The sequence below is a fragment of the Drosophila miranda genome (assembly GCF_003369915.1).
Source record: "Drosophila miranda strain MSH22 chromosome Y unlocalized genomic scaffold, D.miranda_PacBio2.1 Contig_Y1_pilon, whole genome shotgun sequence".
NCBI lineage: Eukaryota > Metazoa > Arthropoda > Insecta > Diptera > Drosophilidae > Drosophila > Drosophila miranda.
In genome coordinates, this window is record NW_022881603.1 from 52,267,762 (window position 1) to 52,339,850 (window position 72,089).

The window sequence follows — 72,089 nt, forward strand, 5'->3', positions numbered from 1 at the left end:
CTGCTAGCTACTGCAATCGTATATGTCAGGTGCCGTTTTGGATCGCTTATTCCATGTCGTGCCATTTTAGATTCCGCTTCTCAGGTTAACTTTATAACATCGAGACTCGCCAATCAGCTGCAGTTAGATCCTCACCCGTCTCACGTTAAAATCGCCGGTATTGGAGAGTCAATTCTACCATCCAGCAAGGCTGTGGACATCGTCCTGCAATCTCAAGACGAAAGCTATCGCGGTTTCCTCTCTGCAATTATCACTGCCTCAATCACAGGAATGCAGCCTAACTTCGGCCTAGACGCAAAGGATTGGCCAATGCCAAATAATCTAAAACTGGCTGATCCTAATTTCGCCAAGCCCCAGCGTGTCGATCTGTTGATAGGTGCTGGTTTGTTTTTCGAATTAATGTGCGTTGGACAGATTCGACTGTCAGACCAATTGCCAACATTGCAGAAGACGAAACTTGGCTGGATAGTGTCAGGAAGTATTAAAAACTCTGAGAAAGCCCGTGCGGCGCTAGCAGCCGTTGAAGATCCCCCTGTCATCTCCGCTTGCGAGACTAATTTGTGCGATATTGTAAGGCGGTTTTGGGAAGTCGATGGAGATTATTCGCCCTCATCAATTTCGGAGGAAGATGTTCATTGCGAACAGCATTTCGTCACAAACTGCATTCGCCTAGAGTCCGGAGCTTACTCCGTGCGTTTGCCAACCAAATTCAGTCTAGAGGAATTAGGAGAATCGTATCAGCAGGCGCTACGTAGATTTCTCAATTTGGAGAGGAAGCTAGCAAAAAATGCACAGCTTAAGGCAAAATATATGGAGATTCTTAAGGAATATCGTGATTTAGGACACATGTCGCCAGCTTTGCGGCAGTCAGACCTCCCGCAGTACTTCTTGCCTCACCATTGCGTCCACAAGCAGGATAGTACAACCACCAAATTACGCGTAGTGTTCGATGGATCTGCCAAAACAGCGTCTGGAGTATCACTGAATGATGCGCTTATGGCTGGACCCACCATCCAACCTAAAATTCTGATAACTCTGCTTCGTTTCCGCTTTTTTAAAGTCGCCTTGTGTGGCGATATCTGCAAAATGTACCGCTGTGTACGCGTTTCCCATCCCGATACGCACGTGCAGTGCATCCTATGGCGCAATGACCCGAAGGAGGAGATTCAGGTGTTCAAGTTGGAGACTGTTACTTACGGAACCAAACCTGCCGCTTTCTTAGCAATTCGTGCTATGCATCCATTGGCAAATGATGAAGAGTTGCGTTTTCCGCTTGGCGCTGATGTTGTTCGAAGAGATTTCTATGTCGATGATCTCATATCTGGAGGGGACAGCATTGATTCTGTCATCAAGATTCGTCAGCAGGTAAAGGAGCTACTTTCGAAAGGATGTTTTCCCATACGTAAATGGTGTTCCAATGAACCCGCTGCTTTGGAAGGCGTATCGGAGGCGGATCGCGAAAAGTTCCTTACCTTTCATGACGGGACAGAAGTAACCAAGGCGCTTGGTCTAGTTTGGGATCCCACCACGGACAATCTTCTGTTTAGCTTCGCTCACGTCGGAACCGCTGCAGGCCCAATATCGAAGCGTTCGGTCCTGTCTACACTAGCTAGGTTCTACGATCCTCTAGGGCTCATCTCTCCCATCATCACAAAAGCTAAAATATTTATGCAGTCGCTATGGAACGAAAGCCTAAAGTTGAATTGGGACGAAAGCCTGCCCCAGGATCTACATACGACTTGGATTGAGCTGACTTCGCAGTTGTCGATGGTTAAAAACTTTAAGTTTCCACGTTACGTGCTTCGGCAGCAAGCCAAATTAGAAATGCACGCGTTTTGTGATGCGACCCAAGCAGCATATGGCGCCTGTGTATACATGCGTTCGGAAGCTCTTGGCATTGTGCAAAGTCATCTCTTATGCTCCAAATCCAGAGTCGCGCCCTTGAAAAGTATGACTATCCCCAAGCTTGAGCTGTCCGCTGCCCTCGTATTAGCCGAACTAGTGTCCACCATAGTTAAGGGATTATCAGCTCCATGCCAAATACATTGCTGGTCGGATTCGTCCATAGCCCTTGCATGGATTCGAGAATCACCATTGAATTTTAATATATTTGTTTCTAATCGAGTTCAGGAGCTCACCGCTGGAATGACTTGGCATCACGTGCCCACAAAGTTGAATCCTGCCGACATCATATCACGTGGAGCCACGCCCGCTGAACTAATGGATAGCAGCCTTTGGATCTCTGGACCACCATTCTTGCGTCTTGAGAGCTCAGAGTGGCCTGCAGGCTTGCAATTGCCGACCGATGTACCAGAACGTCGTCATGCAGCATTGGTTGTTTCAAACGAAAGGGATGTATCGTACGATTGCAAATTTCAAAACTCATTCGGATCCATGCAGCGCGTCTTTGCTTACATATATCGATTCTACATTCTCAAGGACAAAGGCATAGCGCGGTCGAAGGGTCAACTTACCGTAATCGACATCAAAAATGGTACGCATTTGCTCATAAGGGCAATACAGCAGCAACAATTTTCGGAAGAGATAAGGGCCCTCTCCAGCAAACAGGCCCTACCCCCAAAAAGCACGATGGCCTCACTGAATCCATTTCTGGATAGCTTTGGATTGCTGCGTGTTGGAGGCCGCCTCCAAAATGCCGAATTGGACTACGACGCGAAGCACCCGATCCTGCTTCCTAAGGGACATCCTGTCACTGTCTCTATTATTATCTTCTTTCACGAAAGGTTTCTCCACGCAGGAGCTCAAGGATTGCTCGGACTGCTTCGGCAAAAATTCTGGCCTATTGGTGGACGCAAATATGTTGCGGGAATCATTCGCAAATGTGTTAGATGCTTTCGTTTGAAGCCAGTGCTGAGGGAACATATCATGGGAAACTTGCCTGCGGATCGCGTAAGGACTAATCCAGCATTCCACAGAACGGGCGTTGATTTTTGCGGACCCTTTTATCACAAGTCGGAAGTCAGAAGCAGGCCTCCTATCAAATGTTACATCGCTGTCTTCGTATGCTTTAGCACCAAAGCAACTCATTTGGAAGTCGTTCGGGATCTATCTACAGAATCCTTTCTGGCAGCATTAAGGCGTTTTATAAGTCTACGTCCCAAACCTCGAATCATTTGGTCAGACAACGTTACAAATTTTGTAGGAGCAAAAAATGAGCTTTTGGAGCTTCGGCAAATGTTCCTCAGCGATCCTCATACGTCGGCTGTGTCACATCTCTGCGTTTCTAGTGGAATCGACTGGAAATTCATCCCCCCTCGCTCACCTCATTTTGGGGGTTTGTGGGAGGCGGCTGTTAAAGCAGCTAAATATCATTTTCATCGCATCGCATCGCATCTCCGGGTCAACCTACTTAGTCGATGGCAGCGGCTGTGTCAAATGAAGCAGGCGTTTTGGAGAAAATGGAGCACGGCGTATCTTTCGATTCTTCAGGAGCGGAGAAAGTGGCGGTCATCGTCTCCAAACATCAAGCTAGGAGCGCTCGTCATGATCAAGGAGGAAACGCTGCCACCATTAAGGTGGCCGCTTGGCCGCATTGAGAGCGTCATCCCAGGAAAAGATGGAACCATCAGAGTAGCCTTCATCCGCACTCAAAAAGGCCTTTTCAAGAGGGCCGTTGGAAAAACAGCGGTTCTGCCCCTTCAGGATGGATCTGTTGAAAGCCTTTGCCTTCCAACGGGGGGTGAATGTTCGGAGCAGAACCCAGCCGATTAGCTGCTTGCCAAATAGCACCTAATTCTTGGCCCTCAGCCGCTTATTTTGTTTGTTACTTATGTCTATGTCACTCATTTGTTTGTTAAAGCTCTGCGCTTGCTTGCCCTGCTAAACGCTCTCTGCCAGCTCGCTCTTCGCTATCTCCGCTTTGCGTCTGCCTACCGACGTCGGCCGAGCGAAGCTGCGCTTAGCGATCGGAGCGGCAATGTAAAGGGCAGGCAAGCCACACTTGCAATTTGGATGTCACGCATTAAAGAACATATCGTAATTTTATTTCTGCGCCGAGTTTTATTTAATTCGAAATAATTAGTCGGCCGATTGGGGATAAAAAACATTATCTCCACAATCTCAATGGCTCCCGCCACAATCCCAATCTTTGACACTCGCCTAAATGGAACGAGGGGGAACGTTGTGAGTTGCTGCGGACACCGCAACTCTACAGTTATACCCGATACTAAGTCAGTATGGCTCTCCTCCGGCAGACGCTGCTAATATTAAACGACACGACAAAGAGTGCGTGCGAGAGAGACAGAAAATCAGTCTGAGCGTGACGTCGGGCGCTGCGTAGCCAGTGCAAATTGATTTGTTCCTTTTGGCTATAAAAATTATCTGATCTGGTCCAGATTCAGCAATCTGATAGATATGGTCGTTATCTATGATTCTGCGTTTTTAGTTTTCTCGAATGTGCAATATTGTGGATGCAACAGATTTTCGTCCTTTGTGGTGGCGGAAGGGGGTGGGGCGAAATTCTGAGATATACGTTTTATAGTGAGATCTAACAGAAGTGCGGATACCAAATTTGGTTACTCTAGCCTTAATAGTCTCTGAGATTTGTGGATGCCCCAGATTTTCGTCCTTTGCGGGGGCGGAAGGAGGTGTGGCGAAATTTGGACACGAAACGGTCAAGGTCCGATATCACAGGAGTGTGGATACCAAATTTGGTTGCTCTGGCTCTTATAGGTTCTGAGATCCTTGAACTCATATTTTGCAATTGGCAAAGCCGACCATGAAACCTGTGTGTTAGAGAGAGACAGAGCGAGAAAGAATGAAATTGTTTTCTTGATTCTGGCTATAATAATTATACGATCTGGTTGAGATCTTACATTCTAAAACATATAGTCATCTTCTACGATTCTGCGTTTTTGGTTTTATCGTATCTTTAAAAATGTGGATGCCACAGATTTCCGTCCTTTGGGGGGGCGGAAGTGGGGGGGGCGAAGTTTTGAAATATTTTTGTAGCAGTGACATATCACAGAAGTCTGGATCCAAAACATCGTTGCTCTAGCTCTTATAGTCTTTGAGCACTAGGCGCTGAAGGGGACGGACAGACGGACGGACGGACAGACAGACATGGCTCAATCGACTCGGCTATTGATGCTGATCAAGAATATATATACTTTATGGGGTCGGAAACGATTCCTTCTGAACGTTACACACATCCACTTTTACCACAAATCTAATATACCCAAATACTCATTTTGAGTATCGGGTATAAAAACAATGTTTGCCCACACCCGGCTTCCCATAAACAATCTCACACCCGGCTTTCTGCAGATCCTGCACTTTGCGCGTTTTACAGTTCTCTCTTTGGATGACGAAATCCAATACTCGGGATGGCGAAATCAATTGAGATGTTTATAGAAAAACTATTCCCGAAAGGGATCGACGATGCAAAGATCGAAAAGTTCAAGTCAGTCTTAATCCAGAAGCGACACCGAAAAGTCGAACTAAAAACTAAGATCGCGCAAACCCTTTGTCCGGAATCCTTTGTGACCCTCAACTTAAATCTATATCTGTAAACTTAGAAGTTAAATAAAAACTTTTTAAAAACGCAATCCGCTACCGCAGTTATTTAATTGGCGCCCAACGTGGGGCGACGTTGTATAAAAAGCACCGAATAATTAAAGTGTTGCGTCGTGCCGAAACCCGAAGCACAATTAATTAATGGAATAAATCCTTCAATATAAAAACGCGGAGTGACTGTGAGATATTAGATAAGAAAAAGTGAGATAAAAAGGAAACAAACCGGAGCTTAGGGTGTGCAAAAATAAATACAAAAAAAGCTAATCAAGACAATTCAAAAATACAAAAAAAAAAAAAACAAAATCTTTAAACAAAACAAATCAAAACAAAACACAAAGAAAGTGAAACTACCAGCTAAACCAGAGAAGGAAGACCCAGTTAAACAACAAAGAAATTTACGAAGGAAGACCCGTTCGAAGAATTGTCAGCCAAACCAAGAAGGAAGAGCCTAAGAAGGACGGCCCCTACCGGATAGTTAGTGAGCGAAAGTAGTAGTACTAAATATATAAGTTCAATTAGGTTTAAGCCCAGCGGTGGTCAAGAATATAATAACAAACATATAAGAAAAATTTAAGGTGGATCAACTAACTTTAGACTTTGGAAAACTAACGAGGGGGAACGTTGTGAGTTGCTGCGGACACCGCAACTCTACAGTTATACCCGATACTTAGTCAGTATGGCTCTCCTCCGGCAGACGCCGCTAATATTAAACGACACGACAAAGAGTGCGTGCGAGTGAGACAGAAAATCAGTCTGAGCGTGACGTCGGGCGCTGCGTAGCCAGTTCAAATTGATTTGTTCCTTTTGGGTATAAAAATGATCCGATCTGATCCAGATTCAGCAGTCTGATAGATATAGTCATTATCTATGATTCTGCGTTTTTAGTTTTCTCGAATCTGCAATACTGTGGGTGCAACAGATTTTCGTCCTTTGTGGGGGCGGAAGGGGGTGGGGCGAAATTCTGAGATATACGTTTTATAGTGAGATCTAACAGAAGTGCGGATACCAAATTTGGTTACTCTAGCCTGTATATTCTCTGAGATTTGTGGATGACCCAGATTTTCGTCCTTTGCGGGGGCGGAAGGGGGTGTGGCGAAATTTGGACACGAAACGGTCAAGGTCCGATATCACAGGAGTGTGGATACCAAATTTGGTTGCTCTGGCTCTTATAGGTTCTGAGATCCTTGAACTCATATTTTGCAATTGGCAAAGCCGACCATGAAACCTGTGTGTTAGAGAGCGACAGAGCGAGAAAGAATGACATTGTTTTCTTGATTCTGGCTATTATAATTATACGATCTGGTTGAGATTTTACACTCTAGAACATTTAGTCATCTTCTACGATTCTGCGTTTTTGGTTTTATCGTATCTTTAAAAATGTGGATGCCACAGATTTTCGTCCTTTGTGGGGGCGGAAGTGGGCGGGGCGAAGTTTTGAAAAATTTTTGTAGCAGTGACATATCACAGAAGTCTGGATCCAAAACATCGTTGCTCTAGCTCTTATAGTCTTTGAGCACTAGGCGCTGAAGGGGACGGACAGACGGACAGACAGACATGGCTCAATCGACTCGGCTATTGATGCTGATCAAGAATATATATACGTTATGGGGTCGGAAACGATTCCTTCTGGACGTTACACACATCCACTCTTACCACAAATCTAATATACCCCAATACTCATTTTGAGTATCGGGTATAAAAATGATTAACTCACAGACAAGGACCGATCTCACTGCAGATCTGGTCAAACAATTGATAGCATTTCAAATTTCACAAGTACAGGAGCAAATAGTAAATTTAAAACAACAAATAGAATCTAAATCCGATCAGGTTTCAGATTATCAGGCAGAAACAATAGATGAGACAATCAAAGATGACACCACATTAAAAGTAATAGAATCCCTACCAATTTTCAATGGTGGATTAAACCAGTACGTAGGATGGAGGGAAGCTGCAAAAACTGAAGTGAAGTTATATAAGAAAGGAAGTAAGCAATATTATATTGCCTTAACAATTTTGAGAAACAAAATAACAGGACCAGCACATGACGCACTGACCAACCACGGGACAGTTTTAAATTTCGATGCCATACTTTCACGGCTTGACTTTGTTTACAGTGACAAGAGAACAATTTATATAATAGAACAGGAGCTAAGCGTTCTCCGACAAGGGAACCTTTCAATAATAGATTTCTATAACGAGGTTAACAAGAAAACGAGGGGGAACGTTGTGAGTTGCTGCGTACACCGCAACTCTACAGTTATACCCGATACTAAGTCAGTATGGCTCTCCTGCGGCAGACGCCGCTAATATTGAACCACACGACAAAGAGTGCGTGCGAGAGAGACAGAAAATCAGTCTAAGCGTGACGTCGGGTGCTGCGTGGCCACTGCAAATTGATTTCTTGCTTTTGGCTACAAAAATGATTTGATCTGATCCAGATTCAGCAATCTGATAGATATAGTCATTATCTATGATTCTGCGTTTTTAGTTTTCTCGAACGTGTATTATTGTGGATGCAACAGATTTTCGTCCTTTGTGAGGGCGGAAGGGGGTATGGCGAAATTCTGAGATATACGTTTTATAGTGAGATCTAACAGAAGTACGGAAACCAAATTTGGTTACTCTAGCCTTAATAGTCTCTGAGATTTGTGGATGCCCCAGATTTTCGTCCTTTGCGGGGGCGGAAGGGGGTGTGGCGAAATTTGGACACGAAACGGTCAAGGTCCGATATCACAGGAGTGTGGATACCAAATTTGGTTGCTCTGGCTCTTATAGGTTCTGAGATCCTTGAACTCATATTTTGCAATTGGCAAAGCCGGTCGGCTTTGAAACCTGTGTGTTAGAGAGAGACAGAGCGAGAAAGAATGAAATTGTTTTCTTGTTTCTGGCTATAATCATTATACGATCTGGTTCAGATTTTGCACTGTAGAAGATATGGTCATCCTCACCGATTCTGCGTTTTTGGTTTTATCGTATCTTTAAAAATGTGGATGCCACAGATTTTCGTCCTTTGTGGGGGCGGAAGTGGGCGGGGCGAAGTTTTGAAATATTTTTGTAGCAGTGACATATCACAGAAGTCTGGATCCAAAACATCGTTGCTCTAGCTCTTATAGTCTTTGAGCACTAGGCGATGAAGGGGACGGACGGAAGGACGGACGGACGGACGGACGGACAGACGGACAGACAGACAGGGCTCAATCGACTCGGCTATTGATGCTGATCAAGAATATATATACTTTATGGGGTCGGTAACGATTCCTTCTGGACGTTACACACATCCACTTTTACCACAAATCTAATATACCCCAATACTCATTTTGAGTATCGGGTATAAAAATTAGAGACAATGCCTTACGCATTTTTGTCACTGGCCTAAACGGCGGTATTCTGCAGAAATCCTATTCTCATTGAATCCTCCAGATTTACCGAATGCCTTGGCAAAGGTACAGGAATTGCAATCAAATAACATACGGGCCCAATTTGCCTACCAATTCAGTGGCCCCAGAAATTCAGGGAATAATAATTACAATACATTAAGATTCAACCAACGACAACCAAGGACTAATAGTTCACCATTCGACCAAAAAAGGGATTTTCAGAGGAATAACATGTCATGGGGACAACCCTATTTCTTGGGTAATAGACAACAAAATCAGGCCCCAGAACCAATGGATGTAGACGAATCAATACAAATCCAGAACCGACAGAACAGCAATCAATACAGGGGAAATAATAATAATAATAATAATAGATATTATCGGGAGAATACTATTGGTTATTATCGGAGAAATAATAACAATTATAACCAAGATCAGCAATTTAGAGCAAACGTAGTACCGAATAATCAATCTAACGCAAATCAAGCGCAGAAACGAAAACCAAATGAAACGTCGGAACAACCGGCTAATAAAGCAATGCGGATAAATAACATTGAGGAGGACCATTTTTTAGATCAGCCCCCGAAGTAGGTCTTTATAGAAGGAAAAACCATCCTTCCATTGAAGGAATTTATAATAAAAAAATATTTTGAAGAAGAAAAAGAAGTGAAAAGTGATTCAGTAAAGGTAGACAATAACACAATAACATACAAAGAAGACAATTTAGAAAACCTCAGAGAGAAAATGATATCTATCATCGAAGAAGACCATGCCAAAATAGATTTACAGCTACCGTTCAGAACGGATATAAAAGGAGAAATTAACATTAAACATGATAGAGCGGTATATGGCAAACAGTGTCCATACGCTTATTCGGTTAACGATTTCGTTAATAACGAAATAAGTAAAATGTTAGATGAAGGTATAATCAGACCTAGTAAAAGCCCATATAATTCACCGGTAATAGTAGTACCAAAGAAGGGAGTAATTGAGGACGGAACTCCTAAACATAGATTAGTAATAGACTTTAAAAAACTTAATGAAAACACCATACCGGATAGATACCCTATGCAAGATCCTCCAGTAATCCTTGCCAATTTAGGTATCAGATTTTAATGAGGGAATCAGATATTGAAAAAACATCTTTTTCCATAAGTAACGGTAAATATGAATTTCTAAGAATGCCTATGGGATTGACGAACGCTCCCAGAATTTTCCAAAGGGCAATGGACGATATACTTAGAGAACAAGTTGGGAAAACTTGTCACGTCTATATGGACGATATAATAATATTTTCAAAAACTATAGAACAACATTATAAAGATCTTATTCAAATAATACAGATTTTGCAAAATGCTAATATGAGAATTTCCCTAGAGAAGTCTAAATTCTTTCAATTGGAAACCAAATTTCTGGGATACATTGTTTTCCATAATATCATTAAAACAGATCCAGACAAAATCTTCACAGTACAAAACTATCCAATTCCTAAAAATATCAGAGAGCTACGTAGCTTCTTAGGACTAACAGGGTATTACAGAAAATGTGTCCGAAATTATGCCACAATTGCCAAACCATTAACAAAATATCTGAGTGGAGTAAATGGGAAAGTTTCACGAAGGGCATCCAAGAAAACATTAATACAGCTGGATGAACCAGCAATTGGAGCATTTAATAATTTAAAGGACAGTTTGATAGCACATATTGAATTAGTACAACCAGATTACAATAAAAAATTCACATTAACCACAGATGCATCGGACATAGCAATAGGTGCAGTTTTGTCACAAGATGGGAATCCCATAACATTTATTTCTAAAACTTTAAGTAAAACCGAGCAACTATATGCTACTAATAAAAAGGAATTATTAGCTATTGTATGGGCATTAAAAAATTTGCGAAATTATTTATACGGAGTGAGTGGAATTGAAATACATACAGATCACCAACCTTTTTCCTTTGCAATGTCGCAAAAAAATCCAAATGTTGAAATGAAACGTTGGTATTACTTCATAGAAAGTTTCACACTAAAAATCATTTATAAGCCAGGCTCAACTAACGTAGTAGCGCACGCTTTATATCGGCTTAAAATAAATCATATGACAGATAGTGATGTCGACCAGACAGAATCAGAATCAGACATAAATACACAGCATTCAGCAGAAAGTAGTTTTGAAAACATCATTCAAGAGACTAGCAAGCCTTTAAAAAACCAATTTAAACAGCAGCTACTATTATCGCAAGGGAGATTCACAGTTCATGAGTTAGTAAGAGTTTATGAAAATACCCGACATATTATTGAATTTGATACGGTTGACAATCTGCTAATCATTTTAAAAGAATTTATTCAGCCTAACTTAACCACAGGAATACACTGTACTTTAGAAGATTTGTACCTTATCCCAAATAAGCTAAAGGAAAACTTCATAAATAAATTTCTCTTCACGAGAAAGTTCCTCCAAGATGTAGTAAATTCACAAGATAAAGCTATAATTATAGAAGAAACACATTGCAGAGCCCATAGAGGACTAGACGAAAATTACAAACAAATAACTAAGCTGTATTATTGGCCAAACCTACACAAAAAATTAAAAGAATATATAAAAAATTGTGAGATCTGTAACAAAAACAAATATCACAGACACCCTGTAAAAATTCCAATTGGGGAAGCTCCCATTCCAGCAAAAGAAGGAGATCAATTACACTTAGACATATACTATGCCCAAAACCTAACATTCATAACTTGAATAGATTCTTATTCCAAATACTTGGTGGTCAAGGAAATCCAAAGTAAATTAAACATTGAAAATAAGGTAATGGAAATTTTGCAACACTTTCCGTTAGCAACATCATTAATGACTGACAACGAACCAAGCTTTACTTCAGCACAATTTAGATCATTCATACAAAGAAGTAACTTAAATATTTATTATGCTGATCCCAGACACAGCACCTCAAATGGTCAGGTAGAAAGGGTACATTCCACACTAACAGAAATAGCGCGGTGCATCAAGGATGAACTAAATCTAACAGATTATTCGGAAATAATAATAAGGGCGGCACTGAAATATAACCTGACGATACATTCAACGTCCAATCAAATGCCATATGACATATTGTATAACAAAATAGAGCACAAAAATAATCCAATATTACTTGAGGAAGCTCAGACCAAAATGCTTAAGCTACATAACAAAGATAGAAGAGAAATAGAATATAAAATAGGAGAAGCAGTTTATGAAAAGAAATTAGGGGCAAAAAATAAACTTCAATCCCGATACAAAAAGCAGGTAGTTAAGGAAAATCGACCGAATAAAATTATAATCAACAATAGAAACATAATTATACATAAAGATAACATTAAATATTAAGGAAATGCTTTTCATTTTTCCAGAAAATGTATGCGAATATACTTATACTGACTTTTGTTATTTTGACGACTTCGGAAGTAATTGACTATACGCATAGTGACTATCTATTGCTCAAAGACGACAGAGACGTTTACACTTATGAAACATACGCCGAACTTTTCCATATTACTAATTTGAGTTTTTATAGAGAGACAATTGATATAGAATCCAAATATGTCAACAAATCAATTAATTCAGACGATGAGTGGGAAATATCAATGGACTTAATTCTATTAAAATTAATGATTTCAGAATTAGTTCCAAAACGGAATGAAAGGGGAATTAATGAATTAGGTACCATTTGGAAATGGATAGCAGGCAGCCCTGATCATGACGACTTTTTGAAAATACAAAATAAAGTAAATGAATTAACGGAAAATAATAATAAACAATTTATAATAAATTCCAAATTTTTCAAAGAAATTGAATTGCTATCAAATTCATTAAAAAATGTCATCTTCAATGAAGAAACGATACTGAGAAAGCATCGTTGAAAATTAATAACTTTTGACCTACTAAATTTAGTTGATACCATAACCCTCTTAAAAGTAAACATTTTCAATACAAAAATATTAAATAAAAATGAAATAGAGGACATTTATAAGCATGAAAAACAACCTGTTGAACTGTCTGATCTACTGGACATTGCAACGGTTAAAATAATTCGAAATGTAGATTTAATAATAATTTATATAAAATATCCTCAAATTAATGATATTTGCAAGTTTTACCATGCAAGAGCCATCTCACAAAATGATGGAATGTTAGTTATAGGTGAAAAAGTTTGTGAATGTTAGGTTAGGTTAGGTTCAGGCGGTAGCCTGGGGAGTGATGAAACCCTCCCAAGCTCAAGGTTCCCGGTTAGATTTCGGACAGGTCCGAAATGTCTGTGAGGAAAGCGGCCCCGAGAATACGAAGACGACGATTTCCAAGGGCCGGGCAGTGGCAGAAGAAGTGGGGGACCGATTCCTCCTCTTCCTCGTCGCGACAACTCCTGCAGAAGTCGTTATGAGGGATTGACAGTCTAGAGGCATGAGTGCCTGTGTCCCGTAATGGCTCGAGTAACTGCAGAGCACTGTGCTCTGCTGAGCCTATACAGCTCGGCTGAGCGCTTCTTCGATCGATATGGTCATATCAATCTTGAGATTTTACAGGAAACGGTTTGCTGCCATCTCCTATTGGCATTTTGCTCGAACAATTCGTGCGTGAGGAGCCTGCACGTAGCCAGAGGCATCGCTACCTGCTCCCTCTCCATAAGGAGAGGAATTGTAGTACCCTGCCTTGCTAGCTCGTCGGCGGCGTCGTTCCCCTCGATGTCCCTGTGGCCTGGGACCCATATAAGGAAAAGGTCTAACTGATCTGCGATCTCGCGCAGAGACCTGCGGCAGTCATTTACAGTCGCTGAGTTCGACGATATTGAGCCTAGAGCTTTAATAGCTGCTTGGCTGTCCGAGAAAACGCACACTAAGTGCGTGTCTTGAAGTAGTTTGGAGACGATGGAAATGGCCTCCTTGATGGCTACAACCTCCGCTTGGAACACACTGCAGTGGTCCGGGAGCCTGAAGCAATGACTGATGTTCAGCTCGCTGCAGTAGACTCCGCCTCCCACGCGGCCGTCTAACTTTGAGCCATCAGGTAGAAGTGAACCGCATTTGCGGGTCCTGGTTCGCCCATCTCCCAGTCCTCCCTAAGTGGGATTGATACCTGGAAAGGCGTCGAGAGGTGATCACTAGGGACACAATAATCTGTCCTCTCTGGTAATTGCGGGTGTCTCGTCAGGATTCCCGAATGCCCAACCGCGGACGCTTTCCACAGTCTGGCTTCTCTCATTCTGAGTGCGGAAAGTGTTGCCACTTTCTTTCCCATGAGATCTATGGGGAGGAGGTCCAGCACAGTATCCAGGGCTTCCCCTGGAGTAGTGCGTAGCCCGCCAGTTATGCATAGCTCTGCCATGCGTTGAACTCTGCTGAGTTTATTGAGGCATGTCCTTTTGTCTAAGGCTGGCCACCATACTACCGCTCCATAGAGCATGATCGGTCGTATGATGGTGGTGTAAAGCCACCGAACTATATAGGGGGTCATTCCCCACCTTAGTCCGATGGCTTTCCTGCAAGTATAGAGGGCTACTGTGGCCTTCTTTACTCTATCCTCTATGCTCAATTTCCAATCGAGCTTTCTATCGAGGATTAGACGAAGATACTTGGCGTTGTTGCTGAAGATTAGCGCTTCCCCACATAGTCTTGGGGAATCAGTGCCGGAACTTTGTACTTCCTAGTGAAGAGCACCAGTTCCGTTTTAGACGGGTTGACGCCTAGACCGCATTTGTCTGCCCATTTTGACATCTTCATGAGAGTGCTTGTCAGGCACTCACACAGCGTCTGCGGGAATTTACCCGAGAATGCTATAGCAACATCGTCCGCATACGCCACCACGCGGCAGCCACCCCCCTCTATCTCCCGCAGCAGTTCGTTCACTGCCACGTTCCATAGGAGGGCGAGAGGACTCCGCCCTGCGGGGTGCCTCTACTGACAAATCTGGTGGACGTTGACGTCCCCAGTGATGCCTCAACCGTCCTGCATTGTAGCATCTGATCGATCAGGCTCACCATCCGGGAGTCAACCCCCAGGTCCGTCAGTGCACCCGTGATGGCGGTCGGGAGGATGTTATTAAAGGCGCCTTCTATGTCGAGGAAGGCTACCAGGGTGTACTCCTTACAGTTGAGGGACGCTTCTATGATCGATGTGATCGTGTGTAGGGCCGTTTCGGTGGATCTTCCTTTCCGATAGGAAGACAATAGACTAGGCGGAATATTTACCGTGAGATGCATCCCCAAAAGCCGTTCCATCGTCTTCAGAAGGAAGGACGATAGACTTATGGGTCTGAAATCTTTGGGGGCAGTGTGCGAGGGCTTGCCTGCCTTGGGGATGAAGACGACTTTGGTGTGAAGCCAGGTTTCCGGGATATATCCATGGGAGAAGATTCCCTCGTATATCCTTTTGAGCCAATTAGTGGCTTTTTGTCCAGCGTGAATCAGTTGGGCAGGGATGATGCCATCTGGTCCCGCGGATTTGTATGGTTTGAAGCTTTTTATTGCCCAGGAAATGTTCTCCTGGCTTAGCAGGTTCTTGATAACACTTGAGGCAACGGAGGGAGCCGCGATGTAGTGTGGTCTGTTTTCATCGCAGCCGGGAAAGTGGGTGTTAAGGAGAAGATTTAGCGACTCATTGCTGGACGTTGTCCATGATTGGTCGGCGTTCTTCAGGTAGCCCAGAGTGGGTGTAGTCTTCGAGAGAACTTTGCGCAAGCGCGAGGCTTCCGAGCTATTCTCAATGTCGCTACAGAACTTACGCCATGATGCGCGTTTGGCTTTCCTCAGTTCTTTATTGTAAACTGACAGACTGGCCTTGTAATCGGCCCAGTTCTGCTCAGAGTTTTCAGCCTTAGCTTTATTGAAGAGTCTTCGGGAGGCTTTCCGGAGTTCCCTCAGTTTCGGATTCCACCATTCAGGTTTCTTCCGGCCTCTGCTCTTGCTAGAGGGGCAGGATTTATCGAGCGCCTCATTGCAGGCGTCGGTAAATAGTTTAACAAGATGAGTCGTGGCTTCCCTGGAGATCTCCTCCTCAGATGGAGTCTCAGGGAGAACACGACAGAGGTGGTCTGAGTACCGAGCCCAGTTTGTCCGCCTAAGGTTCCGAAATTGAGCTGGTCTCGCTAGTGAAAAAGAGAATACGGTTTCCACGTACCTGTGGTCCGAGAAGGAGTGCTCTTCCAGGACCCTCCAGGATACGATGTTCCCGTGTAACTCATGAGAGGCAAGTGTGAGGTCCGGGACCTCCTTGCGGTTTTTAATAATGAAGGTGGGATCACTCCCCCTATTTAAAAGGACCATCTGAGTGGTCAGTAAATAGTTGAAAAGGTACTCACCCCTTTCGTTGGTGTCAGTGCTTCCCCACTGGCAGTGGTGTGCATTGGCGTCGCACCCTGCGATTAGGCCGGTGTCCTTGGCCTCGCAGTCTGTGATTAGCGCCCTGAGCGCCTGTGGAGGGGGTCTGGTTAGTCGTGACCCATGTACGTGGAGCAGATTCTCAGTGAGCACCCCTGGCCTTCGAGGCTCACTGCTGTTTGGTCTTCATTGCTGAAATTTGGGAGCAAAAATAAGTGCAAATCTCTTTTTGCAAGGATGCAGGTGCGAGTTTTACCTGCGGAGTCAGCTACGTATAGCTTATAGTCAGGAGTCCTCAGACCAGAGACCCTGTTTCCGAGGATCCAGGGCTCCTGAATGAGGACTATGTCGGCTCCACCCTTGGCTAGGTGGAGCAGGAGAGCAGCGCATGCTGCCTTACAATGGTGGAGGTTTATCTGCAGGAGTATCAGTGACATTCCTGAGGTTCACCTCCACCATTGTCCTGTCGTGGTCGCTCTCCGAAGAGTCCAACTCCTCCGCGACCCCGATGTGCTTGAGATCCCTAGTGAGATCGCTCACGTCTGACACGTAACCATCTAGGATGTCATCCGACACCACTGATGCCACGCCTGACACCGCAGGCTTGATCTCCATACTAGGGATCTCCGGGGGCGCCAGGTCTGGCTCGACCGTCGGTTGCATGCCTTTGGAGTCGGACTTGTACGGTACTACGACTACCTTCTTGTAGCCGTAGTCCACAGCGCCCTCCGTGTCGTGGAGAAGTCTGATCGACTCCTCGTTCAGGACGAGGATGATTTGGCGCCTCTGCCCGTTGCTCTCCTCTACCTTGGCCACCTTCCAATCGGCTGTGGGAAGGTGGGGGTTGCAGACCTGCAGAATCCGGAGAATCTTATCCGGCTCTGCAGGCTTCGGCGAGACCCACGCTCTGGCCCTTGGCTTGCTGGGGATGTCCTCCCACTTCACGACCTCCAGCTGGGCTCCTGGGTAGACCTCCTTGAGCGACGCTACCGCCTTCGCGTAGAGGGCCGCCGAGCGAGCATCTTGGCAGGCGATGGCTTTCACCCTGCCTTGGTGCCACCCGGCGTCCTCACACTTGGGCGGAGGTCCTCCATTCTCCTCCAACTCCTGGAGGAAACGGTCTTGGAGCTCGTTTTCCACGAGGTGCCACTTGTCCCTAGGGATCTGCCCCCGTCTTTAGAGCCCCTGTCTAGGACTCCAATCAGGGTTTTTCCCCTCGCTACCTCGGCAAACGAGCGGTTGCTCAGTGTCTTCGTCCTCTTGGCCTGTTGGACTTGTGTGGCGGTGTCCTCCGCCGAGCGTTGCCGCTTGCTTGGGGCCTTGGCTGTGGCCTTGCCAGCTTTGGCTGGCTGGTAGTCGGGCAGGACTGTCTTGGCCCATCGCCGCTATTCGATTCCCTGGGCAGACGCCAGGAACACCGGGTCGTCGTTGCCCAGGATGAAGGCCGCACGTCTTTTGTCCTGGAACTTGGGCCTATCTTTCGATGCAGAAGCGCCGCCTGCCGGGGTTGTCAAGGGGTTCCCGGTCCCAAGGGTTCCGCCAGCCGCGATATCGCTCTGCATGGTCGCCCCCCCGGTAACCGGGTCGCCCTTGGGGCCCCCCGACGTGGATTGGCCCGATTGGCTTTTCGGTCCTCTCCTCACAGCGCCTGCTGCCTCGAGACGGTGGACCGACTTAGTCTCCTTCCCCGTCTTTTTGGGCACTGGTTTCCCAGATGCGTTTGTAGAGGGATGGTCTTTTCCCTCCGGCACTTTAGGAGGAGTGCCGTGCTCCTTTGCGGTGTTTTTTGTTTTTAGATTTGAATTTGGCATATTGATCCCACGAGTAGGCGGGAAGGGGTTAGTCGCCCGGGGCATAGCCCGCGTGCCCCGGGAAGCCTTATTTAAAACTGGAGGTCGGCAGGTATCCAGAGTCCGCATATAAGCGACCGAGCACCCCCTCGGCCATGCATCCCTCGGCATATGACAGTGTCACCTTGGATTGGGGTTATTTCACTGAGAGTTTTCTTCTCTCCGCCCGACTACAATTAGCCAGCATCCTGGCAGAGACATGACCGTACCAGGACCTGTTTCCAGCCGCCCTCACGGGGAGAGTATGGTCGCACTTCCGCCGGTGTGTACAGTTACGGCGGGTGCCGGTTCGCTCGTGCCCACCTGTATCCTATGACGCGGAGCACAGTCGCCTTGGATCCAGGGCAAGCCATGAACCCGAGGCGCCTGTGCCCCGTTCCGAGTCTACAGTTGTGACGAGCCGACCCGACATCCGTTTATCCCCCTGTAGCACCCGACGGCTGACGGCTTTGTGAATGTAAGGAGAAATACTATTTAATGAATAATTTTAAAAGTGAAACTTTTAACAATTACGCACAAATAAATTTAAAGAGGACCTGTTTCACCAATTTACTTAATGGCTTTAAAGCCAACTGCACTAAAAAAAGGGGAAAAAAAGAAATAGACATCATTCAGGATGGTGCCATATTAGTCTCAGGCAAAAATAACGTAGACAATACTACTTTGGTAGGTTCGTATCTCCTTATCTTCAACAACACAATTATAATAAATAATATAACCCACATAAATGATAAGGGTTAAATTCTAAAATACATATCGCATCATAGATATAGCGATTTTGAATTAGTTGATTATGTACAATCGAATGATAAACAATTTTCCTTTGATAATGTTAATATTTTAAATCCCCTTATAACATTAGGTAATACGGCCTTACCATTAACAACATTATTTTTAATCATTTTGATATTGATAATGTTATTTTACTTCGGCTATAAATTAAGCAAAAATGTACTTATTAAATCAATAAGAATACCGACAAAGGAAATAGTGGAAAGCAGAAGAAATTAGAGCTCTATCAGAACTTCAAAATGTATCGGGACGAAACATTTAAGAATGGGGGGAGTTAACGTACCCAATTCTATTGAGCTTTTATACGAGTTGTAAACAATCTTTGGCTTTCTAAACAGAAAACAATTTCAATCTTGGGTCCCGCCTAATTGATTTCTAAGATGTACAATCTCAATGGCTCCCGCCACAATCCCAATCTTTGACACTCGCCAAAATGGAAAAACAATGTTTGCCCACACCCGGCTTCCCATAAACAATCTCACACCCGACTTTCTGCAGATCCTGCACTTTGGGCATTTTACAGTTCTCTCTTTTTATGACGAAATCCAATACTCGGGATGGCGAAATCAATTGAGATGTTTATAGAAAAACTATTCCCGAAAGGGATCGACGATGCAAAGATCGAAAAGTTCAAGTCAGTCTTAATCCAGAAGCGACACCGAAAAGTCGAACTAAAAACTAAGATCGCGCAAACCCTTTGTCCGGAATCCTTTGTGACCCTTAACTTAAATCTATATCTGTAAACTTAGAAGTTAAATAAAAACTTTTTAAAAACGCAATCCGCAGTTATTTAATTTGCATGTATATTAGTGCCGTCACTAACGCTGACGCTGCACTTGGGTCGCTCGAGGCATTCTTGAGCTAGTACTTGCAGCGCCAATCAACCTCGTGTCACCGGAACAGTGGCTACTCCATGCCTACTGACGATGCTCGCACTACGGCCGGAGAAGAAACTTCGCCACAAAGCTTGCTTCTCGGCATCCCAGCTCAAGGAGGCGGCGTAGTGCAGCATTCCACTCGACGTTGTCGAAGGCTCCCTTGAAGTCCACGAAGATTCCGAGCACGTATTTCGACCGTCTGGCCGAAACAGTACTCACGACGTGTTTCCAAGCATCCTCCACACAACGTCCTTGGCGAAAGCCAAATTGCCATCTGCAGCCATCCGGAATGGTGTCCTTCAGACGATTCACCATGATGCCCTCAAGCACTTTGCCCAGCACTGGCAACAGACAGATACCCCAGATATGAGGTAGGAGCGGTCCGGTCCTTATCGGGTCCCTTTAGGAGTGGAACCACCCTAGGATGCTTCCATTCCGTTGTGAAGTACCCTGTCTCCAGGCAGCGGGAATACATCGCTGTCATGTGCTGAGGGATGGCACGCCACAATGCCTTGCAAATGACACCTGTGATGCCGTTCCTGCCGGGAGAGCGTCTGCTCTTCAACCTGGCGACGCATGCATCAACCTCGAAAGCTTCGAGGGCCGGTGGAGCCTCGATCGGGATGGAAATGTGTGCATTCGACTCCGCAACAGGAAAGAAGTTGCGAAGGAGCACACCCGCACAGTCGCGCCATGTTGCGACCAGCCTACCATCCGTTCGAAGGCATCCAATCTCCGTGGTCTTTTTGCGGCCTCGGCAAATCCTGTAGACGTGCCCCCATGGATCATCTCTGTTCTCTCCCACGACGCGTCGCCAGCTGTCTTCTTTCGATCTCAGGATGAGCTTCTAGTACTGCGCTGAGGAGATCCTCAACGCGACCACAAGTTCCTCTGCTGTGTCGGTCTCGTGCCTGGAGCCTTCGCCTCAGTCTCCTGACCTCTCGGCGTTTGGAGTGTAGTTCGGCAGTCCACAAAACTACTTTTCTCGCGGCTCTCGGTGTGCTGCGTCACAGTACTATGTCGCACACACTGTGCACTACAGAGCGCAGTGCAGACACTTGGTTGTCCAACGGGGATTCGGCGATGTCTTCCGGTAATTCGGCTGTCTCCCTTACCACTTCCTCCTCGAACAATCGCCAGCGCGCATTGGAAAGTTTCCAGGACGGCACAGGAGCAATGGGCTCAACTACGTCGTTCGGGTCAGTCGTCACCACAACATGGATCATGTTGTGATCGCTGGTGTCCCATTCCTTAACTTCCCAATCGTATGTGGCCCACTTAGTCGCAGCTTGGTTGACGATTGTCACATCGATATCGCTTTGGCCTCTACGGTTATCGAATGTAAACACCCGACTGGCTTCATTAAGCACGCCGGCTCTCATCTCGGTTATCCACTCAGACAGCAGCTCACCCCGCGCATAGTTAGCTTGCCCCGAGCTTGCTAAACCACGCTGGGGATACTGCGTTCGCGTCGAGCCCAAAGATGACAGGAGTGCGGTTGCCCAGCAGCAGCACCGCATCTAAATACCTGAGATACGGCGCCAAGTCGGTGTCGAATTGGCAGTACACGGAGCATAGGAAGATTGAGCCGAATCTTCCCGTAACTCTGACGCATACTCCAAAATCTGTGGTAAGGGTCTCGATTGGCATGCGTCTCCATTGATGGCGTCCGGTTCGTCGACGATGATAGCAGCTTTTACTCGGCGGTCCTGGAATACTCGCATTCCAGAAGGAAGGCCGGTAATCCGCCCTGCTCTATCGACGTACGGCTCCTGGACCAGTGCGAACTGACGGCCAGAGCTGCGCATGATGGCTCCGAGTTCCATCACAGCCGCTCGGCCACGGCCACAATTAGCTTGGATGAAGCTAAACATTAATGTCTAGCTTGCACCCTCGCCAGTACCGCTCCGTAGATCGGGCACGCCGCTGACAGCATGGAATGTGCTGCAGGGTACCCCTTGAAGCGGCAGTTGCGGCAGTCCACGGAGTTGGGACACCGTGCAACGTTGTGGCCGTTCTGTCCACACCGGTGGCACACGTTCTCCTTTGCGACACCTTGTGGTCGAAGCCTACACATCTGTGGCAGGCGTATGTTCGGACCAAGGAGCGGCAGCGGCATCCAAACCACTTTATGTACACGCATTCGTGCAGCGCCTCCTGTGCCGTCGCGTCGACCTCTAGCGTCACGTTGATCGTGGCGCCGTCGGTGACCGACCACGGTTTACTGCCCAGGTGAACCGACTTTTTAAATTCCGCGACAGTCATGGTCTCCTCCAGGTTCTTCGTGAAGAGCTCCTCCAGCTTCAGGTGTGATGGACGTGTCCACGTCATACACCACGACCTGAGGCTTGGTCTCCGGCCTCTTCTTAACCTCCAGTCCTGCTTCGGTAAACTTGCTGCTGGCCACTACCTTCCTCAGTTCGCTCACTGAAGGGGTGCGAATAATCGCTCCTCCGCTCTTTAGCTCGCGAACCTCTTGAACGCCGACTCCAAGTGTCGGCACCACGGTCTTCTTTACTCGCTCCACAAGCTCCTTGCTGGTCTCTCCTCAGGGTTCTTGCTCTTTATTAGAGCAGACCAGGTATCCCTAGGCTTTGGGATCGGTGCAGCGACGGCGCTCGGTGCGGGCAGGCCTGGGAAGGCTGTCGCATACGCAGCGGTGGTGACGGCGGTGGTGCCCGTGTGGGCAGCAGCAGCGGGTCTCGGTGGAGGCGGCATCCTTGCCCTCTCCTCCAGGCGCACCTTTTCTCCAGCCAGGGCCATAACCAACTCGTCGTACCGGTTGGTAGCGACGAGGATTCCCATGGAAGCCTCTGGCGGCATCAGCCCCTTCAGCACAGCCTCGTTCACCGGCATCCTTATCGAAGACATTTCCGCGATGATGGCCGAGTAGCCTGCCGCGACAATGCCAGTTGCCGGGCATGTGGCAGCGGTAGCGGTGGTGGCAGCGGTGGCGGCAGCGGTGGTGGCAGCGATGGTGGCAGCGGCGCCAGAGGTACTGGCAGCGGTGGTGGCAGCGGCAGCGGCAGAGGTGCCTGGAGCCTCCTCAAAGGGGAGCGATGTTGGCGGCGATCTCTCGGCTGGGATCGGCTGCTCTCCGGTTAGCCCAATCCCAAGACATCTTCTTGGCTCCCTTTTTGGCGGCTGAGGACTTCGGCTGACCCCGCCTGCGGGCGGGAACGCTCGACGACGAGCTCACCCCTACACTAGCCAGGCTAGTGTCGCTGGCGTCGGCCTCCGTATCTACTTCCATTTCCCTGTAGCCCGGATCGCAGCCCCTCAGCAACAGCCCCTCAGCAACACGAGCATACTATCAAATACCGATGTCCGAAGAGGACATCGAAAAGAGAGCAGTATGCACACCGTTTGGGCTAATTGAGTTTGTAAAAATGCCATTTGGACCTAAAAATGCGACACAAACGTTCCAGCGCTTCATGGATCAGATTTTCCAAGCGGTGGAATACGTGTTTTGCTACATTGATGACATTCTCATAATGTCCAACTCAATGGTTGAGCACAGACAACACGTGGATAATGTGTTGCAAATCTTAAAATCGCATAAACTTTGCATCAACGAGAAGAAGTGCTGTTTCGCACAACCTGAAGTGACATTCCTGAGCTACACAGTCAACGGCAACGGAATTAAGCCTCCAAAGGATCGAGTGAAGACCTACAAGCAATTCCAGTTGACGAGGACATCATCTATTGCGACATGGCAACGGGAACGTCTCGACCATATATTCCTCAATCTTTGCGATTCAAACGTACACGGACTGTCTCACCCAAGTGGCAGGTCAACTCTCAAACAAATCTCTCGGAAGTACGTTTGGCCGTCAATGTGTAAGAACGTTCTGGAGTGGTCGAGGAATTGCCTTCCGTGCCAACGAGCCCGAAATTCATAAGCACAACGCTCTGATTCCGGAAAAGATCACCGTCCCCGATGGCTGATCTGACGATCTATCAAATGTCCCATTACGGACATATGCATTTTTCAAATTCTTTAATCGAGCTTGGCGTCCACTGCACTGGCCGTTTGTCGTTTTTCTTCATGTTACGTGTCAAGTCATTGAGTGGCGCCTGTATTTTTGATGCATGAGGTATGCAGCGGCGGTAATAGTTAACTATACCGAGAAACCGACCTAATTCGCAAATCGTTTGTGGCTGAGTGTACTCAGTGATTGTCTTCACTCGATCCTCTGGAGGCTTAATTCCGTTGCCGTTGACTAGGTAGCTCAGGAATGTCACTTCAGGTTGTGCGAAACAGCACTTCTTCTCGTTGATGCAAAGTTTATGCGATTTTAAGATTTGCAACACATTATCCACGTGTTTTCTGTGCTCATCCATTGAGTTGGACATTATGAGAATGTCATCAATGTAGCAAAACACGAATTCCACCGCTTGGAAAATCTGTTCAATGAAGCGCTGGAACGTTTGTGTCGCATTTTAAAGTCCAAATGGCATTTTTACAAACTCAATTAGCCCAAACGGTGTGCATACTGCTCTCTTTTCGATATCCTCTTGGGCCATCGGTATTTGATAGTGTGCTCGCTCGAGGTCTAGTGTAGTGAAAACGTTTTTGCCATATAGACGGTCAGCGAAATCATGAATGTGGGGAATCGTGTAACGATCTGGAACGGTAATTGCATTGAGCTTGCGATAATCACCGCAGGCGTGCCATCCACCACTGGCTTTCGCTTCCATGTGCAACGGGCTGGCCCATGGACTTTTGGAGTATCTACAGATCTTGTTGTCGATTAGTTGATGTATCTGTTATTTAGCTACAGACAGTTTCTCCCCCATCAGGCGTCTGGGTCGATCTGCTACGGGTGCTCCAGTTGTTGTTATGTAGTGGCGAACTGAAGGTGAATCTGATGAGTTCGTGTTGTCGAGGGTGCGTTTTGTCGATATTTGGCGAAACAAAATACTGCGAGATTAGAGATATGCATGTGCCGTTGGTGAGACGTTGTTTCTTGATGTCAATAAGCAAATGGAACTGTGCTAGGAAGTCAGCGCCAATAATTGCGGCTTGTACATCAGCGATGGCAAATGACCATTTAAACGAACGATCCAGGCCCAGGTCGAGTTCAAGGTCCTGATTTCCAAAGGTTCGAATGGTAGTCTGGTTTGCGGAATACAATTTCAGTTTGTCATCGCTTAGTTTGCCTTGAGACATAGTGCAAGGTATAACTGACACCACCGATCCGGAATCGATGAGAAAAATCCGACTAGTTTTTTATCTTGGATGTGCAGTCGGTGGTCGTGATTCACAGATTCAGCCTATAACTGACACCACCGATCCGGAATCGATGAGAAAAATCCGACTAGTTTTTTATCTTGGATGTGCAGTCGGTGGTCGTGATTCACAGATTCAGCCTACCAGCTGAGTTAGCGGTAGCATCTTTAGTTTAACTGCTGATAATATCGGCAGTCTGGCCGGCACTTGCGTGTGCGATCACCAAAAGTACTGTGGTAGTATGGAAGAAATGAGCGGACGAATCGACGGAGGCAACTCGGTGAGAAAGAGGTTTCGTATAACGGCTTCGCATCCACCAGCGGGTGCCAAGCGACGCAAGTGAAGCAAGATTTCAGATGGCTTCTTCCCAGTCATGTTTCCACCCCGGAGCAGCCGTCCCATTTTTGAATCCTCTGACTCGCCGAAGATTTCGAGCAGCCGACGCTTCATTGCGTCGTACTTGTTGACAGGCGGTGGGCGAGTAATGAGATCTTCGATTGCACGAACGGCGTCTCCCTCCAGTTGTATTGACACCAGGTCAAATTTGTGATCGTCGCGCACCACATTGTGCAAGTTAAGGAGACTCTCCAGTTGCGCGAACCAAAGCTGCGGATTGGACTTATTGAATTTTGGAATGATGATCTGAGCTAAATGTTGAGAGTTTGCCAGACCGCTTGGCAGAGTCGCCGGTGTTGCCACACCAGCGAACGACTCTAAGATCAGTGTTGCTGAGGGGCTGCGATTCGGGCTGCCACAACCCGGCGAGTTGTGGCTCCCTCTATTGGAGTGACTCAACACTAAACGGCACTAGTGGAGACGCGAGACAAAAGTCTCAGCGGAGACACGAACCGAAAGTTATAGCGGAGACTAAAACCGAAAGTTTTAGCAGGGACACCAACCGAAAAGCTCCGACCTCGAGCCAAAGCTTCGAACTCGAACTTGCTGACGAACTATTCCGACTTGTTGTTTAACTATTCGCACTTGTTGACGAACTAAAGTTCCGCACGTGGCTGTTTTTTGGCGTTTATTTTGTACAAATTAATTTGCCAATATCTTCACTGTTTCTGCACCAAATTATCTCGCGATTACACTGGCGAACAGCGCGTGATCTCGCGGCAGTTATGATATAATTTCCACTCGGAAAAATCACTTCTTACTTGACTCAAACGACGGTATAGTGGAACGCTTGGAAAACACGTCTGCTTCGAGTAGCAACTCGAGTAGGAATCTCGTTAATCCATTTATGCGCGTCACTAATTAGATGACGAGTCATTTGGATTTTTTTTTTTTTTTTTTTGATCGCTGATGAAGGAACAAATTTATAGATACTAGTAGAGGCCAAACCCCACTAGCATGCACGATTCATGACTACAAAGTAGTCAAGCCTACGTACTAAAAACTCACCTCAAGTTTGACAACCACGATGTTTATACCTAATTTCACATTATGCCTAGATAGCAAGCGTCTCAACATAGTGTACAGGCTAAGTCGAATCTCGAGTGTAACCTGCGAGATACATGAACTGTCTGAAGCAATATAGTCCGACTGTTACAACTCTGGCTCTGATGACATTGCTGTCACCGGATGAGATGAGACCCTTCGCTATCAATCTTCTAACGGATTGATTGCTTCAGATCCCACGCCAGTTTAACGTCGCGGAAAGGACCTCGACGTTGCCCGACACTCCGAATTCTCGCCGCAGTGCAGAGATAATGTTAAGCTATTAAGCGTTTTTAACAACTGTTGCAATTTGAAGTTAATGAAAGTCGAGAGGCTGTTTATAATTCACAATTTATTTGCATATGTAAACCAACTTATCGCGTATGTACATATGGGGATGATTGGGGCGAACGATTGATGCGAGGATGTTAGTCTAATAGCTGCGACGATTAGCTCAAGACTGCCCATGCAAGGGCTGACGGGCCAAATTGCCCGGCCCTATGCAGCAAGCTTAGACGCGAGCGAGAGCGTATGATAGCCCGAGAGCGTTAGCGCTGCTCGGGGACGCTGTTAAGCCGAGTCCGAGAGATTGCGACATAAGGAGACGAAAGAATTCCGCTGCATGCGCATATGCGGTAGCAAATGATCTTTTCAGTGGGGGCATTGGAAACGACAACACCAAAATGCATTTCCTTTGGGCCGCACCACTGGCAATTATTTAAAATATTTAAGCTGCTTGACCCGACAGATAACTTCCGGTATTTTATATTTCTCGACTTTGCGATGGTGCACATCGTCGAGAAACAGTCCATTCGTTATGATCTGCGCATCAATCACGCAAGCGTGATTGTCACGGATACACACCAGGTCTGGTTTACTAATCGAGGTTTCCAGCTGCAAACTTGGTTCGATGTGCACTGTGTGGCCCTTCTCCTCAAGAATCCTCTTAAGGTTGTTGACTACACAGTTATGTCTTGCTACCCGCCTCCCATGCGTACGGTAACGATTTTGCAGGATGTGGTTTATTGTTTCGGGAGCATCACATCCTGCACGACATTGCCTTTCCAATTCATTTCTGCCTCTCGTGGTACGAGACCTCGATAGTAAGGCATTTATTCGCAGCTTGATACCGTTTCGGTGGTTTTGACCTGTTAGCAAACGCGTGGGCTGACACACCCAGCCGTGTTGGGGACGAAAAAGTCCCGCTTCACGTAAGCCGCGACCATCAACAGACATATGCAACCTGTTCGCCCAGTACGTTTCGATCTCTGTCCGTTGTCAACTCACTCAGTCCAGCCAGAGTTCTACCCCGGGCCTTATTCAATTCTTCGGTAAGAAATGAGCTGGCCGCCTCGGATTGCTCGAGGCAATATTGCTCAATCTTTTCATACGTAGCATTGGCGCTACCCAACGAACTGAAGCGATTCCGAGGCCCCATATATATGAGGAGGATGGAAGAATGCAGTTGACACGTCCAGAAGTAGTCCTAACCACTTCCTTACGGTCGAACGTACCAGTATGTCACACTTTCTCAAAACTCTTATCATCACACTACCAAGGGTTAGCTTATGATAAAGTTTTGGGATAAGAACTGTTCTGAGGGCGAACAATTTCTGTTGTGGCTTTAGGAGGGACCTTGTCAATCTCAACAGCTTTGGACCTAGGTCTTCGGCTGGACTGTACCTGGTCCTCCCTTGTGCAGTGAATTTTATGCCGAAATACTTCCACTACACGAACCTACACGGAAGGTCTCTGGGATGACCACAGTACACTTCTGTTTCGGTTGCCCCTTTACTCCAACTGTAAAGCATTTATCCGGGTTCACGGTAAGCCCGACTAAAGACAGAAAGTCGACAGTCATGTCCAGCATTCTCTGAAGGCCCAAACGAGTTTCCGCAAATAAAACAATATCATCTGCGAACGCGGCCGCGTTTGGTATGTGTTCACTGATTGTGGCACCAATCTCATTGGGGTAGGACCTAAGCAACTGATCAATGATCATGTTGAATATTATGGGAGACAGCGGGTCACCCTGCCTGACACCTCGAGCAGGTATGAATCCCTCTGATCTCCATCCGTCCCCATTGAGCGTTGTGCCACAGACCTCGTACGAATTTTGTACGTAGTCGACGAATTCTTTAGGGACACCAAATGCAGTTAGCGTGGCGATAACCACAGCATGAGACACCGAGTCAAATGCTATTCTTATATCTAAAGTTGCGATATATATGGACGTTGACATGCAATGACTGCATCTTTCAAGAGGCGATGCAGTTACTGCACCGTCAAGTGGCCCGTGTGACACCAGCAGAAGGCTGTTACGCGCGGATCCCAGGCAAAACGCAGCCCTCCTCCCGCCCAACCGACCGAGGGGCGCTGCCGCATGACGCGCGGTGCGTAGCCGAACCAAACGCGAACATGCAAGAAAGATAGCTATTAGACTAACATTCGTTGATTTACAACGTTTATGGTGATCCCTTAAGATTAAGTCGACTATCATCGTATTGTTAGCACATCATTCGGTTGGCAGGAAACCTCGCTGACGCGGATCCCAGTCGACTGATGAGGTCAACCGGGAAGCCAAAATGGCATTTAAAATCCTTACCATAACTGCACCGTAAGAGTACGAAAGTCTTGCGGCTGAGAAGCATTCGCCATCTTCGTGATGAAGATGGTTTGTGCCTGTCGGATGGAGACCGGCAACTTTCCGCACCAAAGAATCAGGTTAATTATGCGGAGCATAATTCCTGATGGAATACTCCTGACAGTTTTTGAAGTTAATCCATCAGGCCCCGGAGACTTCGTCAATGACACTTTGTGTACCCTTAGGTCTCCTAGTGTTATCGGAGACCAAACCCCTTCAAGTGGGTGTTCCGTCCGGAACGTGGTGTTCGTACCACTGTATGTTGGGCTTGCTTGTGTCATGACTTGTCTCTAATAAGATCCCATGATACTGTGGCTTGGCATAGTTGCCGTCTCCTCAGTGCCATCCAAAATGGCTTTTATGCATCGACCTTTGTGCTTGTCCCAGCTACGCTGTGTTAAGGCGTACTGCTGTCTCCTACCTTGTCTTCTATTTCGAGGTCTCCGTGGAGGTCTCGCTTGAATGGGGCGCTCATTCTGTGAAGGAAAAATTTCCAAAAGGGAACTAGACAAGCGCTGAAGAGTAATTTCCTTACCCGAGGCCTGCAATCCATCTACGATGGATTGCAACACCTCAACTCTCCATCGGTCATCGCATACTACAGGAGGGTACCCCTGTAGTACTGCAAGGATTTCCTTGTTCGACATTTCAGTAGGAGTGGTTCCGAGAGTGTTTGGTGGTGATACTTGCAGATCTCGCTCGCGTATACTAGGGCGGCGCTGTATGGTTTCAGATTCTAATGCTTTTGGGAGATGAACTGCTTGGCCCTTTAGCTGTTCGATTTTGGTCTTATATCTCTCCCTCTGTCGACATTTCTTGACAGCGTCGACGCTACGGTTCGTGAATACTTCCGCTAGCTTCTTATTTAGATATCTTTGTCCATTTGCTGCGAGCTCCATCTCTTTTTTTGCCATCATACTCAACTCTTCCTCACTCCATTGTGCCTTCTTGTCGGTACGAAGACGAAGTTGATCAAACTCGTCTTTGTGTCGACGTGACATATGAACGCCTAGTCCGCTTTTGCTACGGAAAGACGCTTCACATATCGTGCATTGGTAACCACTGTTTGGGTTAACCTGTGCACTATGTTCAGATTGGGCCCCTAGGCTAGAAACGAAATCGATATTGTCATCCGAGGCGTTATATTTTCCATATATGTACCAATCAAAATGAACCGTCCAAGGGGATGGCAACCCCAGGGACTGTCTCGCTGTTCAAGTTAGTTACTATTAGACTAAATAAATTCAGTCTAATAGCATCCAGAAGATACCAAGAGGAGATCTTGAATCAACTTGATCTGATTTTTACGATTTACGAATTACGGAATAAATCCCCTTCTACGCTATTATTCAGATCCATATCTTCCTTAAGAGAGTCATAGTTACTCCCGCCGTTGACCCGCGCTTACTTGAATTTCTTCACTTTGACATTCAGAGCACTGCGCAGAAATCACATTGTGTCAACACCCGCTAGGGCCATCACAATGCTTTGTTTTAATTAGACAGTCGGATTCCCCAGGTCCGTGCCAGTTCTGAATTGATTGTTAATTGATAATCGTTATAATTAATAAGAATTAACTGGTTTTACCCAATTAGTATTCTTAAAAATTTTAGCAAGAAAGTTCCACAGTTGGCTACGTAATTAACTATCCGGGGAACAAGTAACTACCATAAATGATAGAAACTCTATTTACCCAAAACGAGCACATAAACCATGTTATTGTTTCCCAATCAAGCCCGACTATCTCAATCTTCAGAGCCAATCCTTATCCCGAAGTTACGGATCTAATTTGCCGACTTCCCTTACCTACATTATTCTATCGACTAGATACTCTTCACCTTGGAGACCAGCTGCGGATATTGGTACGGCCTGTTGAGAAGTTTGCGTGTCCCCAACATAAATTTTCAAGGTCCGAGGAGAAAAGATCGACACAACAGTATATGTCATGATCTTCTAGCCCATCTACCATATCTCTCTGCGAAAGACTTCCATGGCAGTACGGCTATAAAACAGAAAAGAAAACTCTTCCGATATCTCTCGACGGCTTCTTTATGGTCGTTCCTGTTGCCAGGATGAGCACGAGGCCCATATTTAACAACAAACGGATACTAAACAGGTTACGGAATTGGAACCGTATTCCCTTTCGTTCAAAATTATTCAAGTATTTAAAAATCATAAAAGATTTGACAATATTATCACTGATTTTGTACTCACCGTCCTTCTGTTTTAAGCAACCAACGCCTTTCATGGTTTCTGCATGAGATGTTAATTTGGGCACCGTAAGATTACGTTTGGTTCATCCCACAGCGCCAGTTCTGCTTACCAAAACGGGCCCACTGGGCACATTATATCATAACCTTAAACTTCATATCAACAAAGTTAAGGTTCTTACCCATTTAAAGTTTGAGAATATTCAAACATGATCAAGTATAGTTCACCATCTTTCGGGTCACAGCATATATGCTCAAGGTACATTCCAGTTAGAGGCATAATAATATAATATAAATATTATTATACATAACTATATAGAACGCCCCGGGATTGTGTTAATTATCTATAAATAGTTAAAAAACTAATCCCATTATTAGTCAATTAGGCTATTAGGCTTATCTCCCAATAACTTGCACATATGTTAGACTCCTTGGTCCATGTTTCAAGACGGGTCCCGATGGTATCCTGAATCTTTATCATTGTTAATCATACAACTCTTTATCAAATTAATGACATTTATTCTATGTTAAAATGCAAGCATAATAATTTGAATAAACTATAAGTCATATTTTATGACATATTTGTTTTATGCTAATAGATTACAATGTCCTTATATGGAAAAAATTCACACTATTATTATAATATTTTTAAAATATTACAACTTTATTGATGAATTTTCCATAACGGATATTCAGGTTCATCGGCTTAACCTCTAAGCAGTTTCACGTACAGTTTAACTCTCTATTCAGAGTTCTTTTCAACTTTCCCTCACGGTACTTGTTTACTATCGGTCTCATGGTTATATTTAGTTTTAGATGGAGTTTACCACACACTTAGTGCTACACTATCAAGCAACACGACTCTTTGGAAACATCATCTAGTAATCATTAACGTTATTCGGGCCTGGCACCCTCTATGGGTAAATGGCCTCATTTAAGAAGGACTTAAATCGATAATTTCTCATACTAGAAACTTCAGCGGCAACTTTTCGAACTTTAAAAACTTCATAGGTTTATTTGAGACTCTGGTTCACAATGACGAAAGCATTCCAATTATCGAAAAGTTCAACCATTTGCTTTCGTGTCTCTCTGGTAAAGCGTTGGGATCAGTTAGGGCTTTCCAAGTATCCGAGACCAACTATGAGAAAGCAATGGCTAGCTTAAAACGGGTCTACGATAATTATTGTCTGATCTTTAAAAATCACATTGATGTCCTATTTAGTCTTCCCAAAATGACTCAGCAATCAGCATCGTCCTTAAGGAACATTATCGATACCGCCTTATCCATATATGGTTCATTGTTGTCGATAGACGATGATAAAAAGATCTCGAATGCGATGAGTATTCATCTCGTCTTGAAGAAAGTCGATCCGGTGACCAAAGAGAAATGGGAAGAACAGCTCGATTATGAGAAGCTGTCATTTGGGCTGACTGTGAAAAGTTGATTAATCGGAGACATCAGCATCTTTCCGCCGAAAATTCGGACAAACCAAAGCAGGAGCAAAAAGCTGTGCCAAGCAAGCTGCATAATCGGAGCTCATTCGCGTGTTCTACCGCGAATACCAAAAACCAACAATGCAGCTACTGCAATGCGAAAGGCCATTTGTTGACAGATTGCAGTCCATTTGGTCGGCTGGCAGTAATGCAAAGGTTCGAATTCTCAAAAACTGCATCCCTGTGCATCAATTGTCTGCAACAAGGCCACTCTGTAGTACGATGCAAAGCTAAGAAGTGTCGAGTGTGTGGCTGCTCACACCATACCTTATTGCATAGGTACACAGTCGCGAATAAAAGTCTGGCGTTACCATCACCCCCAGAGAATTCTTCTCCTCCTCCCAATCAGAATCAACCTTCCACTTCGCATGCGCTCCATGCGACAGCTATGGATAGAGTTATTCTGGCTACGTCGATCGTAAGCGTCCGAACAAATAATGGTGAAGATGTTTTGGCCCGAGCTCTGCTTGACTCGGGGTCTCAAACCAATTTTATAACTGAGGACTTAGCACAGCGCTTACAGTTCCGTAGGGAGGAGTCGTGTATCAACTTGCTTGGAATTGGTGAATCCAATTCACAAGTCAAGAAAAAGATACATACGGTGGTGAAGTCGCGAATTACTGGTAGTGAGTTTTCGGTCGATTTATGGATTTTGAGATCCATTTCGGGTATCACCCTGATCAAACACTTAACTTGAGTGACTGGAAAATCCCGAAGAACTTACCGCTTGCAGACCCATATTTCTTCAAGCCACAGAAGATAGATATGTTGATAGGTGCAGAAACATTTTTCGAACTTTTATCTGTTGGTCAAATTAGACAAGGTCCAACCCTGCAGAAAACGCTTCTCGGCTGGATTGTGTCGGGCAGATACACTCCAAAGGGGACTGCCACCCAAGAAGCGAGGAATTGTTTGAGTTCTCGAGAAGAGTCAGTGATACACATCGACAACACATTACAAAAGTTTTGGTCACTGGAAGAATTGCCGTCTTCTAAAAAGTCTTTATCTCCTGAACACAAGTTATGTAAAGAGCATTATATAAGGACTACTCAGGTCGTGCCTTCAGGTCGGTTTGAAGTAAAACTGCCGTTCAAATCAGATCCCAGTATCTTAGGCAACTCCTTTCAAGTGGCTAAACGGCGTTTTTTATCGCTTGAAAAAAGATTGTCTCGTGACCCCGAGCTACAGAAAATGTACTTGGAGTTCATGGAAGAGTACCTCTCCTTGGGTCACATGTCTACCACAGACAACACAATCCCTTAAACTCCACATTATTTCATTCCACATCAGTGTGTGTTGAGGCCCCAAAGCACGTCGACCAAGCTCCGTGTCGTTTTCGATGCGTCTTGTAAAACGTCATCTCAGGTGGCCTTAAACGACATCTTGATGGTCAGTCCTACGATACAGGATGAGCTGTATTCGACATTGCTCCGATTCAGACTACATAGGTACGCCTTGACAGCTGATGTCAAGAAGATGTATCGCCAAGTCTGGGTCGCTGATGCGGATAGACAATTCCAGCTCATAGTGTGGAGAAGAGACCCGTCTGAGTCCTTGAGAATATACCAGCTCAACACCGTAACATATGGGACTGGACCAGCCCCATTTTTGGCTATTCGGCGTTTGAAGAGGTTGAGTGAGTCTGCAAAACTTTCATTCCCTAAAGCTGCTGAAGTTATTGACTCCGACTTCTATGTCGATGACATGTTGACTGGTGCTGGTTGCGTAGAGGAGCTAAAGACAATTAAGTCTGATGTGGCTCAGGTTCTTCAAACTACTGGGTTTGAATTGACTAAATGGTTTTCGAACTCACCTGAGGTCACCGCATCCGAGAGCACAGTTAAGCCGATAACGATTTCGGACTCAGAGACTAAGGCCTTAGGAATATCGTGGCTGCCACACGAAGACGTCTTTAAGTTCCAAATTGACACGCTAGTTATGGGTCTCCGAGCGACAAAAAAACGGAACATATTATCGGTTACATCAAAGCTGTTTGACCCCCTTGGCTTGTTAAGTCCTTTAGTAATTAAGGGAAAGATCCTACTGCAGGAGCTTTGGCTTAACAAGCTAGATTGGGATGAGTCAATTCCAATGAACTTGGAAACAGCATGGAACTTATTAAAAGAATCCTTGGGTCAGTTGGAGAAGATTCCCATACCTCGATTTGTGCATACTGATCCAATGTCACCGATTCAAGTACATGCCTTTGCCGACACATCCATGAGAGCTTATGGAGCCTGCGTCTGTATCAGTAGAAAGACTGCAGAAGGTTTCGAGGTCTCCTTGTTGACCTCAAAGTCGAAAGTAGCGCCGCTCAAGACGAAAACGCTCCCAAGGCTTGAGTAATGTGCTGCTCACCTTCTTGCAGACCCTTATCACCGAATCAAATCGCTACTCAAGGTTCCAATTGAAAAAATAATATATTGGTCAGATTCAGAAGTTACTCTTCATTGGATCCGATCCCTACCCTTCGTCGTTGTCAACATTCGTTGCGAACCGAGTAGCGCAGATTCAAGAGTGGTCAAGTGAAGCTACGTGGCGGCATGTGCCAACAAAACAGAGCCCAGCAGACATAGTTTCGAGAGGTTGTGACGTAGAGGAAATCGTGCAGTCGATCTGGTTTGGTGGACCAGCGTTCCTAAAGTTTGAAGAAGAGAGCTGGCCCAGAAATCCACACTTCGAGCTTTCCGAACAAGAGATACAGATGGAATGTCGGAAGAAATCGGTCATACTGACCGTCGCGGCCAAGCCAAATTATTTAGTGGATTTAATCGAGGGATACTCGTCACACCTCAAACTGCTAAGAGTGTTCGTTTTCGTGTTCCGCTTCATCCGAAAATGCAAAGACAAAATTCTCAACTTTGAGAAAATTCCGTCATCCGTAGAATACGACGTTTCTAAAAATAGTCGAAATAACGCAGAAAAATGAGTGTCATGAAGATATTGAAAGGGTTCGTAAAGGCCCCAAGCTAGGCCCCAGTCTTCAGCGTTTGAATCCCTTCATCCATGAAGAGGCTGGGACTTGGTGCTCTTTTTCGTTGTTGCGAGTTGGGGGGCGACTAGTTAACGCTCCTATGTCATATAATGCCAAGTTTCCTTTGTTATTGACAAAACGCTCGCAGTTTGTGCAGACATACGTTCGCCATCTGCATCAAACGAATTTTCATGCCGGCCCACGAGCACTCGTGAGTATCCCTAGACAGCGTATTTGGATAGTGATCGCTCAGGCGGTCTGCAGGGCGACAGTTAGGTCGTGTATTCGTTGCTTTAAATGCAAGCCTCTGCTCCAGACCCAAATGATGGGCAACTTACCCGCAGACCGGCTCCGTGCTCTCGGCCCATTTTCAGTATGTGGCGTTGATTTTTGTGGTCCAGTCTATACGACTCTGAAAATTCGTGGAAGGCCGCCTTATAAGTCCTACATAGCGTTATTTGTCTGTTTTGCGTCCAAGGCGGTTCATTTAGAAATTGTCTCCGATTTGACGACTAATTCCTTCTTGTTGGCATTCCAAAGGTTCGTCGGTCGTCGAGGATGTCCGCAACGCGTGAACTGCGACAACGCGACCAATTTCGTCGGAGCAAGTCGCCACTTCGGCGAGCTGCGGAGGAAGATAGAGGCGGAAGCGGACGCGATACGCGAAATCGCGTCAAGAAGCGAGTGTGAGCTTGCCTTCATACCGCCTCGAGCACCGCACATGGGCGGACTTTGGGAGGCCGGTGTGAAGTCTGCCAAGGGCCTACACCTACGGGCAGTCGGAGCGCTCTCCTCACCGCAGAGGAGCTGGAGACCGTGCTCAACTCGCGCCCGCTAGGACCCCTAAGCCCAGACCCAAGCGACAGAGACGCGCTGACTCCCGGGCACCTGCTGACAGGCGGTCCGCTAATCGCACCCCCAGCACCCAGGACACCGGACCAGGAGGGTCTGAGCTGCTTAAAGCGATGGCGGCTTGTCTCGTCAGCCAGGCAGCGATGTTCTGGCAGCGATGGTCCCGGGAGTATGTGCTGGGCTTGCAAATAAGATGCAAGAGGCACCAGTAGGAACCCAACATCAAAGAAGGCGACCTCGTAATCGTCGCCGAGGACAACCTGCCCCCTCAACAGTGGCTCCTGGGAAGAGTGGTCGGAACAACCGCAGGGCAGTACGGAAGGGTCAGAGTGGTCAACCTAAGGATAAGCAGCGGAGCCACGTTCAGGAGGCCAATCCACAAGTTGGCGCTTCTGCCACTGGCTTGAAGCCTTTCAGGTCTTCAACGGGGCCGGTGTAGCGCCATTTGGCTTACAATTTGTATTAGAATAAGATTAGGATCGAATTTGATGAAGTCTAGTGTAAGTTAGGCTAGGGCAAAGCGGGAGCTTTGGCGAATTCGCCCCGCTTTGCCACCGTAGGTACGATAGGCTTAAAAGAAATGGTTTGAATATAGGGGGTCGACAAAATCTATTGAAAACGAACGCACGCACTTATTATTTTTTCGTCGTAAAATACATTAATTTGCAGCCACCCAAAGTTTTCGGTATTTCATATTTAGAAAAACTATTCTAAAATTTCAATATTGGCAATATAATTAATATAAACATATAATATATACAACTGAATATATTTTATTTTACAATTATGATTTTGTTTTGTAAATATTTTGTTTGGTAAATTGGCAATATATATATTTTTTTGTTAACGGTAGAAACATACAATAATGATCCTTACGCAGGTTCACATACGGAAACCTTGTTACGACTTTTACTTCCTCTAAATAATCAAAGTTCGGTCAACTTTTGCAAAACAACCATAACACGCAAGGCGTCACAGTGATCACGTCCGGAGACCTCACTAAATAATTCAATCGGTAGTAGCGACGGGCGGTGTGTACAAAGGGCAGGGACGTAATCAATGCGAGTTAATGACTCACACTTACTGGGAATTCCAAGTTCATGTGAACAGTTTCAGTTCACAATCCCAAGCATGAAATTGGTTCAGCGGCTTACCCGGACCTCTCGGTCTAGGATACACGTTGATACTTTCATTGTAGCGCGCGTGCAGCCCAGGACATCTAAGGGCATCACAGACCTGTTATTGCTCAATCTCATTATTGCTAGACGCAATTTGTCCATTTAAGAAGCTAGTGTCCTTATAATAGGACAATCCAACAGGTACGGCTCCACTTATATAAACACATTGAAGCACAATAAACATTTTACTGCCACCATGAATGAAGGCTATATAAGCTTCAACACCATAATCCTGAAGGTATCTATTTAATATATTTGAGTCTCGTTCGTTATCGGAATTAACCAGACAAATCACTCCACGAACTAAGAACGGCCATGCACCACCACCCATAGGTTCGAGAAAGAGCTATCAATCTGTCTTACACACTTATGTTCGGACCTGGTAAGTTTTCCCGTGTTGAGTCAAATTAAGCCGCAGGCTAAACTCCTGGTGGTGCCCTTCCGTCAATTCCTTTAAGTTTCAGCTTTGCAACCATACTTCCCCCGGAGCCCAAAAGCTTTGGTTTCCCGGGAAGCGACTGAGAGAGCCATAAAAGTAGCTACACCCAATTGCTAGCTGGCATAGTTTATGGTTAGAGCTAGGGCGGTATCTGATCGCCTTCGAACCTCTAACTTTCGTTCTTGATTAAAGAAAACATCTTTGGCAAATGCATCGCTTAAGTTAGTCTTACGACGGTCCAAAAATTTCACCTCTCGCGTCGAAATACTAATGCCCCCAAACTGCTTCTATAAATCATTACCTCTTGATCTGAAAACCAATGAAAGCAGAACAGAGGTCTTATTTCATTATCCCATGCACAGAATATTCAGGCATTTGAAGCCTGCTTTAAGCACTCTAATTTGTTCAAAGTAATTGTACCGGCCCACAATAACACTCGATGAAGAGCACTAATGCAGGTTTTTAAATAGGAGGAATATATAAAAAATACAAGTACTTAATTATATATAAGAACTCCATCGGTAATATGCTTACATACACGCCTGCTGCCTTCCTTAGATGTGGTAGCCGTTTCTCAGGCTTCCTCTCCGGAATCGAACCCTGATTCCACGTTCTAGATACTACCATCAAAAGTTGATAGGGCAGTCATTTGAAAGATCTGTCGTCGGTACAAGACCATACGATCTGCATGTTATCTAGAGTTCAACCAATGTAACGCTCTTGCGAACGCTTGGTTTTAGCCTAATAAAAGCACACGTCCCATAAGGTCCGTGTTTTAATTGCATGTATTAGCTCTAGAATTACCACAGTTATCCAAGTAACTGTTAACGATCTAAGGAACCATAACTGATATAATGAGCCTTTTGCGGTTTCACTTTTAATTCGTGTGTACTTAGACATTCATGGCTTAATCTTTGAGACAAGCATATGACTACTGGCACATATGTAAATACTTGACAACTCAATAATACTTTTGAATAAAAAAAAATTAATAAATATTTTGTATCAACAGTTTATGAGAATTTGTTAAACGATTGTGGGCATTTTTATATAATATTCACATTCGCCATTTTTCTCTATATAAATATATATATTTTATTATATAAATACATACATTTTTTTTCGTTCAAAAATATCTTTTTATTTGCACTTACTATATTTTCACACGTATATAGGCTTAAACCAATATAAATTGTGTAATAAATAAATATGTATTTTGACAACAAATTTAAAATTTATCCAATTTCGTATGCGTTTTTTGTGATATACATTAAATAAAACCAAACACATGAGTTCATGTGGAATGGAATTTATATATTTTGGCAATATTTGAATTGCATATAAATCGCTTTGATTATATGCTGGTACATTGTTGAAATGGTACTCATACAATATTTAATCATATAAGACTATTTCCAAAAATTCACGATAATAATTCGAAACAGAAATGATATATACTAATTAGTATATATCTTGGTTAGTTTCACTATATTATCTTTATTAAGATCAATTTGAAAACAAATATCTCCTATTAAACACTACTTTGAGTATAATGACAACATATAATAATATCATATAACCTCGTTTAAGATAAGCATCTCCCTAACTCAATTTGACACCATTTGCTCCGCCAAATTCGGAGTCTACATAGCCAACTAATGTATTTTCAAATGATGTATTCTTTTTAAATATAAGCTTCATATCAATAGTTCCCTTTAAATATCTAATAACCCTTTTTAAAGATTGCCATAACTCAGCATTGTTCTTGCTACTATATCTACTCAAGATATTTACAGCAGCAGCTAAATCTGGTCGTGTACACAGCATTATGTACATTAAACAGCCAATAAGGTTACGACATGGAGCATTGCAGTCTTCATCTGAGTTAAGTAACTCATAATTTAGTTTATTTAGTAATGGAGTACTGACTGAATTGCAACTATCTATGTTAAATTTATTTAAAATTCTTTTCACATATGCAGCTTGACTCAAATATATTTTGTCTTCAAACATTTCTACTCTGATACCGATAAAATGTTTTATCTCATTTAAGTCAGTCATTCTAAATCTTTCGCTTAAATACTTTTTGAAATTATTCATTCTATCCATATCCCTTGTCGCTATTACTACATCATCAACATATAATAATACATATATGTTTTTCTTTATGTCACCTCTATCAAGAATATATATGCAACGATCCACGGGAGAGTTTACAAAATCTAATTCTTTCAATGCTTGCTCAAATACTTGAAACCATCATCTAGCTGCTTGTTTGAGCCCATAAATGGCTTTGTTCAGTTTGCATACATGCCCAGCACCGCATGATACGCCCTGAGGAGGCCGCATATATATCTCCTCACTTAATGTTTCATTGAGGAAAGCTGTTTTAACATCCATCTGATGGACTTTCAAATTAAACTGGACTGCCAATGATAGTACGAACCTAAAACTGGCAATTCTAGCAACGGGAGCAAATGTTTCTTCATAGTCTACTTGGTACTTTTGAGTAAATCCTCTTGCAACCAGTCTAGCTTTGTATTTTATTGGGATTCCTAGTTCATTATATTTAATGGAAAATACCCATCTACTGTCTACAATATTTTTGTTTTCTGGTTTCTTTATAATTGTCCAGGTGTTATTAATTTCATGGGCATTTAACTCTGTATTTATTGCCTCCTCCCAATCAGATTTATCATTCCTAAAATTTATGTCATCAAAAGAATTTGGAACTTCATCAAACATTATATGGGCATTTAATATAAATTTGTTAAAGCTTTTATCATGTTCTTTATAAGACACCTTCGGCTTAGACTTTAACCTCTCACTTTTTCTACTAATTATATTAGTATCCTTATTTTCTTCACGACAATTATCTGGCTGATCAGCTTTTTCACAATCCTTACTCTCATTCGGGATATATAATTCCTCACTATCATTCAGGAAATCAGTTTTTCTTTTCCTACTTTCATTCGGAAAATTCAGCTTTCCGCATTCCTTACTTTCATTCAGGATTTCACATTCCGTACTTCGGGAAATTAAACTGATCACATTCCTTACTCTCATTCAGGATTCCACATTCCGTACCATCATTCGGGAGATAAAACTGATCACATTCCTTACTCTCATTCAGGATTCCACATTCCGTACTATCATTCGGGAAATTAAGCTGATCAGATTCCTTACTCTCATTCAGGAATTCTTGTTGACTTCTTTCCTTACTCTCTTTCGGGAAATCTGTTTCAAATTTTACTTTTCTAGAATAAAGCATATTAGTCTCGTCTACGACAACATCTCTTGCAACTATAACTTTTCCTTTAATGACATCCCACAATTTGAGTCCATTTTGTTCATACCCTATCAAGATAGCTTTGAATGATTTCTCATCAAATTTACCTTTTTTAATTTTGTTGTGCACATACACGGTTGAACCGAACACTCTTAAAAACTTTAAATTGGGCTTTCTATTGTGCCACAGCTCATATGGGGTCATTTTACAATCACCAAGTGCTTTGCTTGGAATTCTGTTGATTAGATATGTTGCAGTTAGCACAGCTTCACCACAAAAACTTTTGTCTAATTTTGCACCATTTACCATAGCACGAGCTTTCTCTGTATTGGTTCTTATCATTCGCTCCGAAACACCATTCAACTGAGGTGTATGTGGCACTGTCAAATGATAACTTATTCCTTTATTAACGCAAACTCACGCATTTCATTCGACAGGTATTCTCTACCGTTGTCAATGTACAAATTGACAATCTTGAAATTAAAATGAGCCTCGCTCTTTGCTACAAAATCTTTAAATACATTGAATACATCTGATTTATATTTTAACAAATAGGTTACACAATAATGTGTAAATTGATCTACGAAGATCACAAAATAATTATTATCGTCTAGTGTAACTGGTTTAATGGGGCCACATACATCTGAATGTATTACAAACAAGGGTCGTTTTATATAACTTTTATCTTTAGATTGCTTAAATGGCAACCTAGCCTGTTTTCCATTTAAACATGACTCACAAACTTCATCTGATATTTTTAAATTAACAAGAAGATTACTGTCATTAAATAAATTATTATTCTTTATTTCAAGCAATTTTGCATTGCTTATATGCCCCAACCTCTCATGCCATAATCGATAATTATTTTTGTTCCTAGCATCTACACTGTATGCTTGGAATTTGACTACAGGTATATCCAACATACCTGTATGTTTAACAAGAATTACTCCACAGGAGACACCACCACAGTCAAACTTAATTGACATCCCTGCCTGTTGCAGACGCTTGACAGACATGAGGTTTCCTGCTGCCTCCTTGCAGTAGAGCACATCCTCCAGTGTGATATTGTGTCCATTGTGCAGCCGCACAATTCCACGCTTAGTGCCATATAAAAACTCGCCTTCTTTTGCCACAGCGATTTTAATTGGCTGCTCCAATTCGATGCAATCGGCGTACAGCGAGTCATCATTGATCAAATGATCCGTTGCACCAGAATCGAGTATAAAACCGAGTTCATTATTTATTTGATCACTCTTTGTCATTTTCCGCATCATAAATGCGAACCCGTGGCCCGATGCTGCAAGCTGAGCTTGTTTATTATGTTTATAATTTTCTTTATTTTGATTTAACCTTATAAACTGGTAACAGTCTTTTTTCATGTGCCCTTCTTTGCCACAGTGATGGCATTTAATGTTACTTCTAGCTTTTCCCTTAAATAATATCTTTTGCCGTATGTTTCTAGATCCAAACGTTTTACGATTATTAAAACTGTTATTATTTCTTACAACTGCCTTCATGACTTTACTACTTGTATCAGTACTTTCATTTCTTAATTTGGTCTCGTAGTCGAAAAATTTATTTTTTACAAACGCTAATGATAGAGTTTCATCTGACAAAGTTTCGATTGCCGTGATGACACCATTATAGGTTGAAGGTAGAGTCTGCAGCAAATGTGCCACTTTGTCCATCTCATCCATTTTAGCGCCCGCCCTAACAACTCAATCACTGTTTCATCAAAAATAACAAAATGACTCGAAAGTGTCATTTCACTTGAGAGTTTGAGTGTTATTAAACGTTTACGTGCAGCTAATTGCGACGTAAGGCTTCTACGCTCATATATGGCGTCTAAATTCTTCAGGATATCACGTGCCGAAATGTCGCCTGCCGCGAAGTTTAGAAATGCGTCGCCTAAATATTGAATTAAAATGCTCTTCGCACATCGCTCTGCCTTTTTCCAATTATCATCTACTTCGTTAGGCATTATGTTATCGACTACTTGGAGCACCTCTAATTCAGCAAACAAACCTCTGATTCTAAATTTCCATATAGAATATTTCTCGCCACATAAATAATCCAGTCTTGGTCCTAAGTGTTACAACCCGAACTGCACCATGAGCTCCTGGGTGTAACTCTGCAACTCTTCCCAGCAGCCATTGTCCGGGCGGAGCGTTGTCTTCCGCAATAAGGACCAGTGTACCAAGTTGAATGTTGTTGGCTACAGTGCTCCACTTTGTCCGCTTCTGCAGCATCTACGAAAACCCCGACGACCAGCGGTGCCAGAACATGTGGTGTACCATTAGAATGCGTTTCCAATGGTTGCTCATGGACAGTTTCAACAGTGCGTCGTCTACTGGTTCTACTAACGCGTTCAGGGGTCGGCCAACCAAGAAATAACCGGGAGTTAGCGCCTCGAAGTCATTCGGGTCCGATGACAAGGGATGCAGAGGTCTAGAATTCATCACCACTTCTACTTGTGTGATGGCAGTCGCAAGATCTTCGTAGTTAAGTGCTGTGCTGTTGGTGCATTTCACCAGCAGCTGTTTGGCCACCTTCACGGCGCTCTCCCATAATCCTCCAAAGTGAGGGGAGCGTGGGGGGATGAAGTGAAACCTGACTACTCGCTGGCTGCATTCGTCGTCAATGAGCTTCTGACTTGGCGAGTCGAAAGCTCTGTTGAGCTCTCGTGACGCACCTCCAAAATTGGTGGCGTTGTCGCAATATAGGTCAGAACTCAATCCACGTCTTGCAAAGAACCGTTTTAGCGCCGCGATGAACGCATTTGAGCTTAAGTCCGACACGATCTCTATATGGCAGGCCTTTGTTGCAAAGCATATAAATATGCACAGATACACCTTTACTGGGCGTTTTCCTCGCATGTGAAAGTGCATCCATATTGGTCCAGCAAAGTCCAGTCCAGCGCGCTCGAAGGGGTAGATATTGCCTCGCACTCGGTTAGCTGGCAGCGCTCCCATCAGCTGTGTTGCAGCGAGCGGCCGACGACGAAAGCATGGTATGCAGCCACGGATCACCCTGCGGGCAAGTTTCCTGCAATTGATTACCCAATATCTCTGTGCCCCGGCATGTAAATTCTTTCGATGTGTGAGTTCAACAAGCGCCTCTACCACTTTATGGTTGCTCGGCATTAAGATGGGATGCCTTGTGTCAAATGGCAATTCGGCATTGGACAACCTTCCGCCGACTCGAATAATAGTTATTCCCTCTTCCTCTTGTAAAAACGGGCTTAAACTCTGAATTCTCGCTGATTTGATCACCTTTCCCTCTTTAAGCTTAATTAATTCCTCATGCAAGCTCAACTGCTGCACATTATATACAATATAGCGCAATCCGCCCTCCATTTCAGCTGCAGTAAGGTTGCCTGTTTCACTTGAGTTTGATCTCAACGATATTCTACGCCAGCGAAAAATATAGCTAAAAACTCGCTGCAATTTGAGGAAATCATTTGCAAATTTGCATCTCCCCACGACATCTAACTTCTCATTACTTTCTACCTTTCCAACTGTCAGCGAGAACTTACATTTCCTCTCCTCTGGAACTGTTTGTATTTCCTCACTCTAATTAAATTTGGTTCAGTCATCTGCTGCGTCCATTAAAAATTCTAGACCGTTCCACCACATCGTTGACTTGCTCAATTCGGTTACCAATAATCCCCTAGATACAATATCTGCAGGGTTTGATTTGGTGTCGACCTTGAACCAATCCTGTACATGTGTGAGCTCTTGTATTTGAGCCACCCTATTGGCAACGAAGGTGGTCCATCGACTGCATCGAATGCCCCTTGCAACTCTAAGCGTGGCAATGATGTTACCCTAACTGGGGCTACTTTGGACTTGGCCGTTACCAGTCGCACCGAAATTCCTCCCCCTTCATCCCTTACACGAGCATAAATTACGCCGCCGTAAGCCCTGTTGGATGCGTCAGAGAAACCAAACAGTTGCAAAGTGCATGGGTCGGCCGTAATTGGAATTGAGGATCGCGGAATTGAAAATTTGTCAATTAGTTTCAGTTCTTCTCTATATCGAAGCCATTGAGTTGCGTAGCTTGCTGGTAACTCCTCGTCCCAATCCTGCTTTAGAAGCCCAAGTTCCTGAACAAAGATCTTGCCCAAGATCAGCAAGGGACTCAAGAACCCTAACGGATCAAACACCTGAGCCAATTCGGACAGCACTGATCGCTTCGTGGCGACTGCGGAGACCTTTATGTTAAAGCAAAATTGGAATTTGTCCTCTAGACTTGACCAATATATCCCCAAAGTTTTAGCTGCGTCCTCTGGTTTTAGCATCAGGGGCTCTAGGCTGGTGTTGTTGTCCATTCCTTGATAATTGCTGCGCCATTTGTGCAGCTCGAACTTTCCTAGCCCTAATAATTCGGTCACTTGTTCTTTCAACTTTGTCAGTTTCTCTTTTGATTCGGCTCCACACAGCATATCATCCATATAGAAACTTTGCTTTACTGCCTCTCTAGCTAACGGAAATTTTTCCGCGTACCTATCGACCAAGTAATAGAGGCAACGTACTGCCAGGAACGGCGCCGAATTTGTTCCATAAGTGACCGTGTTTAGGCGTAGCACCTGGATAGGATCCGAAACGTTGCATCGCCATAGAATGCATTGATAGTTTCTATGTGGTTCCGCAACCAATATTTGACGGTACATTTTCTTTATGTCGGCCGTAAAGGCGTATCTATAGAAACGGAACCTGGTCAAAGTCTCGAACAGATCAGGCTGCAACGTTGGACCAACCAAGGTTGCGTCGTTCAGTGACCTGCCGTTGCTAGATCTACATGAGGCATCAAATACGACTCGTAACTTGGTCGTCAAACTCTCTGGGCGAATAACCGGATGATGTGGCATGAAGTATTCGACCTTTTCTTGTCCGGCGGGCTCTATTGCCTTTAAATGCCCTAACTGGCGATATTCTTCAATAAATTGAACGTATTGTTCCTTCAGCGTTGGCTACGATTTAACCTTTTCTCTAAATTCAAGAACATGGTAAGTGCGATTTGATAAGTTTCGCCTAACTCAACTTTAGGATTCTTAAAGGATTCTTCCTGAGGCCTCCTGCTTAACATGCGTCACAAAACAATCTTCGCACTGTTTTTCTTCCTCAGTGAACTTATCTACTGTTTCAGGGACTTCTTCACACTTCCAAAACCTTTGTACGAGCTCTTGCAGCTGATCATTTTTCGACACCTTTCGTTCAATGTCAGTTGCTAACAGTGCAACTTCAGAAGATTTCGTGAATTCACCTACGACGACCCAGCCTAACAGAGACTTTTGAAGCCTTGGAAGGTGTGCTCCTAGTTTTATTTGCCCTGCTACAATTAGCTTGAAAAACAATGTGACTCCAACTAGCATGTCAATATCTTCCCCGGACTGAAATGTAGGGTCGGCCAGCGTAACTCCTTTGGGTGGAACCCACTCCGAACAAATTCCTGAGCTTGTTGGGTTATACTGAGTTATTTCCTTCAGCACACAGAAGTCCTCGGTAGTCATATATCTGGTGACTCTAGATTTAAAAGTCGCTTGCACCTCTCCCATAACTTGAGATGTTGCATTTCCAATACCACTGAGTTGTATGACTGAGTCGCGCATTTCTAGGCCCAGGGCCGAGACTATCCTAGCCGTCCGAAAATTTAATTGACTACCGGAATCTAACACGCACCTGCAATTGCGATATGCTCCGTCTATAGCTTTGATTTGAACTACAGCGGTCGCAAGAAAGTTGGTGGATGATCTAGACAATAGGGAGCTATGCAGTGACTTTGGCTCTTGCAACTCCTGCCCTTTGAGCCCCGGCTCATTGGCAACAATAGGTATCTCTCGATGCAGAAGTTCATGATGCGGCTTGCTGCAAATCCTACATCGCGGACCATTACAGTTTCCAGTTGTATGTCGCTTGCTAAAACAAATTAGGCACAGCGAATGCTTCTTCGCCTCATGGTAACTTTGTACTGGTGATAGTTCGTTAAACCTTTGACACCCTTTCAATCCATGGGTCCCAGGACAAACGTAGCAGCCATTGCTGCCTATTTTTGCAGCTAAGGTCGCATTTTTCATCTCACCTTTACCACTGGGTCGGGCTCCATTGCCTCGCCGAACTTCCCTATTTGCCATATTGACTCCTCTGTTTATCAGAAACTGCGATAACAATGACCACGACGGTAACTTTTGGCAATCCCACTCAACTTCCCACCTATCCATTGTATCTTTATAAAGCTTTGTGCGAATCAGATGGAAAATTACTGCATCCAGAATCTCCTTATCGTCGCTTAACGACTTGAGTGCTACTAATTGGGTATTTACATTGTCTACCAGCACTCTCAGTCCCTCTGAGTCAGGTCTTTTTAGCCGCCTTAACTTGAATAGCTCCTGTACATGTGATTGCAGAATAATTGCCTTATTTTCATAGCAATCTTTCAATAATCGTAGTGCCTTGCGATAATTAGGCCCTGTTAATTCCAAACCCTCAATCGCACTTAACGGTCCAGCTCCTAACGATGATCAAATTTAGACAACTCATCCAATTCAGAGTCTGATTCTATTAGAGTAGCAAAGGTGTTGTACCAGCTGGTCCATTCCGTAAACTTTCCAGCGAACTCAGGCAGCTTTAGCTTGGGAAGTCCATTTAAACATGACTCACAAACTTTATCTGATATTTTTAAATTATCAAGAAGATTACTGTTATTAAATAAATTATTATTCTTTATTTCAAGCAATTTTGCATTGCTTATATCCCCTAACCTCTCATGCCATAATCGATAATTATTTTTGTTCCTAGCATCTACACTGTATGCTTGGAATTTGACTACAGGTATATCCAACATACCTGTATGTTTAACAAGAATTACTCCATTTTTTGATATGGAGATACCACCACAGTCAAACTTAATTGACATCCCTGCCTGTTGCAGACGCTTGACAGACATGAGGTTTCCTGCTGCCTCCTTGCAGTAGAGCACATCCTCCAGTGTGATATTGTGTCCATTGTGCAGCCGCACAATTCCACGCTTAGTGGCATATAAAAACTCGCCTTCTTTTGCCACAGCGATTTTAATTGGCTGCTCCAATTCGATGCAATCGGCGTACAGCGAGTCATCATTGATCAAATGATCCGTTGCACCAGAATCGAGTATAAAACCGAGTTCATTATTTATTTGATCACTCTTTGTCATTTTCCGCATCATAAATGCGAACCCGTGGCCCGATGCTGCAAGCTGAGCTTGTTTATTATGTTTATAATTTTCTTTATTTTGATTTAACCTTATAAACTGGTAACAGTCTTTTTTCATGTGCCCTTCTTTGCCACAGTGATGGCATTTAATGTTACTTCTAGCTTTTCCCTTAAATAATATCTTTTGCCGTATGTTTCTAGATCCAAACGTTTTACGATTATTAAAATTGTTATTATTTCTTACAACTGCCTTCATGACTTTACTACTTGTATCAGTACTTTCATTTCTTAATTTGGTCTCGTAGTCGGAACATTTTTTTTACAAACGCTAATGATAGAGTTTCATCTGACAAAGTTTCGATTGCCGTGATGACACCATTATAGGTTGAAGGTAGAGTCTGCAGCAAATGTGCCACTTTGTCCATCTCATCCATTTTAGCGCCCGCCCCTAACAACTCAATCACTGTTTCATCAAAAATAACAAAATGACTCGAAAGTGTCATTTCACTTGAGAGTTTGAGTGTTATTAAACGTTTACGTGCAGCTAATTGCGACGTAAGGCTTCTACGCTCATATATGGCGTCTAAATTCTTCAGGATATCACGTGCCGAAATGTCGCCTGCCGCGAAGTTTAGAAATGCGTCGCCTAAATATTGAATTAAAATGCTCTTCGCACATCGCTCTGCCTTTTTCCAATTATCATCTACTTCGTTAGGCATTATGTTATCGACTACTTGGAGCACCTCTAATTCAGCAAACAAACCTCTGATTCTAAATTTCCATATAGAATATTTCTCGCCACATAAATAATCCAGTCTTGGTCCTAAGTGTTACAACCCGAACTGCACCATGAGCTCCTGGGTGTAACTCTGCAACTCTTCCAGCAGCCATTGTCCGGGCGGAGCGTTGTCATCCGCAATAAGGACCAGTGTACCAAGTTGAATGTTGTTGGCTACAGTGCTCCACTTTGTCCGCTTCTGCAGCAACGTCAAATATTCCGACGACCAGCGGTGCCAGAACATGTGGTGTACCATTAGAATGCGTTTCCAATGGTTGCTCATGGACAGTTTCAACAGTGCGTCGTCTACTGGTTCTACTAACGCGTTCAGGGGTCGGCCAACCAAGAAATAACCGGGAGTTAGCGCCTCGAAGTCATTCGGGTCCGATGACAAGGGATGCAGAGGTCTAGAATTCATCACCACTTCTACTTGTGTGATGGCAGTCGCAAGATCTTCGTAGTTAAGTGCTGTGCTGTTGGTGCATTTCACCAGCAGCTGTTTGGCCACCTTCACGGCGCTCTCCCATAATCCTCCAAAGTGAGGGGAGCGTGGGGGGTTGAGGTGAAACCTGACTACTCGCTGGCTGCATTCGTCGTCAATGAGCTTCTGACTTGGCGAGTCGAAAGCTCTGTTGAGCTCTCGTGACGCACCTCCAAAATTGGTGGCGTTGTCGCAATATAGGTCAGAACTCAATCCTCGTCTTGCAAAGAACCGTTTTAGCGCCGCGATGAACGCATTTGAGCTTAAGTCCGACACGATCTCTATATGGCAGGCCTTTGTTGCAAAGCATATAAATATGCACAGATACACCTTTACTGGGCGTTTTCCTCGCATGTGAAAGTGCATCCATATTGGTCCAGCAAAGTCCAGTCCAGCGCGCTCGAAGGGGTAGATATTGCCTCGCACTCGGTTAGCTGGCAGCGCTCCCATCAGCTGTGTTGCAGCGAGCGGCCGACGACGAAAGCATGGTATGCAGCCACGGATCACCCTGCGGGCAAGTTTCCTGCAATTGATTACCCAATATCTCTGTGCCCCGGCATGTAAATTCTTTCGATGTGTGAGTTCAACAAGCGCCTCTACCACTTTATGGTTGCTCGGCATTAAGATGGGATGCCTTGTGTCAAATGGCAATTCGGCATTGGACAACCTTCCGCCGACTCGAATAATAGTTATTCCCTCTTCCTCTTGTAAAAACGGGCTTAAACTCTGAATTCTCGCTGATTTGATCACCTTTCCCTCTTTAAGCTTAATGAATTCCTCATGCAAGCTCAACTGCTGCACATTATATACAATATAGCGCAATCCGCCCTCCATTTCAGCTGCAGTAAGGTTGCCTGTTTCACTTGAGTTTGATCTCAACGATATTCTACGCCAGCGAAAAATATAGCTAAAAACTCGCTGCAATTTGAGGAAATCATTTGCAAATTTGCATCTCCCCACGACATCTAACTTCTCATTACTTTCTACCTTTCCAACTGTCAGCGAGAACTTACATTTCCTCTCCTCTGGAACTGTTTGTATTTCCGCACTCTAATTAAATTTGGTTCAGTCATCTGCTGCGTCCATTAAAAATTCTAGACCGTTCCACCACATCGTTGACTTGCTCAATTCGGTTACCAATAATCCCCTAGATACAATATCTGCAGGGTTTGATTTGGTGTCGACCTTGAACCAATCCTGTACATGTGTGAGCTCTTGTATTTGAGCCACCCTATTGGCAACGAAGGTGGTCCATCGACTGCATCGAATGCCCCTTGCAACTCTAAGCGTGGCAATGATGTTACCCTAACTGGGGCTACTTTGGACTTGGCCGTTACCAGTCGCACCGAAATTCCTCCCCCTTCATCCCTTACACGAGCATAAATTACGCCGCCGTAAGCTCTGTTGGATGCGACAGAGAAACCAAACAGTTGCAAAGTGCATGGGTCGGCCGTAATTGGAATTGAGGATCGCGGAATTGAAAATTTGTCAATTAGTTTCAGTTCTTCTCTATATCGAAGCCATTGAGTTGCGTAGCTTGCTGGTAACTCCTCGTCCCAATCCTGCTTTAGAAGCCCAAGTTCCTGAACAAAGATCTTGCCCAAGATCAGCAAGGGACTCAAGAACCCTAACGGATCAAACACCTGAGCCAATTCGGACAGCACTGATTGATTCGTGGCGACTGCGGAGACCTTTATGTTAAAGCAAAATTGGAATTTGTCCTCTAGACTTGACCAATATATCCCCAAAGTTTTAGCTGCGTCCTCTGTTTTTAGCATCAGGGGCTCTAGGCTGGTGTTGTTGTCCATTCCTTGATAATTGCTGCGCCATTTGTGCAGCTCGAACTTTCCTAGCCCTAATAATTCGGTCACTTGTTCTTTCAACTTTGTCAGTTTCTCTTTTGATTCGGCTCCACACAGCATATCATCCATATAGAAACTTTGCTTTACTGCCTCTCTAGCTAACGGAAATTTTTCCGCGTACCTATCGACTAAGTAATAGAGGCAACGTACTGCCAGGAACGGCGCCGAATTTGTTCCATAAGTGACCGTGTTTAGGCGTAGCACCTGGATAGGATCCGAAACGTTGCATCGCCATAGAATGCATTGATAGTTTCTATGTGGTTCCGCAACCAATATTTGACGGTACATTTTCTTTATGTCGGCCGTAAAGGCGTATCTATAGAAACGGAACCTGGTCAAAGTCTCGAACAGATCAGGCTGCAACGTTGGACCAACCAAGGTTGCGTCGTTCAGTGACCTGCCGTTGCTAGATCTACATGAGGCATCAAATACGACTCGTAACTTGGTCGTCAAACTCTCTGGGCGAATAACCGGATGATGTGGCATGAAGTATTCGACCTTTTCGTGTCCGGCGGGCTCTATTGCCTTTAAATGCCCTAACTGGCGATATTCTTCAATAAATTTAACGTATTGTTTCTTCAGCGTTGGCTACGATTTAACCTTTTCTCTAAATTCAAGAACCTGGTAAGTGCGATTTGATAAGTTTCGCCTAACTCAACTTTAGGATTCTTAAAGGATTCTTCCTGAGGCCTCCTGCTTAACATGCGTCACAAAACAATCTTCGCACTGTTTTTCTTCCTTAGTGAACTTATCTACTGTTTCAGGGACTTCTTCACACTTCCAAAACCTTTGTACGAGCTCTTGCAGCTGATCATTTTTCGACACCTTTCGTTCAATGTCAGTTGCTAACAGTGCAACTTCAGAAGATTTCGTGAATTCACCTACGACGACCCAGCCTAACAGAGACTTTTGAAGCCTTGGAAGGTGTGCTCCTAGTTTTATTTGCCCTGCTACAATTAGCTTGAAAAACAATGTGACTCCAACTAGCATGTCAATATCTTCCCCGGACTGAAATGTAGGGTCGGCCAGCGTAACTCCTTTGGGTGGAACCCACTCCGAACAAATTCCTGAGCTTGTTGGGTTATACTGAGTTATTTCCTTCAGCACACAGAAGTCCTCGGTAGTCATATATCTGGTGACTCTAGATTTAAAAGTCGCTTGCACCTCTCCCATAACTTGAGATGTTGCATTTCCAATCCCACTGAGTTGTATGACTGAGTCGCGCATTTCTAGGCCCAGGGCCGAGACTATCCTAGCCGTCCGAAAATTTAATTGACTACCGGAATCTAACACGCACCTGCAATTGCGATATGCTCCGTCTATAGCTTTGATTTGAACTACAGCGGTCGCAAGAAAGTTGGTGGATGATCTAGACAATAGGGAGCTATGCAGTGACTTTGGCTCTTGCAACTCCTGCCCTTTGAGCCCCGGCTCATTGGCAACAATAGGTATCTCTCGATGCAGAAGTTCATGATGCGGCTTGCTGCAAATCCTACATCGCGGACCATTACAGTTTCTAGTTGTATGTCGCTTGCTAAAACAAATTAGGCACAGCGAATGCTTCTTCGCCTCATGGTAACTTTGTACTGGTGATAGTTCGTTAAACCTTTGACACCCTTTCAATCCATGGGTCCCAGGACAAACGTAGCAGCCATTGCTGCCTATTGTTGCAGCTAAGGTCGCATTTTTCATCTCACCTTTACCACTGGGTCGGGCTCCATTGCCTCGCCGAACTTCCCTATTTGCCATATTGACTCCTCTGTTTATCAGAAACTGCGATAACAATGACCACGACGGTAACTTTTGGCAATCCCACTCAACTTCCCACCTATCCATTGTATCTTTATCAAGCTTTGTGCGAATCAGATGGAAAATTACTGCATCCAGAATCTCCTTATCGTCGCTTAACGACTTGAGTGCTACTAATTGGGTATTTACATTGTCTACCAGCACTCTCAGTCCCTCTGAGTCAGGTCTTTTTAGCCGCCTTAACTTGAATAGCTCCTGTACATGTGATTGCAGAATAATTGCCTTATTTTCATAGCAATCTTTCAATAATCGTAGTGCCTTGCGATAATTAGGCCCTGTTAATTCCAAACCCTCAATCGCACTTAACGGTCCAGCTCCTAACGATGATCAAATTTAGACAACTCATCCAATTCAGAGTCTGATTCTATTAGAGTAGCAAAGGTGTTGTACCAGCTGGTCCATTCCGTAAACTTTCCAGCGAACTCAGGCAGCTTTAGCTTGGGAAGTCTCGATGAACGAGACCCCTGTGTGCTATTTAGAAGATCACCTACATTGGACTGCTATTTCCAAGACAGCTTAGTAACTTGGCCTTTAATTCGCATGAATCCTCCTCAGCTTCATAGCGGCTTTCATATTCGCTGGCGTCCTCGCTATCGTGTTCAATTTTAGCCTGAATGTTGCAGAACTGATTAAAGTTTGTCTCAATTATACTTAACCTGGCTTCCAGCTCCGCAGACGTCATGGAGTCGCTATTTTTTTCGATATAGACCTTGTTACGGACAAAGGAATTCATTAACGCCGTTCGAGAAGTGAGCACCTCCGCATCTTTACCCTTTCTAGGTGCCATTTGCACTGACTATTTACACCGGTGTTACCCTTGACAATTTAACAATAAAAAATACTCAATATTGGCATGAGTAAGTAACACGGTACCAAGTTTAGCCACTCTATTCAATAATCGGCTAACTTTAAATTCTCACTACACTGCCCAATTCAATAATTGATCAACAATTGACCACTGTGCGCCACTGTACCAAAATGTGTACTTGCGCCCCAACGAACCGGCAGGCAAAGAAGAAACGACTACAAAGTTAAATCAATGTCAAATAGCAATTACTGTTCTTTAGGTGCCGGCTTGTAACTGCATATATATGCAAGTATGTATGTGCCTTGCTTCAACGTATTGCAGTGCACGCAATAGGTGGGTCCGTCGTGGTCATTGTTATCGCAGTTTCTGATAAATAGGCTGTATGTGTGTATGCAGATACCTAAGCGCTCAAGCTAACTGTAATTGTAATCTGCTTTCTACACAAGACCCCGCTTACAGAACAATTAAAGCGCAGAAGATTCAAAGCCACGACCACTTGACACTAAAACAATTGTATTGTTTTAAGATTATTCACACACATCGAATTGGAACTAAACATGCCTGCAAGAAATATTAGATGCTCAAAGCAGTTCACCCTCACAATTCGATACCGAAGCCGCTGTCGCACTCGCCGTCAAATATTTATTGAGTTCCAGTCGTGAACTCCATCCGGTAATTGAACCTTCTCCAAAGGTCCCTGCTCGGGCGCCAAATGTACGAGCTAAGTCCCTCCAACAGTTTTCCAGTGGAATCCGTCTACACAATTAAGATCTTCCTTAATCCGCTCGATGTAGTTCCTTGCTCGTTCGTTTTATTTCGTATATCTCTTAAATCTAGTGATCATAATTCAGATCGTTTTGGCTCGATACTATTGATACTATCGATTGCGCTTCTTTATATGTACATAATGTACCGCGCCAACTTTAAACTAATTCACAATTTTAGTAATATTTACATATTAATTCAAATATTCAAATTGTTAACCTTTATAAAGTAATTTAATCCTATATTCTATTAAGGGGCGTCAACAGCTATATTCATTACTTGCTCATATATCCCACCTTATTCGGATATTTCAATTTATGAGCAGCACTTGTCCGCTTTAACCGCTGTTTCTTCCTCGCTATCTGATAAAGATCGTATGATAGTTCTTGGTGACTTCAGCTTGCCAGGAACTGTTTGGTCTTCGGTAAACGAGTCTAGTATCCTAGTGCCCATGTCACGACATGACTTTGTTGACGGCTTGCTTGACCTGTCCATGTCTCAAGTCAATCATGTGAAAAATTCCTTGGGTCGATTGCTTGATCTGTGCTTTGTATCGGATCCGACCATAGTGTTATTAACCCGAGCCCTTCCGCTCACTATACCTGAAGACGCCTACCACCCTACTTTCGAGGTGTCGCTAGATATAGGACCAACTGTATTGGATCGGTCGAGTAGGCTACCTGAACGTGTCCGCTGCTTTCGTAAAGCCGAGTTTGCGAAGCTTAATAACCTCATTACGGATTTTGATTGGTCCGCTTTGTACTTGTGCACTGATGTCATAAAAGGCACAAACATTTTTTACAATGCTCTTGGCACATTTTTTGATTCTTGTGTCCCGCTTTCTTGTCCGACTATATCTGGAAAACCCCCTTGGTTTACCAAAGAGTTGTCTAGTCTAAAAAACTTAAAATCAAGACTTAATAAAAAAATTTCAAGAAGTGGGTTCAGTCCATTGTTAAATGAATGTTCCTTACCTTATGATCTTCGACTAGTTAAGCCGGTGTTTTCACCGGGTCCAGACGGGGTTCCAGGTTGTGTACTCAGGTACTGCGCCGAGGCTCTGTGTGGACCTTTGCATAAACTATTCACCCTGTCCATTGATTCTTCTTGCTTCCCCCCGATCTGAAAGGAATCGGTTATAATTCCTCTCCATAAAAAAGGTAGCAAGTCTGATGCAAAAAATTATAGAGGTATAGCAAAGCTATCCGCTATTCCTAAAATGTTTGAGAAGGTTTTAACTCCGCACTTGAACATCTCTGCAAGTCACTTATATCTATTTATAAGGCAGCGATCAACCACCACGAACTTGTTAGAGTTTACCTCTTTCATTATTAAAGGCTTTCAAGGTAACTTACAGACGGATGTTATTTACACCGACTTTAGTAAAGCATTCGACTCTGTAAACCATTCCCTTTTAGCGCATAAACTTGACCTTTTAGGGTTTCCGCCCAACCTCCTGAGATGGATTTCTAGCTATCTTTGTTCCAGGTCTCAAAGAGTCCTCTTCAAAAACTCCCTCTCTTTACCAGTAAAGGTTTCTTCGGGAGTACTACAGGGCAGCCATCTAGGCCCCTTACTCGTCACACTCTTTATTAATGACTTGCCTTCAGTATTAACATAGTTTTCCGAACACATTTCTACCATGGTAAATAAGGCCATGGGCGTTCTTGGGTTTATAAAGAGGTGGTAAAAAGGAATTTGACGACCCCTATATAACAAAGACTTTCTTTACCTCGCTTGTTCGTCCGATCTTAGAATACGGCTCCTGGGTATGGTGCCCTCAGTACAAAGTACACCAGGACCGTATAAAATTAGTACAGAAAAACTTTTTACTCTTTGCTCTGCGGGGCCTTAACTGGGATGCGGGTGTAAGACTCCCATCTTACTCTAGTAGACTACTATTAGTAAACCTCCCATCCTTAGTTAACCGTAGAAAAATGCTTGGTGTGATATTTATGCATAACTTGATCAGGGGTGACATAGACAGCCCTGATCTGTTGAGCCGCATAAACTTCACGATTCCTATTGGACTGACTAGAAATTTTATACCGTTGTTCCTTCCACTTTGTAGATCGAATTATTCCTTGCATGAACCGTTTAGGGTCTTATGCTCGGATTATAATTCCCTCTACCATATTATATCCACCACTAATTCTCTTCCTCTTATTAAATTACTAATCCTTACACACCTTTCTAGTAATTAGTAATTTTAGTGGTATTTGTAATTTGATTGCATGCTTAGTTTCTTAGTAAGTTTAGTGATAATTTTCCTCGAATGTTAGTCTAATAGCTATCTTTCTTGCATGTTCGCGTTCGGTTCGACTATGCACCCTCGGTCGGTTGGGCGGGAGGAGGGCTGCGCTTTGCCTGCGATCCGCGCGTAACAGCCTTCTGCTGGTTTCACACGGGCCACTTGACGGTGCAGTAACTGCATCGCCTCTTGAAAGATGCAGTCATTGCATGTCAACGTCCAAGAAAGAGAAAAAGCCCAACTTTTAAAATTACTAGCCACTACTCGCCTCTTGAAAGATGCAGTCATTGCATGTCAACGTCCAAGAAAGAGAAAAAGCCCAACTTTTAAAATTACTAGCCACCAACGAACCACCACGTTGGGAGACGGCCAGCGAGATATATGACAAAATAGATCATATAGAGTCTTGGAAACAAGACCAAAAAAACGACAGAAAAAGAGCTCCACCCCCTCTCACTCAAGTATCAAATCAATATTCGACAAAAGTAAAACTTCTCCTCCACCCAAAAAAGAACTACCAAAATTTAAAAAGAAGTGCCCGGCCGATTGCGGAGGTCCGCTCTACAACGTCGGCTGCTTTGGAACGTGCCAAAGCCCTGAAAAAACCGACAGCGCTGCATAGAGCGCCCAACATAAGGCCTGTGCGATGACCAGCGCGCCAAGCTGGGCTAGGAATAAAGTGCGAGAGGCATAGGACCGCCTCTTGCTCCAGCGCAGGAATAAAGTGCGAGGTGCATATAGGCCGCCTCTTGCACCTTCGAAGGAAACGCAAAGAAGACAACACGACAGCAGCATATAATAATTTTTAGTTTTACTTATATATATAAATAATCAAAAAGTAAAATGTACCATTGAGCAATAATTGCATTGCCCGATGAGAAGTTTGGCCCATAAAGCCATACGCCAATTAGGTAGGAACAAAATGGTATCCAAATCCACTTAATAATTTACTCGAAAAAAAATAATTATTTTGACAATAGAAGAAAAACCCAATAATTAATCATGGGTAAAACAGAGTCTAAAGTTGAAAATCTAACGGCCAATGTCGTTAATAAAGTTGAAGTTGTTGATCATACCGAGGACATAGGACGTCTATGGACTCAGTTATTAATAATAATCATTTTAATTTCGGTAATGCTTGTTCTTAAACTATATACAATGCATTACAAGCATCTTAAGAAAAGATACACCCAAAATATATAAATGAAAATATTTTTTTTAAAAAGAAAATAAATGCTTATTAATAATAATAAAGTAGATCCGAATATCTTTGGAATGGAAAGAGATAGTAAGCAAAATTTCAAACAATAGAACCGAATTTGACAAATCATACAAATGCTTAAATAAAAGTGTGCCTATCACAACGCGTACAATAGTAAAACATACTGAAATCCTCATTACAAAGTACAACGAAATAGTAACTCTTCATCTAAATAATCAAAAAATGCTAACATCTTTGCATACAGTTCAAATTAGAGATGTAATAGCACGTCTAAAAAGTAACCTTTTAAACGTTAAGAAAATACATAATTTACAACTTATATTGCCAAACGATTACACCAATCTAGCTGTTTTTGACCAATCACTCTTGCCACAAACTAAGTATATAAAAGACCAAACCTTAGCGGAAGTAGAATCAGAACCAGAATTAGAATCAAAATCTGTTAAAATAGAACAAAAACTTAGCACCATGGCCGATGAATCAGCAGCCCAAAGGGCGTATATAAAAGAAATTTCGCATGCAGTGCTAGAATTTGATGGAAAAAAACTCCATTTACAAAGATTCATAACGGCAATAAAATTGGTTGATATGACAAAAGGCTCATATGAAGCCATAGCAATAGAGGTAATAAAGTCTAAAATAATTTGCTCAACCCTCTATTAAGTTCAAAACGAGACAACGATTAGTGCAGTAATAAAGAAATTGCAAGACACAATTTTCGGTGAAACATCCGACGTTGTAAAAGCAAAAATGGCAAATGTCTATCAAAAAGGCAAAACAGCCACTTAATTTACCAATGAAATCGACAGTTTACGAAAGTTACTCGAATCTTCGTATATCGATGAGGGATTGCCACCAGAGCATGCTGATAATTTCAGCACTAAGGAAGCAATTGGAATCATGACCAAAAATTGTGAGCATGGAAAGTTGAAAACAATACTAGAGGCAGGTACATTCCGAACCATGAATGAAGCCGTCTCTAAGTATATACATTGCAGCACTGAGATGACGGGAAATGCAAGTTCCATTTTGTACTCCCAAAGAGGCAATTATAATAGTGGTGGTCATTGTTATCGCAGTTTCTGATAAATAGGCTGTATGTGTGTATGCAGATACCTAAGCGCTCAAGCTAACTGTAATTGTAATCTGCTTTCTACACAAGACCCCGCTTACAGAACAATTAAAGCGCAGAAGATTCAAAGCCACGACCACTTGACACTAAAACAATTGTATTGTTTTAAGATTATTCACACACATCGAATTGGAACTAAACATGCCTGCAAGAAATATTAGATGCTCAAAGCAGTTCACACTCACAATTCGATACCGAAGCCGCTGTCGCACTCGCCGTCAAATATTTATTGAGTTCCAGTCGTGAACTCCATCCGGTAATTGAACCTTCTCCAAAGGTCCCTGCTCGGGCGCCAAATGTACGAGCTAAGTCCCTCCAACAGTTTTCCAGTGGAATCCGTCTACACAATTAAGACCTTCCTTAATCCGCTCGATGTAGTTCCTTGCTCGTTCGTTTTATTTCGTATATCTCTTAAATCTAGTGATCATAATTCAGATCGTTTTGGCTCGATACTATTGATACTATCGATTGCGCTTCTTTATATGTACATAATGTACCGCGCCAACTTTAAACTAATTCACAATTTTAGTAATATTTACATATTAATTCAAATATTCAAATTGTTAACCTTTATAAAGTAATTTAATCCTATATTCTATTAAGGGGCGTCAACAGCTATATTCATTACTTGCTCATATATCCCACCTTATTCGGATATTTCAATTTATGAGCAGCACTTGTCCGCTTTAACCGCTGTTTCTTCCTCGCTATCTGATAAAGATCGTATGATAGTTCTTGGTGACTTCAACTTGCCAGGAACTGTTTGGTCTTCGGTAAACGAGTCTAGTATCCTAGTGCCCATGTCACGACATGACTTTGTTGACGGCTTGCTTGACCTGTCCATGTCTCAAGTCAATCATGTGAAAAATTCCTTGGGTCGATTGCTTGATCTGTGCTTTGTATCGGATCCGACCATAGTGTTATTAACCCGAGCCCTTCCGCTCACTATACCTGAAGACGCCTACCACCCTACTTTCGAGGTGTCGCTAGATATAGGACCAACTGTATTGGATCGGTCGAGTAGGCTACCTGAACGTGTCCGCTGCTTTCGTAAAGCCGAGTTTGCGAAGCTTAATAACCTCATTACGGATTTTGATTGGTCCGCTTTGTACTTGTGCACTGATGTCATAAAAGGCACAAACATTTTTTACAATGCTCTTGGCACATTTTTTGATTCTTGTGTCCCGCTTTCTTGTCCGACTATATCTGGAAAACCCCCTTGGTTTACCAAAGAGTTGTCTAGTCTAAAAAACTTAAAATCAAGACTTAATAAAAAAATTTCAAGAAGTGGGTTCAGTCCATTGTTAAATGAATGTTCCTTACCTTATGATCTTCGACTAGTTAAGCCGGTGTTTTCACCGGGTCCAGACGGGGTTCCAGGTTGTGTACTCAGGTACTGCGCCGAGGCTCTGTGTGGACCTTTGCATAAACTATTCACCCTGTCCATTGATTCTTCTTGCTTCCCCCCGATCTGAAAGGAATCGTTTATAATTCCTCTCCATAAAAAAGGTAGCAAGTCTGATGCAAAAAATTATAGAGGTATAGCAAAGCTATCCGCTATTCCTAAAATGTTTGAGAAGGTTTTAACTCCGCACTTGAACATCTCTGCAAGTCACTTATATCTATTTATAAGGCAGCGATCAACCACCACGAACTTGTTAGAGTTTACCTCTTTCATTATTAAAGGCTTTCAAGGTAACTTACAGACGGATGTTATTTACACCGACTTTAGTAAAGCATTCGACTCTGTAAACCATTCCCTTTTAGCGCATAAACTTGAGATGAACCTGAACCTGAGATGGATTTCTAGCTATCTTTGTTCCAGGTCTCAAAGAGTCCTCTTCAAAAACTCCCTCTCTTTACCAGTAAAGGTTTCTTCGGGAGTACTACAGGGCAGCCATCTAGGCCCCTTACTCGTCACACTCTTTATTAATGACTTGCCTTCAGTATTAACATAGTTTTCCGAACACATTTCTACCATGGTAAATAAGGCCATGGGCGTTCTTGGGTTTATAAAGAGGTGGTAAAAAGGAATTTGCCGACCCCTATATAACAAAGACTTTCTTTACCTCGCTTGTTCGTCCGATCTTAGAATACGGCTCCTGGGTATGGTGCCCTCAGTACAAAGTACACCAGGACCGTATAAAATCAGTACAGAAAAACTTTTTACTCTTTGCTCTGCGGGGCCTTAACTGGGATGCGGGTGTAAGACTCCCATCTTACTCTAGTAGACTACTATTAGTAAACCTCCCATCCTTAGTTAACCGTAGAAAAATGCTTGGTGTGATATTTATGCACAACTTGATCAGGGGTGACATAGACAGCCCTGATCTGTTGAGCCGCATAAACTTCACGATTCCTATTGGACTGACTAGAAATTTTATACCGTTGTTCCTTCCACTTTGTAGATCGAATTATTCCTTGCATGAACCGTTTAGGGTCTTATGCTCGGATTATAATTCCCTCTACCATATTATATCCACCACTAATTCTCTTCCTCTTATTAAATTACTAATCCTTACACACCTTTCTAGTAATTAGTAATTGTAGTGGTATTTGTAATTTGATTGCATGCTTAGTTTCTTAGTAAGTTTAGTGATAATTTTCCTCGAATGTTAGTCTAATAGCTATCTTTCTTGCATGTTCGCGTTCGGTTCGACTATGCACCCTCGGTCGGTTGGGCGGGAGGAGGGCTGCGCTTTGCCTGCGATCCGCGCGTAACAGCCTTCTGCTGGTTTCACACGGGCCACTTGACGGTGCAGTAACTGCATCGCCTCTTGAAAGATGCAGTCATTGCATGTCAACGTCCAAGAAAGAGAAAAAGCCCAACTTTTAAAATTACTAGCCACTACTCGCCTCTTGAAAGATGCAGTCATTGCATGTCAACGTCCAAGAAAGAGAAAAAGCCCAACTTTAAAATTACTAGCCACCAACGAACCACCACGTTGGGAGACGGCCAGCGAGATATATGACAAAATAGATCATATAGAGTCTTGGAAACAAGACCAAAAAAACGACAGAAAAAGAGCTCCACCCCCTCTCACTCAAGTATCAAATCAATATTCGACAAAAGTAAAACTTCTCCTCCACCCAAAAAAGAACTACCAAAATTTAAAAAGAAGTGCCCGGCCGATTGCGGAGGTCCGCTCTACAACGTCGGCTGCTTTGGAACGTGCCAAAGCCATGAAAAACCCGACAGCGCTGCATAGAGCGCCCAACATAAGGCCTGTGCGATGACCAGCGCGCCAAGCTGGGCCAGGAATAAAGTGCGAGAGGCATAGGACCGCCTCTTGCGCCAGCGCAGGAATAAAGTGCGAGGTGCATATAGGCCGCCTCTTGCACCTTCGAAGGAAACGCAAAGAAGACAACACGACAGCAGCATATAATAATATTTAGTTTTACTTATATATATAAATAATCAAAAAGTAAAATGTACCATTGAGCAATAATTGCATTGCCCGATGAGAAGTTTGGCCCATAAAGCCATACGCCAATTAGGTAGGAACAAAATGGTATCCAAATCCACTTAATAATTTACTCGAAAAAAAATAATTATTTTGACAATAGAAGAAAAACCCAATAATTAATCATGGGTAAAACAGAGTCTAAAGTTGAAAATCTAACGGCCAATGTCGTTAATAAAGTTGAAGTTGTTGATCATACCGAGGACATAGGACGTCTATGGACTCAGTTATTAATAATAATCATTTTAATTTCGGTAATGCTTGTTCTTAAACTATATACAATGCATTACAAGCATCTTAAGAAAAGATACACCCAAAATATATAAATGAAAATATTTTTTTTAAAAAGAAAATAAATGCTTATTAATAATAATAAAGTAGATCCGAATATCTTTGGAATGGAAAGAGATAGTAAGCAAAATTTCAAACAATAGAACCGAATTTGACAAATCATACAAATGCTTAAATAAAAGTGTGCCTATCACAACGCGTACAATAGTTAAACATACTGAAATCCTCATTACAAAGTACAACGAAATAGTAACTCTTCATCTAAATAATCAAAAAATGCTAACATCTTTGCATACAGTTCAAATTAGAGATGTAATAGCACGTCTAAAAAGTAACCTTTTAAACGTTAAGAAAATACATAATTTACAACTTATATTGCCAAACGATTACACCAATCTAGCTGTTTTTGACCAATCACTCTTGCCACAAACTAAGTATATAAAAGACCAAACCTTAGCGGAAGTAGAATCAGAACCAGAATTAGAATCAAAATCTGTTAAAATAGAACAAAAACTTAGCACCATGGCCGATGAATCAGCAGCCCAAAGGGCGTATATAAAAGAAATTTCGCATGCAGTGCTAGAATTTGATGGAAAAAAACTCCATTTACAAAGATTCATAACGGCAATAAAATTGGTTGATATGACAAAAGGCTCATATGAAGCCATAGCAATAGAGGTAATAAAGTCTAAAATAATTGGCTCAACCCTCTATTAAGTTCAAAACGAGACAACGATTAGTGCAGTAATAAAGAAATTGCAAGACACAATTTTCGGTGAAACTTCCAACGTTGTAAAAGCAAAAATGGCAAATGTCTATCAAAAAGGCAAAACAGCCACTTAATTTACCAATGAAATCGACAGTTTACGAAAGTTACTCGAATCTTCGTATATCGATGAGGGATTGCCACCAGAGCATGCTGATAATTTCAGCACTTAGGAAGCAATTGGAATCATGACCAAAAATTGTGAGCATGGAAAGTTGAAAACAATACTAGAGGCAGGTACATTCCGAACCATGAATGAAGCCGTCTCTAAGTATATACATTGCAGCACTGAGATGACGGGAAATGCAAGTTCCATTTTGTACTCCCAAAGAGGCAATTATAATAGTGGTGGTCATTGTTATCGCAGTTTCTGATAAATAGGCTGTATGTGTGTATGCAGATACCTAAGCGCTCAAGCTAACTGTAATTGTAATCTGCTTTCTACACAAGACCCCGCTTACAGAACAATTAAAGCGCAGAAGATTCAAAGCCACGACCACTTGACACTAAAACAATTGTATTGTTTTAAGATTATTCACACACATCGAATTGGAACTAAACATGCCTGCAAGAAATATTAGATGCTCAAAGCAGTTCACACTCACAATTCGATACCGAAGCCGCTGTCGCACTCTTCGTCAAATATTTATTGAGTTCCAGTCGTGAACTCCATCCGGTAATTGAACCTTCTCCAAAGGTCCCTGCTCGGGCGCCAAATGTACGAGCTAAGTCCCTCCAACAGTTTTCCAGTGGAATCCGTCTACACAATTAAGACCTTCCTTAATCCGCTCGATGTAGTTCCTTGCTCGTTCGTTTTATTTCGTATATCTCTTAAATCTAGTGATCATAATTCAGATCGTTTTGGCTCGATACTATTGATACTATCGATTGCGCTTCTTTATATGTACATAATGTACCGCGCCAACTTTAAACTAATTCACAATTTTAGTAATATTTACATATTAATTCAAATATTCAAATTGTTAACCTTTATAAAGTAATTTAATCCTATATTCTATTAAGGGGCGTCAACAGCTATATTCATTACTTGCTCATATATCCCACCTTATTCGGATATTTCAATTTATGAGCAGCACTTGTCCGCTTTAACCGCTGTTTCTTCCTCGCTATCTGATAAAGATCGTATGATAGTTCTTGGTGACTTCAACTTGCCAGGAACTGTTTGGTCTTCGGTAAACGAGTCTAGTATCCTAGTGCCCATGTCACGACATGACTTTGTTGACGGCTTGCTTGACCTGTCCATGTCTCAAGTCAATCATGTGAAAAATTCCTTGGGTCGATTGCTTGATCTGTGCTTTGTATCGGATCCGACCATAGTGTTATTAACCCGAGCCCTTCCGCTCACTATACCTGAAGACGCCTACCACCCTACTTTCGAGGTGTCGCTAGATATAGGACCAACTGTATTGGATCGGTCGAGTAGGCTACCTGAACGTGTCCGCTGCTTTCGTAAAGCCGAGTTTGCGAAGCTTAATAACCTCATTACGGATTTTGATTGGTCCGCTTTGTACTTGTGCACTGATGTCATAAAAGGCACAAACATTTTTTACAATGCTCTTGGCACATTTTTTGATTCTTGTGTCCCGCTTTCTTGTCCGACTATATCTGGAAAACCCCCTTGGTTTACCAAAGAGTTGTCTAGTCTAAAAAACTTAAAATCAAGACTTAATAAAAAAATTTCAAGAAGTGGGTTCAGTCCATTGTTAAATGAATGTTCCTTACCTTATGATCTTCGACTAGTTAAGCCGGTGTTTTCACCGGGTCCAGACGGGGTTCCAGGTTGTGTACTCAGGTACTGCGCCGAGGCTCTGTGTGGACCTTTGCATAAACTATTCACCCTGTCCATTGATTCTTCTTGCTTCCCCCCGATCTGAAAGGAATCGTTTATAATTCCTCTCCATAAAAAAGGTAGCAAGTCTGATGCAAAAAATTATAGAGGTATAGCAAAGCTATCCGCTATTCCTAAAATGTTTGAGAAGGTTTTAACTCCGCACTTGAACATCTCTGCAAGTCACTTATATCTATTTATAAGGCAGCGATCAACCACCACGAACTTGTTAGAGTTTACCTCTTTCATTATTAAAGGCTTTCAAGGTAACTTACAGACGGATGTTATTTACACCGACTTTAGTAAAGCATTCGACTCTGTAAACCATTCCCTTTTAGCGCATAAACTTGACCTTTTAGGGTTTCCGCCCAACCTCCTGAGATGGATTTCTAGCTAACTTTGTTCCAGTTCTCAAAGAGTCCTCTTCAAAAACTCCCTCTCTTTACCAGTAAAGGTTTCTTCGGGAGTACTACAGGGCAGCCATCTAGGCCCCTTACTCGTCACACTCTTTATTAATGACTTGCCTTCAGTATTAACATAGTTTTCCGAACACATTTCTACCATGGTAAATAAGGCCATGGGCGTTCTTGGGTTTATAAAGAGGTGGTAAAAAGGAATTTGACGACCCCTATATAACAAAGACTTTCTTTACCTCGCTTGTTCGTCCGATCTTAGAATACGGCTCCTGGGTATGGTGCCCTCAGTACAAAGTACACCAGGACCGTATAAAATCAGTACAGAAAAACTTTTTACTCTTTGCTCTGCGGGGCCTTAACTGGGATGCGGGTGTAAGACTCCCATCTTACTCTAGTAGACTACTATTAGTAAACCTCCCATCCTTAGTTAACCGTAGAAAAATGCTTGGTGTGATATTTATGCACAACTTGATCAGGGGGGACATAGACAGCCCTGATCTGTTGAGCCGCATAAACTTCACGATTCCTATTGGACTGACTAGAAATTTTATACCGTTGTTCCTTCCACTTTGTAGATCGAATTATTCCTTGCATGAACCGTTTAGTGTCTTATGCTCGGATTATAATTCCCTCTACCATATTATATCCACCACTAAATCTCTTCCTCTTAAGAAAATACATAATTTACAACTTATATTGCCAAACGATTACACCAATCTAGCTGTTTTTGACCAATCACTCTTGCCACAAACTAAGTATATAAAAGACCAAACCTTAGCGGAAGTAGAATCAGAACCAGAATTAGAATCAAAATCTGTTAAAATAGAACAAAAACTTAGCACCATGGCCGATGAATCAGCAGCCCAAAGGGCGTATATAAAAGAAATTTCGCATGCAGTGCTAGAATTTGATGGAAAAAAACTCCATTTACAAAGATTCATAACGGCAATAAAATTGGTTGATATGACAAAAGGCTCATATGAAGCCATAGCAATAGAGGTAATAAAGTCTAAAATAATTGGCTCAACCCTCTATTAAGTTCAAAACGAGACAACGATTAGTGCAGTAATAAAGAAATTGCAAGACACAATTTTCGGTGAAACATCCGACGTTGTAAAAGCAAAAATGGCAAATGTCTATCAAAAAGGCAAAACAGCCACTTAATTTACCAATGAAATCGACAGTTTACGAAAGTTACTCGAATCTTCGTATATCGATGAGGGATTGCCACCAGAGCATGCTGATAATTTCAGCACTAAGGAAGCAATTGGAATCATGACCAAAAATTGTGAGCATGGAAAGTTGAAAACAATACTAGAGGCAGGTACATTCAGAACCATGAATGAAGCCGTCTCTAAGTATATACATTGCAGCACTGAGATGACGGGAAATGCAAGTTCCATTTTGTACTCCCAAAGAGGCAATTATAATAGAGGCTATTACCGCGGTAGAGGCAATGGTCGTGGTAATAATAATAATAGAAACAATTATTACCGAAATAATAGCCAGAATAACTACAACAACTACGGAAGGGGACGAGGAAGTTATAGAGGAAACAACCGTCAAAACGGTAGTACCTATAACAGTAACAACAATAAACAGACCAACAATGTCCGACAGGTTCAAACCATGCCGGAAAACTAGGAGGCACCCTTGAGAAAACAACAACAGTCAAAACAGCGGTTCACACGATAAATCTCAATTTCAATCTATTTGTTTCATTACAAAATGAAACGAGGGGGAATGTTGTGAGTTGCTGCGGACACCGCAACTCTACGGTTATACCCGATACTAAGTCAGTATGGCTCTCCTCCGGCAGACGCCGCTAATATTAAACGACACGACAAAGAGTGCTTGCGAGAGAGACAGAAAATCAGTCTGATCGTGACGTCGGGCGCTGAGTAGCCACTGCAAATTAATTTGTTCCTATTGGCTATAAAAATGATGTGATCTGATCCAGATTCAGCAATCTGATAGATATGGTCATTATCTATGATTCTGCGTTTTTAGTTTTCTCGAATGTGCAATATTGTGGATGCAACAGATTTTCGTTCTTTGTGTGGGCGGAAGGGGGTGGGGCGAAATTTTAAGATACACGTTTTATAGTAAGATCTAACAGGAGTGCGGATACCAAATTTGGTTACTCTAGCGTTAATAGTCTCTGAGATTTGTGAATATCCCCAGATTTTCGTCCTTTGCGGGGGCGGAAGGGGGTGTGGCGTAATTTTGAAACAAACTCGTCTCGGTCCGATATCTTTGGAGTGTGGATATAAAATCTGGTTGCTCTAGCTTTTATAGTCTCTGAGATCTAGGCGCTAATGTTTTACTCTAAGCAAAGCCGGCTATGCTACGTGTGTGTTAGAGAGAGACAGGGCGAGAAAAAATGAAATTGTTTTCTTGATTCTGGCTATAATATTTATACGATCTGGTTGAGATTTTGCCCTCTAGAAGATATAGTCAGCTTCTACAATTCTACGTTTTTGGTTTTCTCATATCTTTAAAATTGGGGATGCCACAGATTTTCGTCCTTTGTGGGGGCGGAAGTGGGCGGGGCAAAGTTTTGAAATATTCTTGTAGCAGTGACATATCACAGAAGTCTGGATCCAAAACATCGTTGCTCTAGCTCTTATAGTCTTTGAGCACTAGGCGCTGAGGGGACGGACAGACGGACAGACGGACGGACGGACAGACGGACAGACAGACAGGGCTCAATCGACTCGGCTATTGATGCTGATCAAGAATATATATACTTTATGGGGTCGGAAACGATTCCTTCTGGACGTTACACACATCCACTTTTACCACAAATCTAATATACCCCAATACTCATTTTGAGTATCGGGTATAAAAACACGCAACACATACATATTATTAGTTGATACTGGTGCAGACCTATCTTTACTTAAAGAAAGTTCAGACACATTTCGTAACCTAAATTACAACAATATCACAAAAATATCAGGCATTGGTGAAGGCAACACCAATTCTAAAGGATTAGCATTCATAGAACCTCTTTCAGGAAAATATGCTGTTCCCCATAGTTTTCATATAGTAGTTTCAGACTTTCCCATACCATGTGATGGAATATTAGGTATAGACTTCATGAAAAAATTTAATTGCCAAATTTAATTGCCTATTAAAACATGAAAATGATTGGCTCATACTGAGACCAAATAATCTTCGTTTCCTCATCAACATTCCAATTCAACACACTCTACATAACAACTTAACAATTTTACCAGCCCGCTCCGAAGTTTTCCGAAAGATTGCTATAAATACAGCAACCAAATACATAGTCATACCAAACCAAGAGATCCAAAATGGAGTATACATAGGAAACTCTATTTCAGATTCTCGAAACACCTTCGTCCGAATCCTAAATACAACAAACAAAAATGCAATTAATAAACTAGATGCCATCCAATTCGAGTCATTAGATGATTACGACATAGTAAATAACAGCAACAATCCTAAACACACCGAAATTTTAAACAAACTAAATAAAAATTTTCCCCCACAGTTCAAAACCATTCTCAAAGAACTATGCATCAAATACAGTGACATATTCGGAACAGAAACCGAATCGATATCAACTAATAATTTTTATAAGCAAATGATAAGAATGAAAGATGATGAACCATTATATATTAAAAATTATAGAATTCCCCACAGTCAAAAAGAGGAAGCAATAAAACAAGTGGACAAACTAATAAAAGACAAAATAGTAGAACCCTCAGTCTCAGAATATAACAGTCCATTATTAATCGTACCGAAAAAATCAATACCAAATTCAGATAGTAAAAGATTGCGCCTAGTGATTGACTACCGCCAAATAAACAAAAAAGTATTATCAGAAAAATTCCCACTGCCCAGAATAGATGATATTCTTGATCAATTAGGTAGAGCCAAATACTTTTCATGTCTAGATCTGATGTCAGGCTTTCATCAATTAGAGCTTGAAGAAAGTTCAAGAAATATAACGTCCTTTTCAACGAGCAATGGCTCCTATCGCTTCACGCGATTACCATACGGTTTAAAAATAGCGCTCAATTCTTTTCAAAGACTGATGACAATTGCATTTTCAGGTATCGAACCTTCTCAGGCATTCTTGTATATGGATGACCTAATTGTCATTGGTTGTTCCGAGAAACATATGATTAAAAACCTTACAAATGTTTTTGATTTGTGCAGGAAACACAACCTTAAGTTGCACCCTGAAAAGTGCTCATTCTTGTAGCATATTGGATATTACCAAACCTTCACGGAAGGCTGAGCAGGTGATGGTTCGTCTCCCGTCCGGGCACGTGCTTGTTCCGGCTTCCGTCTCATCGGCAAGAAATGGGGGGGTTTTTATTTCCCAGAACGGACGGGACACAGCTCAACTCCAACAATCATAATACTGATACAGTAACGTTCATTAAAATTTCACGTGCAAGCAGAGTATCGGACACAAATATGTACAAGAGCAAATACACCTAACTACGCACACGGACACTTACACACATACAAGTCGTGCCACGGTGTTGTTGTGACCACTTATGCCCACCCTACCATGATCAACGCTCCCGGTTCATCCGGTGATCCCATAAAGAAAGCTCTTACAGCCTCCTATCCAACCCCATTACCCTCATTTGACCAGCATGGTCCCCGCATATAGAACTCTAGCACCGATTCATGTTAAATACTATGTTTCATATTGAGCAATAGAACATGCATCGCAACTAGTAAACTAATAAATGATTAACTCTTAATAATACAATTTAGATTGAAATTTAACTTACAAATTGAAAGAAGGGAAGGGTACATATCTCTAACTTTTATGTTAGGCAAATAGATAAATAAATAAACATGCAAAAGGGAATGTAAAAACTGTGCGCAGCGATCGTTATGGCAGGTCAGTTATTCAAGTGCATTAGCGAAAGCAACCGCAAGTAGAAAGCATAAAAGAGAGCTGTTTCTTATGCGCGGCGTAAGCGCTTATGGTTGCCAGCAGGGCATAAGGGAGAGCGCACAGCCTCTCTTAAGCGAAGAAGCCCTTGACTACGTGAGGTTTTTTTTTCGGTTATGCAATAAATAGTTGCTAATAACAAACAAACTCCAATATATTATCTTTATGTTTTGGATCACTTACGGCCTTCCTTTGATTTGTTTTAATAAACGCGTTGAAACAGCGATGAAAGCGCTTCCATGGACTGCGGCAACGTTCCTAAAACGAAAGCTGGAGAAATATTTTTACAAAAAAACTCACGCTCTCCTCTGCCGCTTAACCGTTGTTCACTTTCGCCCTGTCACACATTCCACTTGCTATTTCTTCCGAACAGAATTTAAAACACAACCAAAAGAAATTTACTAAGCCAATTACACTAATGACACTATAACATAAAATAGGAATCAGCGGTTACACTGATGGATAAAAAAAAAACGACAGTCGTTGCCGCCGGCTTCACATCTGGGCCCTCCTCGG